Source organism: Saccostrea echinata, unplaced genomic scaffold (assembly GCF_033153115.1).
Source record: "Saccostrea echinata isolate AGI-Se365-2 ecotype Australia unplaced genomic scaffold, CSIRO_AGI_Sech_v1 ptg000028l, whole genome shotgun sequence".
Classification (NCBI taxonomy): domain Eukaryota; kingdom Metazoa; phylum Mollusca; class Bivalvia; order Ostreida; family Ostreidae; genus Saccostrea; species Saccostrea echinata.
Genome location: NW_026889777.1, coordinates 9894326 through 9966414, shown reverse-complemented (window position 1 = coordinate 9966414; position 72089 = coordinate 9894326). Strand labels below are relative to the sequence as shown.

General features: G+C 30.3%; 1 protein-coding gene across 1 annotated transcript; it reads left to right on the top strand.

Annotated features, from left to right (window-relative positions):
* Nucleotides 1-29747: 29747 nt before the first annotated feature.
* On the top strand, nucleotides 29748-71190 carry LOC133194107 (polycomb group protein Psc-like). The gene is made up of 10 exons (XM_061330077.1): nucleotides 29748-29863; nucleotides 51768-51908; nucleotides 57414-57510; nucleotides 59295-59350; nucleotides 60674-60718; nucleotides 61588-61717; nucleotides 62180-62231; nucleotides 62499-62597; nucleotides 63460-63540; nucleotides 67299-71190. The coding sequence occupies exons 2-10, from the start codon at nucleotides 51794-51796 to the stop codon at nucleotides 69525-69527; spliced, it is 2904 nt and encodes a 967-aa protein (XP_061186061.1). The 5' UTR covers nucleotides 29748-29863; nucleotides 51768-51793; the 3' UTR covers nucleotides 69528-71190.
* Nucleotides 71191-72089: the final 899 nt, after the last annotated feature.

The following is a 72089-nucleotide window of genomic DNA, read 5'->3' as shown; positions in this document are numbered from 1 at the left end:
AAGGGATTGTAAATGAATGTTTTTAACACCATAAGATATCACGCATACCAGAAACTGGACGAATATGATGATATTCATGTACACAGGAAATAATAAAGATTGTTGTATATCCAGTTTTAAAACATTTTCATGCCAGGCTCTTAATACTGGAAATCTGCTGTATTTATGTCAAATTTCTTATCGCAATTTAAACTATTGGGATTGCAACCTCATACTGACAGATTTTAATTCCACTTAGAATTCATTCTAAGATTTCAAGTGGTGTTTGTTCACCTTAGAGTTATTATATATGTTGCATTATTCCTGAATCTGAATAAAGTTTGCAAAATATTTGTTCTAAAAAATCTTTTGAGCAAAAAAGTTTGAAACTAGGTGTTTTATTTATTTTCTCCTGGGTTTGTCTGAATGCCGTTATCTAATTGGTCAGAAGGATTAGCTTCTTGTTTATTTTGTGTATTCATAACAATTTAAGGTTATTGTTCTTGATTTACATTTTTGAAAAATTGTCCAGACATATATGGAAGTAAAACCTAACAGTTTATTTTAAGTTCTCTTTCTATTTTAATCTGTTTCTTTTTACAGAGCACAGTTTTCTATGGCTGGAAAGGAAATGTTTAAAGCAACGATATTTATATATCTTTATAAAATAGATCTCTACCATTGAAATTGTGGGGGAGATTGTATAATAAATCCGAAAGTACATACATATGTGCACACTTTTTAATGTAATATATTTAAGGAATGTTTTTCAGTTTCACACCAATAATTCACACTAAACTGAAAAACATTCCTTATATTTACATTTTACAAGTTCAAAAGCCACAATATTATGCTCAATATTTTAATTTCTTCCTGCCCTATATCGTTACATTTTTATTAACGTCTCTGTAGCCTCATTGTGACGTCACTTTACCGCGAGTTTCACCGTGTATATTTCTACGCGTGAGTATACACAAAAATGAACTTCAAATCAATTGCACAGTTGGCTTAGTAGAAAAACATAGCAAATGTAAATATAATTTAATAATAAAAAGAGCACCCGTTTTGGGATTTATTTGAGATTTTCTTCTGGATATTTTGTATCTTATGACACTCACAAGAAAAGTTAGTCATTTCGATTTTTATAAGTCAGAAATACCAAAATCTCAACAAAATGTAAGATTGTGCTTGAATAATCTAGGAAATTGTGGCATATCATGAAAGGATTTAGAGCTGTTTTGCAAAGAGTGTTTTCTTAAAAGAATTAGTCCCCTGCACCAGATATCCAATTCTAAAAGATATGATATCCCAGATCTCAATTTTCAATTACTTGGTCCAAGACATGCCAAGAAATGTAAATGCCTCCTACTGTAGCAGAAGTAGAAAAAAAAAGCTCGTAAATTTTGTTGCATAAAAGACTTCAGTTTTCATAGGCTTCTAAAAAGAAATTTTAGATTGAAGACTATAAAAAAAACAGGCAAATTAATTTCTTGTTTGAATTGTTGATCAATATGAAGATAACAAACGGTAATCAAGCTCAAAAGTCCATTGAAACAATACAAATCTGCAGCCTCCTAAAACATCAAAGCTGGATGCCATGGAGGAGTACGCGTCCCATGTCGACCGATCACACCCGTCATGACAAAAGTATAAAATAACATCATTCAATATTTGACTTGATGATAGATCCGAGTTGGTTGTCAAAACCATTTGGTTGATGTTTTCGAAATTGCTGTCATATCATTGAATGATCAAAGCTGGAACTTGTTCTAAGTGATAAAATATTTGTAAGAAATTGTGACATTGTGTGAAGTAACAAAAAGGGATTTATCTAAAAAAAAAATAAATAAATAAATAAATAAAAAGTTGAAATCAAAGAGGATATTTCTCAGATACAATGTATTAATCAATAACAACACAAATGATGGTGCAAATCGCTCGCACTTTCCTCCGCTAATATGGATACTATTAACTCCTCAGTTCTCTGATTTTTTTTATTACCCCTCTGAAGAACAACAGTTGTAATCAATACTTTTTAATACCCCGTTTCTCTTATTTTTTTTACGCAGGTTTTCAAATACCTCAAAATCTTGATTAAACCTCAGACATTGTACTTGATAACCTTGAGCGCACATCTAAAATAGATAATGTTCATCAAACCCACTCATCGTCTGTGTCTTTCATTAACAATTTTTATCATATTGCTTATGAATAGTTAATTAAATAAAAAAAAAATAAAGAAGTAAAATTATAAAAAAAAAAAAAAAAAAAAAAAAAAAAAAAAAAAAAAATATCCGTTTAGGCATCCAAATAAATATCATACTGATGGGGAAAATATTGAACTCATACTTTATACTGATAAACACAATGTTAGACATGAGTAATGTGAATTGTGTAATGTGTCTAAGTTCGGTGTGAACGCAGTTACTTTTCTCCTCTTATTAACAATATTCATTTGCTTCGTACATGTAATACAATTCGACGTACCCCTCTGCATTCGAAATAAGAGAGTAAGTTCACATTTTTTTATATTTTACCTTTTGATATGTAAGAACAAAGGTCTAAGAATTTGTGTGAAATATGATCCAATGATAGAATGTTTCTGCTAACTAGGCCATTATAGCCTTAGAATTTACGAAATGCTGACTTTAAAAGAGGTTGTTGAAATCCCTCTAACATCATCTAATTTGTCAGTAGTCTGCTTTGGTTAAAAAAATCAATGTACTCAGAGCATGTTCTTAAGTATCGAATAAATATAGAATGAGTCGAGAAATATAAACCCCATATGCAGGTGATAGAGGGATAATAGTACATAAATAACGAAAGTCGACAATCAAAATCTGAAGCCATCTGGATTGTTAATTGGCCCTTACCTTTTATAGACAATTGCCCATCCAAAAAAGAAACATATAGGAGACTGTAGTGGCTTTCATTTCGAGTTACTTGGGATATATCGAGTCGACATAGGAATGGGAATCGAAAAAACGAGAGAGAGAGAGAGATGAAAACGGAATGACTTTAGCTTTTCCTTTCTCAACCTCCCTTTAGTAGTAACATTCCGCTACCGCCTGCATATAATATTTAGGTCTCCAAAAAATCAGTAGGCAAAATATATGTTCTATGTGCGATTAAGTTTTCAACTTAAGCCGGCTGCTGTAAATTAAAATATGATTTTACAGTGGTATAAACAATCACGTTTACAGTCAACATTTCTATTTTCTTTACAGTGACCCTTTTTCAAGAGCGAGTTCGATGGGTAAAATGTTGCTGTAATTTTTCAGACAAATTCTTTAGCTATTGTTTTCCTACTGATTTGTCTTTGAATTATTTAATACCTCTCCAAAACAGAAAGCTCGAGGCGGGTTTGACTGGTTGACAAGATAATTTACTCTTCCTTGGCACCTAATCCAAACCTTTTGTGTTCTTTTGGGTCCGTGTTTGACCTGTTTCTTTTTTTTATCACGTTTTGATCACTTCACAATCTTCATTATATATATTAAAAAGGGAAAAAGGAATTGGAGAGAGATTTGATACTAGATAATACTGTACGTGTACATAAATTGGTGTATTCAAAATTTAGCGCAATCATATTTTTCTTGATTGTTGGCTTAATCATGAATAAGCGCTACACATGTCCGTGCCGTGTATTGTATTTTAGCATGATTTCGTATGAATTAGCGCATCGCTGTCCGCGCCAAAGCCGCTAAAATATGAAGCCCGCTTTTTTTAAGTGCACATTCAATATACGTTTGACTCAATACAATGGTATAACATATTTTTTCGTGAGGACAAGTTTCGTGGTTTGACTATATACATTGTTTCGTGGGACTTTGATTTTGTGGTTGAAGAAGAGTAGATTTGCTATTGATTTCTGATTTTACATTCCGTGAAGGACATGAATTCGAAGGTCTCTTCATATCACGAAAACAACGAAAATTAAACCCCCACGAAAATGAGTGATTTAACAGTATTTCTCAGAAGTCGGATTTTCAATATTTTCAGGATAGAACGATCCCGGGATGAAAATAAGGATATGAAAAGCAAGGACAGATAAACTAATCCAGAAGGAAATCAAATCACTGGATATGAGAAAAAAAAATTAAAACCAACAAAATGCTACATTAAATATGTAGAATAATTAATTTTCCAATACGCTTATCGCGTTTGCACTTCTTTGCCCTGTGATTTTTTTTTCAAACATCAAATTTAACAATCTAAGAATTTCTAGAAAAAAATATGTCAGTTATATACAAAAGGAAACTGGACATAATATGAATTCTTCAAGCATAACACCAAAATCCCTTTAAACTATATCTTTGCACTAATTAATCATTTTCAATAGCATCGTATTTTTTCGACATTCTCATCAAAAGAAAAAATTTGTTTCAATTTGTATGGAAACAGGAAAACAACTCCTCACGCGTAATTGCCAGGCTCAGTGCACGAGTTATTTACCTTTCTATGTGATTTCGTTTTAACATCAAAATTATTTAAAGTATTGTCAATTCTTTTGTTTCTGCATTTGAGTTAGATTAATTAGTGTATCAAATGTTACCGTTCTATCGTACCTGATATGTTTTCTTCAGTTGCATTACATTTATTACGTCACATTATCTAAAAATAAAATAGACTGATAAAGATCAGGGGCATAAAAATAGCTTTCATATACGCTAAGCATAAATTATATACCGTTCCTTACTTGAATTGTGTAGGTGGAAATCATGATGTATACAGGTTTGGAAGTTTGACTTTTTCTTCGAATTTAAACATTTAAACAGAGCACTGTTGAATACGCTTTTCATGTAAAAAAAAAAAATGTTTTTTTTTTTTTTTTTTTTTTTTTTTTTTGCAGTCAAGACTATTGAAGAAATTGTTCAACGAAAAGGGTGTCTTTAATTGGAAATATCAATTTATGTTAGAGAAGGACTTTGTCATTTATAACTTTTAAAACTTACGATATTTCTGGGAGGTCCTTGTATCATAAATGATCTAGAGAAGAAAATTAGTGACTTTTTTCTTCCACTGTTTGAAAATTAAGCTGTGCCTAATTAAGAGGTTACCTGATATGGATATGGTAAATTGCAATTGTATTATATTTTTCTTTTTAAAACTAAAACGATGATTATTGCTTTAAGTTTATTCTGAAAATACTTCGTAAAATTTTCATTCCCTTTGTAATTCGATTTAATTTTATATAATACTGGAAAAAAGAGAATTTGACATAAAAAGGGAGAAATACCTGTGGAACTACCCTCGCGGAATACTCTCACTTTCCAACAATTGTAGGCTATGTATTTTTTAATAAAATACGCACTTTCCTTGGAATTCCTTGGATGAAGCAATGTTACATATACCTTCATTAGACCATTTATGCAGAGTGAATTCTTTTATTATTGTAATTTTTTTTCTGTCTTTTTTTCTGGGGGGGGGGCTTCTTCTTTGTTTATAAATTTAATTATTAGTACTACGATTTAAAAAAAAAAGTGCATCTCTAACTCGAAAAAATAGCTTTGAATAGATAAAATAAATCGATAAAATAGTTTTGAATAGATAAAATCAAATACAGCAAAAATACATATTCTGGTGGGGTCAAATGTTCGAGATTTGAGGGAAAAATTGTTCTTGGGGATTTGATTTCGTGGTTGAAAACGTCTTGAGTAGTTGTGTATATGGAATTTTACATTTCATGGTGGACATAAATTCCTGTATCCCTTGATACCTCGAAAACAACCAAAATAAACCGCCACAAAAATTAGTCATTTCACAGTAGTCTAACTTTCATATAACTCCTATTTCATTATTGAACAAGTAAATACCATTTTGGATTAATCTACAGATTTCTGCCTTTCTTTGATAATGAACATTTATAATGGAGATTTTAGATATGATATCTACGAACTGTATGACACAAAAACACTTAAGTAGGCCAAGATATAACGCCGAATATTAACTTGGGAATATTTAAGCTTATCAGATATAATGCTTTTTTTTTAAGTGATATATACATGTTAATTAAGTGATACAAACTAATACGTACTATGTACTTTTTTCATTATTATATGAATGTTAATGGAATATGGGTCATCAAACACGGATATACAGAGGGCATTACAAAATATCACGCGATACATTTAATTTTCCATCAATTCCTTGAAATAAATTATCGCATGTACAATAATCACGACTTTTTTTGTTTTGTTTTGTTTATATGCTTCCATATTTTTCATCATTAATAAGGTATTTTATCACCATACGAATTTTCTCTATGCTTGTCCATGTACTGATTATTACAAAACATTGCTAGTTTTCCCAAAACCTTAAGATTATTAAAGTAAAACCCCATCAACCATCCCTTTGTAAAATATTAATGGAGGAAAGTAGATAAATCGGTTTTATTGTTTCAATGAAATGAAGGAAAGGAATATTTTTATCAACTCATTAACAAAGGAGAACTAGCGAAAATTGCATCAAAAATAGTCGTGACAAACACAGGTGTAAACGGCAAGACAGATTTGCATTAATTGATTCTTCTATAATTCAAAACATCTAAATACAAGAATAACAAAACTGTTGGCAAGAAATAAAGAAATAGAATAATTTCACGAGAGAGAGAGAGAGAGAGAGAGAGAGAGAGAGAGAAGGTACGAAATAATTAGAGTCAATGTAATCTCTACTCTGTGAATATTTTGGTGGAAAATTTACGCTATAGTGCTTAGATATTTAAAACTTTGTTGTGACGTGAATTCTTTGTTCCCATAAAACGATTTTTACCTGTAATAGTCCGATATTACCTGTAATTTATATTTCAATATTGTTCTGCACTGACATCTTAAAAAAACCTCACAAATATTGGGAAATGCTGCTTCCTTGATTTTATTCTTGAAAAATTTAAATATGCATATAGTTCATAATGAAGTTAGCAAGAAATGATAAATAAAAAAATAAAACGAAATCATAGAGAAACTAAATTAATATTGAATTTGATTATTTCCGAAATTTCAATTTAACCTTCATTTTAATCTTAATTGCTGGTTATGTCGTGGAAACAAAGGATGGTGCATTTTTTAAAAAAATCTTTTACTCTATTTTTCTCAATAGCTTCCCACTGTTTTTGGCATTTTTATGTGTAACTTATTAACATACAGGAACTAACAGTTGTGGATTTATTAGATTGTATTCGATTCATTAAAACTTTATTCATGTACAGATTGAGAACTGTTATTCTTTTTTAAATAGTGTACCTCCAATGGCACATTTTCTATTCATATACAATATGGAAGGAAGCATGAGAAATCCAGTAAAGTCTTTGCTTTTTATATTGTTCATTGGCACTCAATTAAATATTTTACGATGTTTTTTTTTTAATTCTATTTTTCCAGATAAAAACACAAATGGTATCGTTCGATAAAATTAGTATACATCTCAAGGTCAAAATCTTCCACGGTGATTTCTTTTTTCCCCGGTAAATGTGTACATTAACCTTATCATTCGTGTCACAATATAAAAAAAACTGGATAATTATCGAAATTCTCTAAAATATGGAAGCATCACATTCCCCTTAAGGACCGAATGTATTAAACTGTTGGTTTGCCATTTCTAACATAATTTTCCAAATGGAATATGGAACACCAATCTAGGATGGCAGGAATCGATAAATATCGGCATACTACGCAGTCCTTCTGATTGCACTCTAGAATGCTTTGCTCAGGGGGAAAATATTTTATGGAGAGATATTGGAAATGCACCGACGTCTAATTGAATTCGTTTAGCCTTGTTGTTTCATGTGACGAATAAAAATAACTTAATTGATATTGCAGTGGACAGAGAGAAGTTTTTGAAAATAATCTTAAATATGAACAGATAAAACGATTACTTGTAGAGAAAAATACATGGTCGCTCTTTATTACTAGGGATTGATTATTTTGACTTCATAAAAACACCTTTGTATTTATAAGATCGTGTGTCACAGAAAGTCATTGTTTGCTTATCTTTTTCCATTTTTCGTTTTAACGACCAAGTTCATCGTTTCCATAAAATATTGACCAACATACTTTCTGTAAAATCATTGTAGGGAAACAACTTATTTAGTCGCTCTTTTAAAAATCAATATTTCATTTTCCCAAGAAGTTAAACTTGAAATTAGACGCACGCCCAGACGCTAATTATAACCAGAAAATAATTATGCTTGACAGAGCGTATAGAAAAGGAACTGAATGAAATTAGAATATCACGTCGTTCTTTCGTAAAAGATTTTTTTTAGATTTATTTAGTTATGCCTAAAGAGATATTTTTAAAGGACTTTTTAATAAGTGCATTATGAACGATTAGTAAAACATTTGCATAATAACAGAAATCGCGCTATTTCACAATACTACGTCAAAAAAACAAAACAAAACAAAAAGACAATCAAACATGTAGTAATATCCTAAAATTAGATCATAACCATACTCAACGGTTAAATTCGTCTTTACTCTAAGTCTTTGATTATCACTCTTTATTTTGCTGTTTTCTATACCGATTTCACTGCTATTGATACTTAGTACTACCAAAAAAAGTAATATGCTTGATCCATATACTGTAAACCAACTTTTATTCGCATACGAGAAATATCGGCGAGTTTACCTTCTTTAACTCGCGAATATTGATCGCCGCGAACAAGTTATTTTGCTGTGTATTGAAGTGAATATTTTCTCGGTCGCGAAAAATAATCGTCGCGGATTAATTTCAAACTGTCGAATCGCGAATAAAAGATGACGCGAATCTTAGTTGATCTATAGTACATGTACTATGAAAACATAATACAGAAATGAAATAAATATAAAGTATACGTCATATACTGACGGAAAAATTTTAACTATAACATTTTTATGATTGGAAATGCAAAATGCGAAAAGAGTTGAGCTAGAGCATTAAATGTATGTTAAGGAGTATAACCAATGGCGTGAGTCTTTGATATTCTTTTTAGCGAGGCAAATAATTTAGGGTAAAGTTCTAGAAGGAAGACATATTGAGAACTTCACAAAAAATGTAGGAATTATGTTTTCCAAAATGGGCAACGTTATCCTACACTAACCGTTTCTTATACAGATTCAAATTTGGAACATTCATATATATAAATAAAAACTTTGTTCTGCAACAATTGCATTTTAATTTTAAAATTACAGCTCAAGTTGGTATAATCTTTTAAAAGCCAAAAAATAGCAAATGTGCGACAACCTTGAACAAATAACAAGTACTTTTTAGATTCTTGTCATACTCTGAAATTAATATATGTTTAGATAATAGACGCCAAAATGTCCCCTTAATATTAAATGCCATTGAAGTTTATAAACTCGTAACCATATCATTTTTTGAGGTTCAGACAATGGAAGAGTCCATAGTTGTTTAATTATATAGTCAGGTAATGAATAAAACATGGAAGTAAAGGTTGCATAACGACGAAATTTTTCGTCAAGAAACTTTTCCACGGGTGTTAGACACTATTTTCAAATTATATGTTGAATCATTCCCCAATATGTTTGCAAAGAGTTTTTCCCGCTCATTCACACAGCTGGCTCAAACAACGTTTATATATATATATATATATATATATATATATATATATATATATATATATATATATATATATATATATATATATATATATATATATATATATATATATATATAGAAAGCACAAAGAGATTCACTTTTATAAGGATACCCACTTCCGCCCCAGCCCGGGTTGAACTCTCGACCTACGGAATCTGTCTCCTAGCAGTACAGGAACAGCGCACTAGACCGCTCGGCTATCTAGGCAAGTCAAAAAACTTGCTTTCGATGCCGATGGAATTCTCCCGGCGCTGTCCTACACTACACGGTCATTGAGAATGGAATTGAGATACTAGATATTAGAAGATCTTTTTTATAATCTTATGAAGCATTTATTCAATAACTTATACATGAGTAGAGGAGAAGTGTGGCCTTCAACTCGACATTTAGATATATCGACCACGTATTATCAATTAACAATAGTTACTTCCATTCATATGTCGACTCGATATAACATTGATCTTGAAATAAAGATACTACAGAGTCTGACACATCTGTTTCATAATTGGATATTTTACTAGAAAAAAGACGTTAATGGTAACCTAAAACAAAACTTTATGATAAACGTGATGACTTCAACTTTTCTTTCATCAACTTCCCTTATTTATGTAGCAATATTCATGTACCCTTATCATCTGCAAATTAAGTTTGTCACCCAGTTGATTCGATTCGCATGAGCATGCTCCACGTACGAATAATTTCTTAAATGAGGCAAGCTATTGACAAACAAGTTGATGAAACAAAGATATCATTAATTTCGTTTGAAGTCTCGCAGATTCTGTGGTCGATACGCAGATCTTGTCAGCATATACAATCTATCATTAAGTCGAATGCTGACTGACGTTTTCATACTAAGTGTTAGGCTATTATTTACATACTGAACCAGGCAAACGGATTTTTTTCCGTTCGCTCGATCATGACAAGGAGCACACGGCGGATGTAACTGGTCGACAGGAGATGCACACTCCTCCATGGCACGTGATCTTACCTCTAATACTTTAAGAGGTCCGTCTTTGCTGTGCTCCAGATTTGTATTGTTTTAATGGACTTTTGAGCTTGATTACTTTTCTTTATAACCATATTTCATCTGTGAGAGAAAGGGGTCTACTTTGAACGACAATATGTATTTATTTCATAGAAAAATGTGTTATCGTATAACTTCGAAAAAAAATCAATATATTAAGTTTAACAAAAGATGTGTCTTTCAAAACTTGATTTCTTTTCTAGGTGCTACGGTTTTGAACTGGGAAATACTTTACTTCAAGTACTTAGTATGATTTGGATGATCTTATCCTCTAATCTGCCAAAAAGGCATGATACACGTAACAATTTAAGATATATATTTTTAGAAGTATATGCTTAGATATATATGACCACATGGATTGATTTCACAAGGAAAATTGAGAACGTGTTATCTATCTAGCTTAAAACGAAACTTTGGAATTGAATGGAAATTTTTATCGATCTTCAGATAAGGCTGTGTGATGTCATGCCAATCCTTCCTCTATCTAATTGTTTTCAATCACATTGCCAAGATCATGAAAACAGGCATATCGACCTGAACCACCAGTCCTAGAAAGAAATGTTGCTCTGATTCATGCAGATATATAGTAGAAAAATGTTAAGATATTTGTCTTCCAAACATTTTTTAATTGTCGAATTTCTATGCATTTCTCTCTCTCTCTCTCTCTCTCTCTCTCTCTCTCTCTCTCTCTCTCTCTGTTTGATAAAAGGTTTAATGTGCAACCTTCCCTCAAAATAGGGGTCTTTTCAAATTCAAACTACTTTGATTAAGAGTTAAGTATCGTACGTAATATATTTTTATTTTATGTATTGTATGATGTTTGAATAAATCCAGATATGACTTTTTTTTCAAATTCTTCTGAAATCTTGATGAACACCCTTTCTGAAATTTATAAGACAAATTTCTTGAAGCTTTGTGAAGTAGTACGTAAATCAAAATGTCTTATAGCTTTATTTATTATAATGCCTTAACAACTTGCCACCCGGTTTGGGTTAAAAATAGATCTCATCCGGTCATTGAAACCGGGACACTTACGACTTTCCCCCGGTAATGCTGTATATTTCGTGGTATTTAATGTTAATGTTTCGTTAAGTCTCTGAAACTGAAGGTCATTTGATCTGATATCGCTATAGAGAGGAGAATCCCACACTTTAGACGCTCAACTGAGGAAAGAAGATAGAAACAAATTAATAAAGTCTGGGACAAGGTTTTCTTTTTCTATTATTATCTATGTGTCTCTGACTGATTTGAAACATATGTGGCTTGCGGTCAAGATGCAGTATTGAGACTTTTTTCCTCCGGTAAAAATTGTTATTTTGTTGTATGAATCAGAACATTCTTTATGCGATGTTTGCTAAGGTTGCTCCTTCATATGCAACCAAATTCAATAGTGCTAATGTTTGTTTACATTTCCGTGAACCAGATTTCGTTGAAATAAATGATTAATGTCAATTCAGTTTCTACCACACACACAAACATAGAGAGAAAGAGAGAGAGAGAGTATTAGAAGAAAAATTATGTGCATCGATACAGAATTTTACATTGAGGGCTTCGACAATGTTACTTCTGTAACAAGCAATAAATCCTGAAAATTCACGTAAAACGAAAAGGAAATTTTTTTAATAATCTACAGGGGGAAAAAGAAACGAAAAAGAAACTTAAAGAATGAATTTCCTTTTTACAGAACATTGGAAGCCAAGATAATGGGTTGTGCTGCAGTTTCAAGGACATCTGCCTCATGTTACAAACCTCACAAGATAAACATCTGTGTAACATAAATACATAAAGTGTACATTTCCAGTTACGATGCTAACAGTTAGCAACCAAAAATTGGAATTGATTTAACGTATATGTGATATAGAGAAATCAATCAAGCTTTTGTAATTTTACAGAAATTCTTTTTTATGTGGCTGCGATATATGTTCTTTATATTTTAACCCATTTTGAGATAAATCACATACGTGCATGAATGCAATTAGATTCAATTGTAATTAACAATAGTTTTTAATAGAGGAAATAGTTTTTTCTGTTCTAAGAAATGTTTTTCTTCATGAATAAGAATATGACATGATTGCTGTAAAAAATTTTCCGACAGTACATTTGCTTTCCTATCTAAAAATTAAGGAAATGGCGAGGTTTCTTGTTTTTTCAAGAAATATCCAGATTTATGTAAGTGTCTATTTAATCATTTATAATTAAGGAAGCGCCTAGTCTTCTTTGTGAATTATAGTATGAATTAAGGTTGAAGTATTTTATGATAGAAATATTTCTAAATACTTAAATGATATATTTTACGAGTATAAGTGTGTATTAAGATTTTGAAAGAAAATTTAAATAAATTGATTTATGATGTTCTCAATACAAAAACATAATTTTAATTAGATCTTTTTTCTAATCCTTTTATAGTTGCATGCAACAGTTACATGCATTTATCTTTGTGTTTACCTTCAATTAATAATTCAGTTTTATTTTCATTTTACAAGAACAACACCTATATCAAAATGATTCTTAAATAATCAACAAAAACGAGTTTATAGCCTATTTAAAGGTTACACAACGCAAGCACAATTTATTTTTTCAGCTTACAAGTTTCATATATCTTTTTTACAGTAAACTACATTTTTCATTTAAGAAAGAACAATTTATCTTGCAATATACAGCAGGTGAAACACAGATAAAACAGTTAGTGCATAAAATTCTCATTACTCATCTTATCAACCATTCAGGATACGAATGCATATTTTATCATTACAATTTAAATTGTCATGAATATTTTGCATGACCTTGAAGAAGCGATCTTACTGATTATATAATTCTAAGGTACGACACAGGTAAACACAAAACGGTTTTACAGTGCACACGTAAAATGTCACAATTTGTTTTCGGGCTATTAAAATACCTTTATAAGCTAGTTCTGAAAAATTAAGATTACTCTCAAGAGAAAAATTATTTATGGTCACTCATTAAATATTTGATGCTGAATTTTTAATTTGCCTGCCGTCATTCTTTTAATTGACCTACTTTGTATAGAAATCCGATTTCGAAATTAGAGTCCCTTTTGCCAAGATTTTTCTATATAGTGTCGACAAACTCCATGTTTTTAATTTATCAGTTTTAATTTGCCAAACACATATTAAATTTTCTTGTAATTTCAAAGGCTTAGACTTTAACCTTGTGTTTCATTCCTTTAATGAAAATTCAGTAACTATAAATTGAACGCATTAATCTAACATTGTAGGTAATATAGATAGCCTTTTTTGGGTAACTTGAGCAACAATCTTTCCGGAACAAGACAGAATTTTTTTATTAAATTTGGTTTCACCGTTATCACTTTAATTCCTCAAAGAGACAGGACAGTATAAGTAAAATCTATCTACCATTCTTTGTAGGTTGACATAGACAAACATAAGCTTTACAATAAACAAATGATATATTATCGTCGAAGTTTTCTTCAAGAGACCAGAATACAAATGTGGGTCAAATCTAAAATTTTGATCTACTGGGTTGCAAGAAATAAATTGCATGCTTTAAAATTGAAGTGAATAATTTGCCTATTCATAAAAGAAATGCATTTTTTTTAATTTCTGGATTAAAAGGTCTTTTTTAACGAAGAAAATAAGGTTTATAGATTTCCAGAATGGTAATTGATAAGTATAATCTAAAGGCAAAATCATGTAACAAAGCGAGGACTATGTTCATACATTGTATGCCCCTGTAGCCTACGCAAGTGTCAAATGTTTTACGGATATTTTTATGTTATTCAACATAATTATGTTTTCCTTCTATACTGTCATATGTATAGTTAAATCATCTTTTTAAAAATTAGAAATTCAATAGTCAAGTACTCGGAGGTTGAAAAGAGTTCCTCATTATAATATCTTTGAAGACCAGATCTTCCAGCAATCTGTTGGAATTCTCGTGGGTACTAATTATGTCCCATCATTAGCAGACCAGAATTATTTTAAATGTTAAAATTCTAGATACATGTATGTAGGTCAAACTTTTAGGTCAGACCATGAAATAAAAAAAATTAAAGTTCTCTCTGGAAAGAGTTATTAAATATAAGGTACTTGTAATTATAAAAGTATAACGGGCCTTATCATTTCTCATACAAAAGTTACTACCGATGTTAAATATTTTGAAAAGTACTGTAGGTTAAACTTTGACTTTAAGGTCACTAGGTAGTACATTCGGAAAGGTATTGTAACAGGTGATATACACACTTAATATATAAAAACCCTATCGTTTTTTCATTCAAAGGTTATCACTAATTTGTTTTGTAGGCCAAACTTTGGTTTATGTCTCCCAGTTGATTTCAGCATATTTTAACTTTTAAGGACAAAAAATTCTTAAACGAAGCAGGTACGCGTAAGTTGATGAAAAAAGACATCAACAATCTCATTCAGGGCTATATTTTGCAAATTCTATTGTCGATACAATGAACTTGTTTGCATATTGAATTTGTTGTTAGGTCGAATGTGGACTGACGACTTTAAACAAATAGTTCGCCCATGTTTTAAATACTGAATTAGCTACTGATTTCTCCGTTTACCCGATCAAGGGGTTCACGGCGGGTGTGACCGGTCGATAGAGACTGCTTATTCCTTCAAGGTACCTGATCCCATTTCAATTTTTTTCAAAGGTCCGTGTTAGATCTGCTCTCAATTTGTACTTTTGAACATGATTATTCGTTATCTTCACATTTTAATGTGCATGAGGAAAAACAAGCAAATTTAAAGACTTGAGGTCCCCCACTTTTTGTGTCGTAGTGGTACTGAACTGTCTTGTCTGTGTTTCCTGTCTTGTCTGTCCATCAAATAACAGATTTAAATTTTCGAATTAATAAGTTACAACCAAAGCTTAAGTTTTTTTTTAAATTGTATCAAACATCACAAGGTCATAAGGTCAAATTTTCTTATAAAATCCTGAAAGTTTTGTCTCAAGTAATATTCATGTGAACACAATATGAAAGCCCTGTCTCTTATGGAGCAAAAATACGACCAAAGTTAAAATGTAAGATACTTATTACTTACAAGTAGGTATAACTTCTAAATCAGGTCATGAAATGAGAAATGGAAAAATGGCACATAGTTCTTTCTGAAAGAAGTTGTCCCAGGTAATAATGTACATGTAAACATATGAAAGCTTTATCTTCTCTCATTCAAAAGTTATTGCCGATTAAAAAAAAAATTGAAATTACTGTAGATAAAACTTTAAGTTTAAGGTCACGAGGTCAAAAACCCTAGTATATTCAGAAAGGTCTTGTAACACGTGATATACACGTCAAATGTACCGTATCTTTTCATTAAAAAAATACATCCAATCTTTTCTCATTCAAAAGTTATCACCAATGTTAAAGGTTTTGAAAAGTAGGTTTTTTCAAGGTCGTGGAGTTGAAAATCATACCCGGTAGTACATTTTGAAAGGTTTTGTCACAGGTAATGCACATGTCAAATACATCACTATCCTCTCTCATTCAAAAGTGATCAATCTTATTTTGTTTGAAAAGGAAATCAAATTCAAGGTCAAAAACACAGGGTCTAAATCATAATACATTTGAAAGGTCTTTTCGCATGTAATGTACATGTGAAATATGAAAGCTCTATCTTTTCTCATTTCCGAAAGTTATGACCAAGGTTAAAGGTTTTGTCACAGACAGACAGACAGACGGACAGTCTGACAGACGAATGAGAATTAATGCCTTCTAGCTTTGGGGAAAGCAGGGGACAAAAAAAATTATTAACATTGATATTTATCTTTTTATGAATTTTATGACAAAAATATGATATGTACAGCACATTAACTTCACGATTAGTGACTTCATATGATCGTTTCACTTCTTTATACAATTAATGAAAACTCGTTACGCACCACCTACAATAATTATACAACCCGGTCGCTGCAGATTTTTTAACTATAAAAGTATGAAAGGCTTTGCTAGTGTACCCTCTAGAAGCCTTGATACATTGGTTTACCAGCAGGAAACAGAAAATATTCACATCCTGCAAGATTCATTTAAAGATCTATATCAATAAATTTGTTGAGATAATATTAATACAATCCGATGTAGATACATGTACCGCTAGTATATTTTAAAATCATGTATATCACCGGATACTGACAATTCGACCTAGGTGACATATAGGTCCAACGGGCCGGGTGTTTGTATACTATTGCTGAATTTATACGAAAGATTTTTCCTTTTTGTCAAACTAAACACATGTCACTTATGATTGATAAACACTAATACTACTACACTATTACTACCAGCCATCAAGTGTGACGGTATGTAAACAATGTCTTATAGTATAAACAATAAAAATAGCCTATAATGTTATTACAGACCAGTTGCCAAATTTAAAGCAATTCTATCAATTAGGATAAAAAAAAATCAACAGTAAAAGAAAAGTTCATAAATTGCTCCTGGTTTATTGAAGTACATTTACACTCATGGGAAACCCGTTTCATGTCTAAAGAAGATTAACAAAATATGAATTTTGTGTTTACCATATACATAACGTTATATGTTTGAGGAAAATTCCTTTATTTTTCTTTTTTCCTCCTTAGAAATGGTCTTCAATCAACTCCAATTTCCGAATTTGCACACTGAAATACTCATATATATATATATATATATATATATATATATATATATATATATATATATATATATATATATATATATATATATATATATATATATATATATATATATATATATTAGGGATGGCAATCGAATACAGAATTGCTAATCGGTTAATCGCAAAACGTTCCGACCGATTAACCGATTAATCGTATCAAACTACACATTTTCTTGACTTATTTCAGGAAGTTCTATTCCCATGCACAAGAAGTATTAAAAAAAAGATATTAGAGGTCAAACACATTCTTGATCAGTAAAACTACATGTACATGCATATATTTTTTTATTTCAATAGAGAAGAAAAATTAGAAAACTATGAAACATGCCTGAGATATCATGGATAATTTTCCAGAGCGGATGTCACACAAGTTCATTCTTCATTGTCACCATAATCAAAACTAAGATTAAACTGTATCACTTAATTTACAATGTTTGTTTAATAATTTAATTTGATAGATAACTGCAAAAGATACACACACCAATTCACGGTGCTCAACGCGATTAGTATCATTTAAGAATTAGAGGACAGTCGGGGTAACGACATGATGTTTTAACAGTAATTAACACATCTCGGACTGACCAATTACCCCATAATTTTAATCTGGAGATTCATAATTACCTCCCAATCAGCCTAAATAAATATATGAAAACGCGAAGTTATCAACGTTTATAAAGGATTTCTTTTTTAAAAATGAATTTTAAGAAAATTGCCTTTATTTTTACATATAGTAATTTTTTTTTCGACTAACCGATTACAGTTTTTCTAACCGATCGCCATCGTTCCGACCGAGTAATCGGTTAACCGGTTAGAAATTGCCATATATATATATATCTATATCTATATATATATATATATATATATATATATATATATATATATATATATATATATATATATATATATATATATATCCAACAGTATAATTCTTACAGAGATTTTAATAATGATAAAACTGTCTATCTCTAAACTAATCATTTATAAGTTTTTTTTCTTTCTTCCTTCTTTTCATTTATCTATGTTTCACTCACAGATTTAGAAGAAGTCGTAAATTAAACATGATGCCTCATTACGAGACATGACTTTATCAATTCTCAATATCATCTATCTAATGAATTTATATGCTTAATGCATAATATACATATTTATAAAAGATTAATACTCTTTTTTCCAATCCGAATTCGGAGATGGTTTTTAATATTGTTCCTAAAACGCTTCTCAAAAAGACAACATTGTTTTAATTTAAAATTGCTAAAAATATATCTGGGAATAAAAAATATGAAAATAACAAACAGTGTTGAATTTAAAAAAAAATAATACAAATCTATGAACAGGGCATTAAACACTGACCCCAGAAATTTTAGAGGAGGATCAGGTGCCCAGGAAGTGTAAGCATCCCCTGTCGACAGGTCACACTCGCCGTTAGCCCTATTTATTGATCAGGTAGACGGAATATTCCATAATCAATAAAAAAAGACAACAATTTCTATGAAATAGTCAGTCAAAATACGACCAAATTATAGATTAAATTTGCTTATAAGGTCATTATTACGATAAAAGAATTTACGAAATGCTGACTTTAAACAAGATTGTTGAAATCGTAGCTGTCAGTAGCCTGCCTCAGATTAAAAATTGATCGTTCTCAGTACATGCTCGTGAGTATAGAAAGAACACATCCGTGTGAGTTATATTACTACATAAATAAATATGTAAACCCGACTATATGCACCAGGCTGAATATTTTAATTGTATATATTATGAAAAACATAGAAAAGCATTAAGTAGGCTCAGATTATCTTCACATTGTTTACACATTGAATCTGGTAGATATGAGCAAAAATGTCCTACAAGTGAACGAAAATGCATATTTTTTACATCGAACGAAATACAAGACGAATACCATTTTGTTTTAATATGTAACTTTTATGTTGAATTAAGAGAAATATATATTAAATATATATTTTTATGCAAGACCTAGTATGGTAAAATTAATTGAATTTCTTAATTCCGATTCAGAATATATACTTGAAAACTCGGGAAATACGTGTTTGAATGTTTTATAAAGAGGGAAAACTTTACTCTAAAGCAAGATTATTAATAGGAAATACTCCTGTATAGTTCTTTTTTCAGATATATATATTTTTGATTGATGTTATAAAGCACCTGTGTAACACCTGTTGATCAATGTTTATAAACTAATGTTATAATTTTGTGGCAATATATGCAATGTATACGATAATAAAGATACTACTATTACATAAATAAGGAAAGTTGACGATGGAAAACCTGACGTCATCTCTTTGTCATACAAATTTGTTGTTTGGTCCTTATCGTCTATAGTCAGTAAAACATCCAAATATGAAACAGATGTGGCAGACTCTGTGGTGTTTTTATTGCGTTTAGAGGAATATATCGAAACAACGTACGAATGAAAATGAATAAAGATTTTAAAACGTCTATATATATATATATATATATATATATATATATATATATATATATATATATATATATATATATATATATATATATATATATATATATATATATTGAATGTCGAGTTGAAGAATGTAGCAAGTGTTTTCGTCCTCTAATGTAGAAGCTTTGAATAAATTTTGCTTCATGTGGATGTAAAAACATGTCGGCTAATAAAGGAAAATCGAGTTGGCGGCAATTGAAATTCCAACAGATTGTTGTGGAGTTAGTCTCCAAAGACTACATGTTGTCAATGAGGAATTCGAGCATTCTTTTAGTTTCAAATGCATAGCTCTTGAGTGTAGAATCAGAGTTTAAACAAAGTAACTTTGTTGATGAACAATCACAAGATACGAAAAATTAAGAGTGCCTTTTTATTGAAAAAGCAGTTGTCTATGATATCAAAAAGCCTACATGAAACTTCTGCCATGATTGTATGTTACGCAACCTTTATCAGAATGGAAACTACCTATTATAGATGTCTTGATAAATGTCGGCATTGGATTATTTTCGTTTAATCACATTAAACGATTACTTTAACGACTTTTTTCGGTCAATGTCATTTTATGACTGAGGATTTATATGTCTGTAATGATAATACTTAAATAATAATAATAATACTTAAAAATTCTACTCATTTGCATTAGGGTCAAAGGTTTTGTTTTTTAAATTTACCATTTTACACTGCACTTTGATTTGAAAAAAACCTTTCTCTTCCAAAAAAAAATTGGAAATTTGACTAAAAGAAATTTATGTTAACTTATGTTAAAGCATCTTAACCCTAAATAACAATATAACCCATATTTCTATCTGGAGCACTAGATAACACGTGATTTATGACGTCATATGAGATATTTTTTCCAGCTTTTCTGAACGTTGGTAAAACGAAATGAGAAAGTAGTTTCATAAAAGAAAGCGAATTCTCTCACGTAAACACCAATTGACAATTTTAAAATACAAGATTCTTCATAGTATCTTATTGCTATATCATTAATAACCTCTATCTTCTATACTTTTCTGTATTTAGACTTGTTTTAATGTAGAATTGAAGATATCTACATATTCTAACCAATAAATTTTAAATATTTGGATTTGGATTTTCTGTATGTTACTTATCGCTCTCAATGTCCCAAAGAGAGAGCCTAGATATATTTAAATATATATCTTATCTATAGTCACATAGAATAAAGGCACAATACTAGTACTATAAATAATCAATATTATGCTACTATTGCTTCAATTATTTGTTAGAAAAGTTTGGAATACCATCTGTTTCTACAAAACATGATGTATATTCGAATTTTAATTGATAAGATATCGAGTTAATCATTTATTGTACATGCAATTATAATGTTAAAGCTGATATTAAACTCGATCTGTTTTTACGTTCTGATAAAATCAACCTATAAAGACTACGCCTTTAAATAACGTTTAAGAAAGGAAGCATTTAATTCTATGCAGAAAGATATTTAATTTCGTAGTATTTACATATAAACAGATCTAAACATTTTGATTGATGACTAAAAAATTGTGACAAATGGAATGGGCCACTAATGATAATTACAAGCACTTGTTTCTTACCATAACATTTGAATAAGGCAGAAAGAGAAAAATGTTCTTATATGTACAGAAGTTTAACTATTCTGTATATAAGCTTGCCATGCATGGTCACGTTTGAGCGTCTCTCGTTGATTAATGTTGTTTTTGTTAGAAGTTACTTTTGACTCATTCCTAAATGGGTGCTTAGTCATCAAATATAATAAACTCTGTATACTTGTACCAAATGATGCGAACATGATATAATGTATTCATGTTCAATCATATGGGAACGTGGACTGAATAATGCACTAGGCAAGGCTATTGCTATCTATAAAGACTAGTGTTAGAGTTATGTTTGAAAAACTCCAAAAACAAAGGTATGGAAATACTAATCCACACCATTTCAATGATACAAAAGGTAATGTGTTCTAGCTTCATACATTATTCAATCAAATGGCCCAATTTTAATTTTTTTTAAAACTTAAGATTTTGCGTGAATTTCTACAAAAGCTAAAACTTGTCACACCAATATCTTACCAAGTTCACAAAGTTCCTGCATAATTACAACGTTCAAGTGAAATCGTCAACATTCTGGAAAAATGTTCCTGTCTCCATATACATGTACCTGTGCTTACGTCAAAATGGTTACCATGTCATGGAAATAAATGTATTTACGTTATTTTTATAGTTTATGTTTTATTTTTCATTTTTAAACATGGTGTGCAAATGCAATATTATGGGCTAATGCTTAGGAAATTCATTGCATTTTCAAAATAAACTCCGTTTATTATTCAGAGAGGAATCAAAATCATATAATTTGTTTGTTTGTTTGTTTGTTTTTGAAATTGTTGGGAAAAAAAAACAAGTACAACCAAAATTAGCAAAAAAAAAAAAAAAAAAAAAAAATGAAACACCTAAGGTAGAATTTTGAATTCAGTTCTGCAGAAGAAATTTCTTTTATCAATTCAAAACAAAATGAAAACTATTAAAAAGTACTTATTTTTTTCTCTGTTGTTTGAAGTACAAAATACGCTGGTTCTTGGTGTAAAGTTTTAATGATTATCACGTGGTTTCACTCATATTTTGTGTTTTTGCTTTATTTCATTCTTTTATAATCTTTTTAAACTTGGTGTTGTTGTTTCTTTTTTGTGTTTTTGTTTTGTTTATTATTCTTGTTAAAAAGCTCGCATCTATTTATTCATTTGATTACAGTATTTTATTTGCATTTTATTTTTTTTCCCAGTTCCTTTTTTTCGGGGGAGGGGGGGGGGGTATATTTCGTTTTATTTATACATTTTTCCTATCATGTACAATAAAGAAATTCAAACTCAGACAAATAAATAGGATTGAGATTAGCTTAGAATACGGTCTAATTGATCATTGTTTTTAAGGTTTGAGGTAAAATATTTCAATATTCATTTATGTTTAGGCCCTTTTACACTAAATTTTGATTAAGGAGGGGGGAGGGGCATAATACATGTTAATAATTTGATAAAACTTTTACAGGGGTGCAAAATCTATGATTTTAAGTCTTTTAGAGCATAGAGAGCATTTTGTGTATATTCTAGAGAAATAGGAATGTGTTAAGTATTATGAAGAAATAGTGTGCATAGGGTTATTATTTTATTATTATTATTTTTATCTCAAACAAGCAAAATATTGTGCCTGTTTTATTCGCAGACACAACTGTGATTAAGAAATAATGTTCTCTCCTTTGAATTTGCCCGTATAAATTCACCCAATGGGGGAATTCTCTGTATACAATAGAATATTTGAGACTTGCCACCACTGCTCTTTTAGAAGAGTAGTCTCTCTTTTTCAAAAAAAATTTGCTTGAGGGGACAAAAAGCAAAATATGTATACAAGAGGACATAAGAACTAATGATTATGAAAAGGGTAAAGACGTAGATAATTAAAAAGAGAATGTGAAACCAAATAATTAGCAAAACAACATAAAACTAATAATAAGGATTAATTAATCCCTTAACGAGATAACATAAGAAAAATTAACAGTAGGACATATAAATAACAAAGGAAAAGATATTAAAAGATTTTTAACAAGAGGATTTATAAGCAAATGTTGAACAGGATAAAATAAAACGAAAATGTTCAAGAGGGCAAAAACAAATAATCAAGAAAAGAACAAAAAACATTAACATGATAATATAAAAAGAAAAACTAACAAGACAAAATCCAAAACAACATTTAAAAAAAATATCAAGGAGACATAAATAAGTGCTCAACTAGAGGAAAGGGAAGAAATAACTATTAAAAGCACATAAGCAGAAATAATTAACAAGAAAACATACAAACAAATAAAAAAAATAATAAAAAAAGATGACATTCATGTAATAACAAATAATTAACATGTGGAAATAAACACAAGTAGCAAGGTGACATAATAACAAATAATAAACAAGTGGACATAAAGAAAAATAACAAGGTGACATAACAAAATAATTAAAAAGTGGACATACAAACAAAAAACAAGATGGCATAACAACAAATAATTAACAAATGGACATAAAGACAAATATCAAGATGAAATGAAAACAAATAATTAAGTGGGCATTAAGATATTACAAATTTACAAAATAACAAAATAATTAAGAAGTTGACATTGAGACCAATAAAAAGATGACATAACAAATAATTAACACATGGGCATAAAAACAAATTATTAAGAAGTGGACAGACATTAAGATATGACAAGTTAACAAAATAATTAAGAAGTTGACATTAAGACCAATAACAAGATGACATAAAACAAATAATTAACAAGTGAACATTAAGATATAACAAGATAATAAGATAACAAAATAATTAATAAGTTGACATTAAGACCAATAACAATTTAGAGAATAATAACAAATAATTATAACAAGTGGACATAAGGAAATAACAATATGTCATCATAACAAATAATTAACAAGACAAAATAAACAAAATGATTAACAAGGAAATGTGATTAAATATTAGGAGGATTAAATTTAAAAGAGGAGGACATAAAAGAAATGAGTATCAAGAGCACTTAACAACAAATAATTTGTTTAACAACAAAGACCTAAAACAGAGAAAAATCACAAGACATAAAACAAATAACAATTAAGAGTTTACAAATCAAATAATTAAAAAGGGGACATAAAAATAAATACAACAAAGACATTTAACAAATTATGTGACTTTTTTTTTAAATCATTAACAGGGGAACATAAAAACAAATAACAAAGTGTTGTTAAACTAATAACAAAATGGTGTAAAACAAATAACAAAACGGTGTAAAATAATAAAACGGAGGAAAACAATTAACAAAGGAGCATAAGTAGAAAAAATAACTGGAGGACACTAGGACAAATTATATATGTCATTCAATAAATATATATAGAAGCTTTGCTTCAGATGCATAATTTATGATTACGCCAATCAGTTGAAGAGGGAGATTGCGCTTATTAATGATTGATTGATTATTTACTGTGTAAAGCCGAGTCGGCAGTATTTCAGCCATATTTCGACGGTCGCTAAATTATGAACGCTTAAGTTAACTAGCAAGAGGACATATGAATAAATAAGAAGAGGAAATAATAACAAATATTTATTAAAAGGGCATTAAAAAATAAATTAAGACAAAGACACAAGTAATTATCAAGAAGTCATGAAGAAAAATAATAAGAAAAGAAAAAAAAAACCATGAAAACATATTACTTTCGGGCTTTAGATAAAATTTACGACAATGTAGTTAACTATAATTAATTCCAAAGTTTATTTTATATACAGTGTATTTTGTTAATTAAATGTCGATCTTTACCCTTTGTTAAAGTAACAGTTTGTGTATTTAATACTGTTAAATCATTACAAAAAGTATACTAGCTAATTATTAAAGAAAAATACTATTTAGCAGATGTTTAGTGAAGGTAAATTAGACGCAGTTTTGCATTACCGAAAATCGATATTGCATTACCGAAACTTTTTGTTATTTTTATATCATTACCAAAAGGTTTGTTAGATAATTCTCAAAACAATGTATATCATTTTCGAAATTCTAGATTTTAAAATTTAATTATTTTTCGTGAGCCAGGTTATATTACTCCCCCCCCCCTTTTTTCACGATTTTGAGCAGAATATAATTTCAAACTGGATTAAAACGTATATATCTTCAACATGATAGTTTGCTTATCAGTCACCGCAGAGTACTTATTATAGGCTAATCCACAGTGAATGCTGGCTTGACACGGCTCTACATACTCCTATTCTTCACCGTACTTCTGAATGCAATTGCAATCTTTTTTTCTGTCACAGTTAAAAGCCTCAGTGAATATCTCATTTTGAATTTTCGGATATCTAAATATTTTTCGGAAATGAAAGAAATGTTTTGTTTTTTTTTAAATGATAACCGACCTGTTTTCAAAATTTTCGGTAAATTCAAATCAATTGCATAAGTAAGTCTTAGTCAACAAAAGAAAAAGCAAGGAAAATTTACTTTGAATTCCATTTAACGAAATTTAATCTAAAATTCTCCAACCAATGATGTGTTTTTCGTATTATAAAAAAATGTGACATATCTAATCTTTACATATTTATATGAAATAAAAAATCTGGTTCTAGGAATTAGGTTTCATGAATATGCTTTGAGAAAATTCTTATCATCAATCATTTTTTTATTTATTCAAAATTGTCAGATTTTTAAAAAATATTCTAGCATTACGTATGGCGGAAATCTAACGGTAATACAAGAAAAATATATTTGTTTCTCCCTTTAGGTCTTTAATAATAGTAACGTGGAGAGGGCTTATATAGGCTATGCCTGCTGTCCAATCCATTTATGTTTCAGTACATAATACAATATGTTTAAATCAAATCAATAATCGTAACGTCCAAAAGTATTACTCTTTAAAGTTTTAGGAGATTTTTGAAAATCCAACAAGTCATATTTCATTCATATTGTGTAGAGGAACGGGGGATTGTTCAAAGTACATTATGAGATTTTAAACTACCCTGAAAAAAAAATCGTTTTACTTGCTGTCAATTTTCATCTTTGAATTGTGAGCTGTAAAATCTGTAAAACTTGGACGTACTAAAAAATTACCTTACATTTCTTCTAGTACAGATTAGCTTTTTAAATAAAATCGTAAAAATGAAAGAAATGCGTAACGTCCTTGAAGATATTTGAAAGATATCGCATATACCCTATATGTGATACAACAGTAACAAGGCGGGACTTCTTCCCTAGATATTTAAAATCCGTTTACCTTAATTTGTTTAAAAATATCGAATAAATCAAAGAATAGTTCTATAACATACTTTAATGTGCCTATATTTACCTTCAATTTTGCCGCATTTGTCACCAAAAAAATTTTTGTGCACAGAAATTAAAATCTCAAATCCAGTATGTTTAACAATAATTCATTATTATGCAGAAGGATATTAACTTCTCAAATATATTCCAGTTTTTATTCCGAATTTCTGTATATAATTATATGAAAAGCTTCAATGAACCAACAAAGGAGTACTTTATAAGAAAATTTTAGACTGTGCGTCAATTTTTGTAATTTTTGCTGTGATTTTTAAATAGCTTAACATCATATTTTTAATCTGTGAAAAAGTTTATCTATATAGATGACCCTGGCTAATTTTTATGGGGTATTTTCTTTTTCCTGACATCACGTTTTATTTGCACTATTAAAATTCACACATCGATTGGCCACCCGCACTATAAAGACAAGATTGACAGAGGTAAAATTCAAAGTCAAATTCAGAACGTAATTTTTGTTTGTTTGAATGTTTTTTGTTATATACATGTTAGTATTTGTTTTGATTTTCGTTCTTTTGATTTTTTTAATTTGTAAGTCGAAATATGTTTAATAAAAATGCATAGTTTTTAACTATAAAATTCCTTAAAATAACTTCGCACATATAAGGGAAAAAACATCGTGTGATAGAAGGAAACATATACACAAAAATGTGTTGTACGATTTGTCATTGCTTGTTCGAGTGAATCCAATTGTAAATAATTTGCACAGAATGCTGGTCGAGATTAGATCATATATATCGCTTTTTGTGGATAGTCTCCTAGGTAGACTTTGCGGCTTTTAGGTCAACCACAGCGTGGTTAAATGGTCTACCAACCCGCACAAGGTAAAATTATACCCTATTGCTAAAGACTTATTTGCAAACTTAGATAAGAACTGCTGCGCGCTATACAATGTACGGCTTATATTGAGCGTATTTCGCCAAGACCCCTTTCTTCGTAGGACAATGAACGGGACATGGTAACAACGATGCATGGCTTATTCAAATCAGCGCCTCTCATACATGTATATATATGCGTGTCAACAGTTCAATGTAAGAGACATTTATTAGAAAGAAGTGGAGGATAAGAGATTGTTTAACATAGACAAGAAAATTATTAAAAGCGATATATCAGGTTGAAAATAGGATTTTATGTTTTTCTTAGCTAGGATTAGATGTCTCTATTCACATGGCCGTAGGAACCGGGGGGGGGGGGGACGGGGGCCGTGCCCCCCAATAATTTTGCCGATATATAGAATACTATAGAAAACATAGCTACTATATGTTTGTGCCCCCTCAATAATAACTTCTGATGACCTTTTTTCTTTTTTCTTTTTTTTTTTTTTTTTTTGCTTGTCAAGGAATTTTGGTAGTTGATAGTGCCTCCCCAACTGAAAATGTATGGTTGTGCCCCCTCAAAGTGAAATTGCTTCCTACGGGCCTGATTCATCAAGGGAGTTTTTATATATGAATATTCCGAAAAGTAAACTAAAGATATTTTTACTTTAGATTAAACTTCAATCTTAATTAGAAACCCGAAAAGCTTTAATCTTAATTTGAAACCTGGAAAGCTATTTTCCTGACTGAATAGGGAAAAAACTCAAGATTAAATAATAATGCTAAGAAAACATATATGTTAATTAGACCGGGAAATCCATAGTTCTAATTGAAAAGAATAGCAAAACTCGTGTCACATATGATGTTTATCTGTATACAAATATACAAAAAGGATACTTTAATCCCCCGTGTTATCTATAGTGGTAACTCTTCCAGTGGACTGAACAGAATCCTATAGCCTAAACCCAGACAAGGTGTATTCCGGATTAGAATAAATATTACATCAATATTCCTCGCTTATAATCTCTCTCCAACTTTTCTCACATGGACCCTATAGGCGGTACTTAGCACCTGTACCTAAAGGCGGTACTTCGCGCCTGTTCAGACATTTTCGGACATCTTTTATGAGAGGAAGTATTTGTTAAATCGTAATAGGATTGATATAACTACACATGTAAAAAAGGTGTCAAATCTGTCGGTTTTACATCATGTACGTGTTCACGCACGTGTATACTTACATTTGTTATATATATATATATATATATATATATATATATATATATATATATATATATATATATATATATATATATATATATATATATATATATATATATATATATATGTAATGGACCTTTTGGCAGATATGATAGGGTTTACAGCTGGAAAAATAAATATATACTTCAAAGTAATTAATTGCTCTTCAAAATGTTCAAATGATTTTATTTTCATAAATCTAATCAATTTCATCTTAAAACTGCGAATTTTTTTATAAGGAAAAATCTGTCTACAAAATTGCACAGCGATAGGGCAGAACTATTTTACACACTTGTACGTGCATGTGCATGAGCACTGATGAACTAAGTGAATGTTAAATATAGATCTGTAATTTTTTGTTGCACTCATAATACGTGTTATTATGACACCTTTGGCCTTTGCATTCCGTAACAAATGTGGTTTGTTGGAAATATCAAAACAAAGACGGAAAAAGAATTATTTATTTTTCAAAATCATGCATTTACGCCCGACTGCGTACTCTATCAAATTGTCTTAAAACACTTCTTTTAATTTTTTTTTTTTTTTTTTTTTTTTTTTTTTAATTTACGGAACTTTACATGAATGGTGAAAATCCTCATCATTAAATCTGTGTTTAAATTAGATTTTTTCAAAAAAGGAGGTATAAATATAGACCTGTTTATGTTTTAAGAACACGATGTACGTATAGTAGTATAGGTGCAAAAGCGAACATGCTCTACTCAAAAGGCGCTTCCGAGTGTCTCGTTTCCTATATTTCCGTCGAGTTTTTCTAACAAAACCCGCTCTAATATAAGTATACAACACCTTTTGTCCTTTTTGAAAACAAACTAAAAGCTCGTTCTTTTATAAATTTAAATTGCACAGATCTTGTAAATTATTGCTGTGTTTGGAAACCTTTATTATTAAGGTTAATCTGTATTTTAAAAAAAAGTTGGGTTATTTACATTCATGGAAATTTTTTTAGGGGAATTTAACAACATGTACATGACAAGGGCAGAAATATTTCATCAATTCGTGCCTGGAATGCTGTGTTAATTTTCTGTCGATATTACAATCGTCTCCATGAAAAAAGAATTAACAGCCTCAAAGCGATTCAGCAAAACCCTTATAAATTACACGAGGTCACGTGACAGGCTTGAGTTATCAGACGGTTTTTCATATACCGTCGATATAGAATTGACGAGAAGTGTAGATTTCAAGCTAATTCGTAAAAGGAACCAAGAGAACTATATAGGTAAGTTACTGTCTATTCTTTTCTAATTATTGTTTCACAACAATCAGTTTCATTTGTTACCCTAAAAATGGATAAATGAATGCAAAATGCATCGGTATCAAAGATATTTACTTTGCCGACTCCAATTCAACATGGCCGCTTGATACAAGGACAACTTATTTACACAGTCATTTCTTTCTCCCCTGATTCAAGAAATGATTGTTACACTTTACTTTTACGAAATTTATTTAGTTGAAAATTGCCTTATTTAAATTTCGTTCAGTCAAAAGATTTACTTAATTCTGGTAAAAGTAAATTGGTAATTAATTTATCAGCTATATGTAAATGCGTTGGCAGACTGCCATAGCGAAGCTCCTCCCACTCTCAGAGCAGACGATATTTTATTCAATACACACACACACAGCAAAGTTGGTCAAGCTGACACAAATATTCCCGTCGATTGCACACCACTCTGTAATAGATTACAAGCATGCACGCATGTAAATGTTTTCCCCGATAAATGGGGGCCTCGAACGTGGAATTTAAACGTGAGTTTGAGATAATGGCATGTCAATTTAGAGTGAAAAATGCATGCTGTGCTTGCTACGACCTAAATAATTTAATCACTACGTTAGGGTATGGAATTAAAACGTGCGTGCATTTTGCCTTGAAAAAAAAAGTCAGAGCAGTTTATTTTTCTCGACATATGAATATTGCAAGGCGGAAAAAATGAAGCACAATATGCTTCAGGAATTATGAAAACTTTTTTTTTTTTTTTTTTTTTAAAAAAAAGGAGGAAGATTTATATGAAGTTCAAAAAGGAAATCCAATTTTAAAGCACTTTTGAGTTTAACCTTGAAAATTGATGACACACGTCTGAAAATTTTCTTAGTAGATTTTCACTGCATTTGTAAATGACAAAAAATTTAAATTTTTTTTAGTATATGTATAGTACCTGCTTCCGTATCAGAAAGTGGACTACTTAACGTAAACTTGAGATGACGTATTTGGTTCCTGGTATAGTTTTATGAAATGTTGACAACTGATATTCGTTTTACGGGAGTGTTTTCAACAGTCCCCTCGTCATCCACTCAAACAGTTTTATTAAAAAGGAGACAAAAATTAAATCTGATGTAAGTCTACTTCTACATCTGCTGTGTTATCTTGTTAGAAAGTGTTTTTTTTTCTTTTTCTTTTTTTTGGTTGAAATTGTCATCCTCTACTTTGAATTTTTATCTGGAAAATTCAAATTTCAGTAGAGATCATGACAATTTCAAATTAACGAATTGCAAAAGAGTAACAGACACTCACGAATGGTAAAACGCAAAAAGGGAAAAAAAAATTCCCGAATTGTTCTATAAAAATAGAAGAAAATAACGATATGGAGAGTAAACTAACAGCGGGATTTGTTCAATTTCCCCTTTTTAAGTAAAATTGATAAAACAATTTTTATCGAACTTTGGTATAATTAAGATCTTGAAAAACTAATCATCGCCTGTGTAACGTTGATAGATAAAGTCTTGCATAGTATTCAAACGCACAAAAGACTTCGAATCAAATAATCCGCAGATTCCTCTCTCTCTCTCTCTCTCTCTCTCTCTCTCTCTCTCTGTAGCAGAACTTTTTTTTTCTGGCACGATATATTGATTTGTTCATTTGAGATATTGCAATGAAATTCCGGCAGCGTAGCAGAAACTCGGCGTCCTTAAGCAAGGAGGAAAAAGTGTTTCATTACAATTTTACGACGTCTTCGCTAGTACGTTATCTGCGCATCATTTTAATAGATTTTTGTTGCGAAGTAAGAGAGGGTTTGTTTTGCTGGTCGTTTATTCGACTTGATGGTATGAAGCTTTGCCAAAGATTTTAACCGGTGCAAATTCTCTCACTAATGTGCCGTTATCGGATCGAAAGAATGTGCAAACTGATTTATATTTGAAGAGGATTTACTAATGATTTGGTCTCTGTGTTTTTCCTTGCGTTCTATCTGTTCGTGTCAAATGTGAACAAAGCAAGAAAATAACATATTTTTTTTATTTAAATTCAATTTCTAAGTATTTAGCATTTGATTAATCTACGAAATTTAGCATGCATCATGCATTGCCCACATTGTAAGTGGATATATATATATATATATATATATATATATATATATATATATATATATATATATATATATATATATATATATATATTATTATTATTAATATAAAAGGATTATATATTTAGTACCACGGTATAGCGCAGATGCACATCAGTTTATGATATCAAAGGGAATAAAAGAAAAGGAGCACGTGCCTATGCATTAGATGTTTAAATCGTGCAGTTTACCACCCACGTGATCTATCTGTTACTAGATTCTGCACTGGTCCCTCTCTAGTGTTTCTATTTCCACGATGATTACTCCACTAGTATATAAACCGAGACACAGTGCTTAGTATGTCGATGTCCTAAACATCTCTTTGAATTCTAATTTCGTCCAGGCACAAAGCGTTTCAGCACAATTACAGATCTTTCTAAAAGAAAATGCACATTATTTTCCGCAACCACTCTTATGTAAAATTTGTTAAATCAATTGGCATTGACTTAATTTGAAAACGAAATTGTCTTAAATAGAAAACCTACACAATTAATATCGACTCAAAAGGAAGAAATAATTTAATCAGTATGCTGAAGATTTCCATTTCTTTCTGTATTAATTTGATAAAAAAAAAAGCAAGATAATGTATTGATGTGATTATTATTATGTGTTCTCAAACATGGAATCTTTTAATCCTTGTGTCCAATTAAAGGATGCCCTGGTAAATGTTTCTATGGATAAAACTTTGGGGAAGTCCTCATAAAATTCTAAATTTTCAGTTTTAATACGCCCGTCTTTAGAGGGACTTATTATTCATCGTGGGTGTTATGCGTAATTTTTTCTTTCTTAGATATGATATTGAAGTACACTTATTTCGGCTTATCCTTATCCAAATAATAAACTAGATTTCCATCCGCTTTATTAGCGAATAACAACGCTATTTATTATAACACACTTAACGACTTCGTCACTATCTTATGTAAATTGTGCACTCTTGATTATTTACTGGTGAAAAAATTCCATTGTTCAGCATGGAAATAACAGAGGGCGGTATTTTTTTTCATACTTGATTATTCATTATGCCCACAGGAAAGTAATAAATCGTATGAATTCCCTTTTGTTTATTCATTTTTCTCTACATAAATGCCATTAACACTTCCATTTAATGGAAAGATTTTTTTCTGTTTTGAAAGTATATTTGATATTCAAAATAAAATTTTAAAAAATCACTGGTTTGTTAATGAAATACGTTCCTAAATTGATTTTCAGTTTTCTTTAATTGATAAACGATTAACAATGAATGTTGAAATGCATGTGCAAAACGACGTATTATTAAAATTTCGCCGTAAGTAGAATTTTATAGTAATCTCGCTATAATTATTCATTGTTTTTCAAGTCTTCTTCTGTTAAGAAACTCTCTCTCTCTAGATCTCTCTCTGATTTACGTTTTTTGCATTCACTGATTTTATTGCTACAGTTATTTTGTAAAATTCCAACAACAATGCTAGAATTGATTAAATTTAATTGTGGGAATGCACATGCACTTCCCCCATTGCATAATAAGTTCCTTTTCGAAAACCATCACTTGGCGAATTTCGAAACATTGAGACGGGAATTTATGACAAAATGCCGATATTTCCGTAAAATTGACGCGGTAATTTTCAATTTCATTCCCCAAAGTGTCAAAACCATTTCAGAAAGCATTTAGTTATCCGTTTTCGTATCATTAGCTTTAAACAGTAGAATCGTTTGTCCTTCAGCATTTTTCATTTAATTTTCGGCCCCATTTAGCATTTGCATATAACAGTGGCATATTAAATGAATACATGGATAAAATCGAGTAGTTGTAAATTCGAAACTTGTTCATTACCCACAGGTTTTAAATTAGGAGAAACAATCGGAGAGGCGACTGGCTATTTTCCCTCGTCAACATTGTAATGAAAAAAAGTTATATTGATTTAAACAGCCCTTATACTGAAACTTAAAACACGAAGCCTGGTAATCTATATGTTTCAGGAAACACACACCCACATCCGCCGCTAGTTTGCGTAGATTTCATATTACACTCGATACGACAGAGTGCACATGCGCTTCACCAAAGCAAAAGCGGAAGTTGAAAATCGATTTAGCCCGGAATCGTCCCCGAGTAACCCTTGGACCACGGCTAATCTCTATTGGCGCATTGATTTTATGCCAGCTATTGGATTCACTCCATTCAGTGAATCATTTTTCATATTAATGCATGTATGTGTAAAAGTTGATCATTATTTGCACAACCTCCTAGCATTAAGGGCTTGTACATCCCTTTCCACGCGTGATTCACAGATACATAATGCACCATATAAAGAGGGGGACTCGTACTATCAAGAACAAAATAATTGCATTGGCTAAAAAATGGTATATTGTCCTTATTTTTAAAACTCTATTCTCCGGGTTGTTTTTATTAGACAACATGTCTAACACAAATCTTAAATGGATATTCAGTTAATTTTTTTTTTTACAAAGAAAATTTAACATTTTCTATGTAAATTGTTAATGGGCATGACGCCGATCTTGTTGACTTAAAAGTACTAAGTTTGCCTAAACCAGGATGAACCCTATTTGTATAATAGCAGATCCGGACTCGTACCGTGCTCGTTCGGAACTAACGCGATAAATATCTTTATCAGTCGTGTCTAATGTCGATTCTTTTTACATGATAAATAAACAACTGAACTGATAAACTCGGTATAGAGGTTTCCTCTACAAATTCAGATTTTTTTTCAATTTAAATTTGTATTTGCAGTTAATTGTCATTTTAAAAATTCAGATTGAGAGGACAGAGGTTATGATATAGAATTCTGATGAAAAATTATGATGAAAGATTTCCAAGTTTCAAATTTCACACGGCTACCTTGTGTAAAAAAGAATAAATAAATTTTGAACAAAGCTTGAAAATAAATCCTTTAATGTCATTAGTTGATTGAATGAGGGTGAGTTTTTTCGATTGTCAGTGGTTTGTTCTTTTATTCAGAGAGGGAGAAATGTAAATGTATACAAATGTACAGAATGTCAGTCCAATTCGTATGTTTCTTGGAACAATATCAGATTCTCAAATGTGAAAAAAAGTTGAAGAAAACACGCAAGCCAGAACTCTTGCATCACAGAATTATGCCTTTAAACAATACTCAGTGTATCTTCACAACAATGTGCTGTTTATTTCTGAGAAAGCACCGGAAGTAATCAAAACACTACACCATAACTAGACTTTTAACTTGAATAAATCATTATTAATTTCTCTGGATAAGGTTTCTACCGTATATGACATTTTTCATTTAAATATTTTATTAAAGGTAAATTTTCACTGCGACAAACCAGTGACGATTTCTGATTTAGACTGTCAAAATAATATATAATTGCATTTGCAGTGTTGTATAAGTGTCATTTTATAGCCAAAATGATGTCCATGAAAGTGCCGATTTGTGATTTGTTGAGAGACTTGCATGTTTGGAATTATTAAATTTTGAATGCTCAACATTCATTAATTGAAGACAATATGGAATAAATAAAACGACTTTTAAAACTTTTGCGTTTTGTCATTTGTGAGCGATTTCCAAGCTTTGAAGTTAACGTTCATTTTCACGTGAGTAAAGACTAGTTGTAACAATTCTACACTTTACACGTTAGCTTAGAGTAGAATAGGAAACTATGCTGCAAGTTTGATGGATGGAGGTAACACGAAATATATTACATAAATTTCAAAAATTCTCAACATGATAAAAATAAGTTTAAATTAAAAAAGATTCTACTTTCCTGTTTGGAAACTTTGAACATACATGTGAATTTGGGAAATGGAGTCCAAAATAAATGTAATTCAGAATTTCTTCCTGAAAATCAAAAAAAAAAAAATGTGGTTTTCTATTTCCAAACTTTATTTTGTAAGAGATGCAATCTAAGACAATTAAAATGCCTTTAAGATTTCATAAAAATCGAATCGTTAGTTTATCACTGTAACAATTATTCAGGCCTTTACCTATCTTTAAAATTACATCCCATGCATCATGAAGAGAGAGAATTCTTTTGGAGGGGACCATTAAGTTAATATGAAGTTTATCAAGGAAATTATGAAATAAGTCATACAATGTGTAATTAGTTTACTCAATTTTTGGTATAAATTTATTCATTGCCTTATTTAAAAAAACATAATGCATTTGGGAGGATGTTTCGAAACATGCGTGGTGTTCATAGATCATACATTAGACCCACAAATAACAATTAACACTTGTTTAAATAAAGCACCAATGATACGATTAAATAATACGTAAATTTCGTATCTTAAATGAAATCAAGATACTGAGTAATTCAAAAGAATGGAAAATGTATTGAAATTTTTTCCCCGAATTGCGAAAGAGAAGGTTGCTTAAAACACTTCCCACAATAATTATGCATTTAAACAAAGACTTCCCACAATTGATGCATATTCTGGGCTATTTGAGCAAGGGAACAGGAAATTAATTTATACATTGTAGATGTAAAATTAGTTCTTTTATAGAAATTTTACACTTAAAACACATATAAAACTAATAGGATGTTAATTAACCTATTAGTGTCACTGCATGAAGTATTATGACATTTGCTTTTTAACAAAAATATTATTGCAGTAAGAGCATGTGTAAATTAAGTGCGCGTTGCATAATAATTCAGGAAATAAACTACATCAATAATTTATGTTCCATATCAAATTCAATATCTCAGATGAGCACAAAAAAATTTGATTTCAATGACTTGATATCACTATTAAATGACAATTTTAATTCATGTTTATACATGTAATGTATATAAGGGAAAACAAACTGAATTGCTCTCATATAACGCAAATAAGATATGAATGTTAAATATACAAATTATACAGACAGATAGACAGGAATATTAAAGACATCACGACTCAATTCATCGTAATTGTAGTTTTCTTACCTGACTTTAAATAAATATTATCTATCTTATCTTATTCATGAGCTGTATGTTAATATATACAATAATTTCGAAAGAGTGATTTCACGTATAGTAACAGTAACTTGCTTAAAGTGATAAATGTGTCACGTGTTCTGGGTACGTTTATTATATCTTTACAATAGGACACCTTATTGACTTATAAATACGAAATGTACAACATAGTACAAAATTAGAGAAAAAAAAGTTGTCGTATACATTAAAAATAAACAATGTAACAACAATAAGTAAGAATTGTACAATATATTTACTAATTCTTTTTCTAATAAAGTACAAAATGCAATAAATGTTATCAAGTCACATAAATATAAATTACAACAACATCACATCTAGATGTCATTTTGTAACATTTGAAATGACACATTTACACAATTCAGATTTGACAAAAATGACAACATCGAAGTATTAATGCAAAAGAAGTCAAGGTTATTTCCAATATCCATGACTTGTTAACAGCCACGTGTTCTTACAGTATGATTAGTCTGTATTTTACACTTATTTACATCACTCAGATGTAAATAAACGAAACACAGGTAATCTCTTAGGTTTCAATCCTAAGAAAACTCGTTATTTCCAAGTGTCTCAAAACGACGCCAGAGTGATTGCTGTAGACTATACAAATTACACTAGAGAGCGATAAAGCCACGAACAGTGCACGTAAAGCACAATAAATACACAGAGGCTTTGTAGAAATTATCTGATAAAGCCCTACTCTGTCAGGTGAAAGAGAGAAAAAAGAAATGGCGCATGGTTTGTGTTATCCTCTGTCTTTCTTGTACTTGACACCAAATGGAGGAAATCGTAATTTGAAAATATTTCTTCTACTCTACTTAAACCATTGAACCTCTTTTTTTTTATTTAGAAGGGAATAAATAAATTAACATGATTAACATTAGGTCTAAGGACTTCACTTATAAATTATAAGCGTCGTTAAAGAAAAAGTATCTGAAATGATAAGCTAATAAATCATAGATCGCTAATTAATTTAATATAACTGAAATGAATTTTATTGCTAAATTCATGTATGTGATATATATTTTGTTGTATTTGATTGTAAACGATTTTTTGGCCTTAAGTCGTTTTATAAATGCAAATGATTCTTATCGATCTGTAAAGTAATATAATTAAATGAAATATACCCCCCCCCCCGCATTACCTATATGCAATATATAGGCTGACGAGTTAGAGATCCATTCAGCTGTTTCATGTTATGTTCTAATTTTTTCCCCCTCCCAGTTAAGAAAAAAGAGATAGAGAGACCATGATATTTGCATTGACTTTCAAATGAAGCTTTTTAATATAGTTCTGCATGCCAGAGGAATAGCAAAAAGTGTTCATTTTGTGACTTTGCGTTACAAATTCTTCCCACTGCGCAAAGGAGCGTTCCCTCATTAAAAGCTAATTGTAGGTTATGTGTTCTGTGAGCCTTTAGGAGGAAGTAGATCTCTTTTATAGCAATGGTTGAGAAAATCAATGTCTTAATTGTTAAATTGTATTTCGTCCTAAGAGGCGATTGTATAGAAATGCAACTTGTTGGATGTATATTATGTAATAAGAAGATTACGTTTTCATAATAAAAGGTTTGTTAGTATTGAATAGTGTTAAAAGTGCATTCTTCTTTTCAAAAAGTGGTTTGAAAAAAAGTCAGTTGTTAAATTGTTAAATTGATATTTTTCGTGGAAAAAAGGTAGCATATATTATCTGTTTTCTGATAAAATAATTATGTCAGCATTGAATTATACGCAAGTTCAAGTATAAAAGATAACATTCCTGAAATCATTTGCAAATAAAGCTTTAAAACTTAACAAGTTCTGGAACAGGTTTCAAACTCTTTATATAGTATAATCAGTTCATATTTGACACGTTAAATATGGAATCGACGTTCTTTTATAAGATCTTGATTATATTTGTTTTCTTTTTTATATTATTTTTAATCTTTTTAATATTATTTTTTGGGGCAAAAAAATAATAACGTAAAAGATTGAATCATTCTTTAATAGATTTCTAAATTTGAGCACGGGCTTCATTATTTTCTGCTGAACCTGTATATTGGTGTGAACTAAATATATGCAATTATTATAAACAAGCGCCAATATATACTATTTGAGATGTTCTGGCGCAGAACCAACATTAAGGGGATTGAGATTGCACATGTTTAATTAAGGTGTTATACAAGAAGACACAACGTATTACTAATGTTTGAGAATTTTTATTTCCACTATTTCCGGCAGATCACTACAGGCGTTCGTGAGGTAATTTTACCGTATGATAGAAATTACATACCTTTGGATAAAAAAAAAATGTCTCGAGATGAAGAAAAAGAGCGTTATAGAAAGGCAATAAATGACTGTATGAGCGGATATTGACCCTAACAGAGGGTGTTGATGGTATATATAAAATACGCCATCCCCCTGCTGGCTTTCAACCGTATACAATAAATTACAGCATCGTTCATCGTAAACTTAGCGCGTGTCTTTCCAACAAATTCTGGTATGTTATTTGAATGGGCATTTAATTGATGGTACTAAGCAACAGTAGGATTTTTATCTTCGTGGAATTAGCTAAGGATAGCCTACTTTTGATTTTGCTGAAAGAAATCTCCACTGAAATAAGATATTGAATGTTACTTTTATTGTTTTACGGGGACCAGCTGGTAGCTTTTTGATATGTTCATTGAACTTTTGAAGTAAAACGAATTAGAGACGTTGCCTATTTTTTCTGTTTACAGGTGTAGGTCAAATGGAAGTATTTTTAAAATCATTTTAATGTTTTAACCACGCCAGAATTCAAAAATGGTGTGAAACAAGACGCCTGTATATTCTTTACCAATATCTTCTAAATTTAAGGCAATGGTTTTTTAAAACCTTAACTGTTCTCACTCATGTAAAATGTATTAAACAGACTTTCGAAACAAATGTGGAATTTCGCCAGAGATTTTCAAAATACTTGGCAAAGACAAGGCGCTCTCCCTCGAGAAATCCGGAAAAGCAATATAATAACGATTCGTGATTTACTTCACAAGCACTCCCTTTTAAAAAACGTAATTCTTATAAAAATAACATTTAGTCACATTCTGCTTAAAGAAAATGGTGAGTAAATTTTTCCAAAAAAAAGAGATCAATTTGTGTAAATTATTCAGCAGAACAACCCTGGCAAAACGAAATGATCGAACACTTTGACGCCCGGAACAATTTTATCAATTACTACATCACCTTATGATTTTCTGAAATAGGAGGAGAGTGTAGATGTGATTGTCCAATAAAGGATTATGAAATAAACAATTAGGAATGATTGATTCTCTAATGATTATGATATTTAAAAAATTGGGGTCACTGGTTTGCCAGACAAATCCTAACAAAAATGTACTATAGTTTACTAAAGTTAACTACAGTAAATCAAAGTTTTCAGTAAAGTAAATCAAAGTAAATTTACTATGAATATCAGATCGTTATATCTTATTTTTTTTAAATTCCTATAAGCAATTTTCTTATATTAAAAAGAAATATTACTTGTATAGTTTTTTCAAATATTTACATTCTAGAGTAAAGTTTCATAGTTAATCAAAGTATTTCACTATTCTTAACTATAGTTACCTATAGTAAATTTTTGTTGGGAAGAGACTTGAGGATGTCGTATTAAATATAACATGCTTATTTCTGTGGGTTAGCTTATTTTGTCTCTGTATATTAGGACATGAAACATATTTATAGTTTCAGAGAATTTCACACTTCTAACTTTCACAGTCATGTTAACAGATATACATGCACCGATAGCTATATTTGTACGACATACACTTCATGTTATATAATATAGTTACTCGTGAATGTATGCCTAAAACACTTATACTAAAGATTTTAGAAATGATTATAACTAAGTATAGTTGGGCAATTAACATTAAAACATTTTCAAAATGGCAACCATTGATTTAGAATCAAACAAAACAGGAAAATTTCAAATCTCATTTTTCTCAGCAACTGCCAAATTTATCTTCTGAAACATGAAAGGATAATATTTACATCAAGTGAAACTGATTTCATAAACATTGTAACCTGCATATGAAGTTTATGTCTACAAGTTTTATCAATATACGAGAGTATTTTCTACGTACGAGCAATTTTCACAAAGAGGCAAGCTATTGACAAATAAGCTGATGATACAAGGATATCAACAGTCTCGTTTAAAGTCAACATACCACAAATTCTATGATCGATACAATTACCTAGTTAGACAATACATTCATTGTTAAGGCGAATGTTGACTGACATTTTTGTTACAAATTTTAAGGCCATTATTTTTCACACTGAATCGTCTATGAATTTTTCCGTTTGTCCAAGCATGACAAAGAACACATGGCGCATGTGATCATAATTTTTTGTGCAAATAGCAAAATGGATTCCGTTGGAAAACTCGTGCTATAGAGAGAAAAGAAGGAGAACTTTCTTCCTTTTTAATAAAGTTTTTTTTTTCAAAATGCTTAATATTATTAGCAGACCTATTTTTGTATTCACATGACGCAGAATTTATTCAAAATCTTATACACGAGAAAAGGAAATCTCTTGCTGTGGCCTTCAGCACGACATTTAGATATAACGACGACGTATTATCAGTTAACAATAATTATTTCCATTCATATGTCGACACTATATATCCCAGTGAGCTTGAAATAAAAGATACCACAGTCTAATACATCTGTTTCATATGTGGATATTTTACTAGAAAAAGACGTTAATGGTAATCTAACATCAAAGCTTCATGATAAACGTGACTTTTCAATCGTCAACTTATGCAGCGATATACCCTTACTTATCACCTGCATATGGGGTATTTATCTCTCAGTTGATTCGATACGCAAGAGCATGCTCTACGTATGAACAACTTCTAAACTGAGTTAAGTTATTGACAAGTTGATGAAACAAGAATATCAACAGTCTCGTTAAAAGTCATTAAAGTCAAATTTCTTAAATTCTAAGATGACCGACGTTTTTCATACTAATTGTTAGACCATTATTTACACATTGAATTGTCGACGGACTTTTCCGTTATTTCCCGATCATAACAAGGAGCACACGGCGGGTGTGACCGGTCGGGAGGGAATGCTCACTCCTCCATGGCATCTGATCCATATCTGATGTTTTTGGAGGTCCGTGTTTGCTGTGCTCCCGACTTGTATTGTTTTAATTGATTTTGAGCTTGATTACTGTTCGTTATCTCCATATTTCATTGATGTGTAAGTTTCTGGAGTTTTCAATTTCAAAAACGTCTGCCGTTGCCACGGAAACAAAAATTCGGACTGAAAATTTAAAAATGTTCAAATTCTGAGATAGTAGTTTCTTTGCCTTCAACTCTTGGGGTCAGTTAGGGATGACATATGCTATAGCTTGCAATAGCAGAGTTTCTAGCTAGAATTTGATATGACTTGCGCTTATTGTTCCTTAATCGGTATTCAACAAAGATGTAGTTACGCAAATACCTTAAATGAAAATTTAATGGTGCTTGCATGTATAATATTAAATGGAAATTAGAATATGCTTTTCTAAATTAACTGTCCACATTTCACTAACTTGTTCTTCGTAATATGTATGCAACTAGCACTAGTATGAGGAATTAGGTACAGAAAAGGGCCCGAGGCTATTCTAGGTCGTTACCAATAGAATTATGTTAAATGAAACAAAGCAAAAGTTGTAAAATAAATATATTATTTTTTTTCATATTGATATTATTAATTTTATGAAAGTTACTTGTAATAATATTTTGATTTTTTTTTTCTCAAAGTTGCAAGCGTAAACGAAAGGTTTCCTGTAAATAAGGTATATAGTTAATAAGAGAAGGTTTTCTAATATCATTTTATTATTTTGATTAGAATTAGATTTTAATGAAACGGACTATTCAAAGATAATGGATCATAAATGTTATGACTAAGACCAAAATTTAATTCTGCTTATAACTTTCTAATTTACATTAAATTGAAAATGGTTTTAATCTTTATAAAAGGGATGTAGAAAGATATTTTACGCTGGTAAATTCAAACAGAATCATTCATTTTTTGCACAATTTTACAGTCAACTAAAGTTTTTGGTCTTAGCGTAAGTTCTTTTTATAAAACGGACCCCAGAAGTTGTGTCTAAAGATTCTTACTTAAATAGTACTCTTCTTACTCCTAAACTACAAAAGTTAGTTTTTTTTTTTTTGTTTTTTTTTGTTTTTTTGTTTTTTTTTGTTTTTTTTCTCCAAGTACGTCTTGAACGTATGTATTAAAACAAACTTGTTTATCTATGGAAAATATAATCTATATGATAATGACGATTGCAACTATTTAAAGTGAGAACCAAGTTTCTGAAAGAACTTGTGTTATAGCCATATTTATAGCGTTTAAAATATTATTTGTTCAAATTTTATTTTATTAGTAAAATGCTATGTGGTTCGTAGCATTTTCCTTCAGTTTCTCTCCTTTTTAAATACAACGATTTTAATTAATTTAATGGTAATAAAGGGAAATTAATATTTTGAATAAATATGATAAAGAATTGAGAACGATGTGAAATTTGAATTATTCTTAAGTAAAAACATCATAAGCTTACTTGAAAATATATCCACATTATTTGTTCTTTTCATCCATGCCAATTTCCGTCATGGTTGCTCACTCGGTAGAGCGCTTGCTAAGTGATCGGAAGGTCGTTGGTTGAAATCCTAACCGATACTGATTTAAATCGATACAAAATAGGTAGCAACTGTGCCAAGCGCTCGGTACATTGAAGTGAAAGTTGCGAGTCTTTTGGATAAGACCTTAGAAACCGAGACCCCGTGTCACGGCAGGTGTTGGCACGTTTAAGAACCCTCACTGCGCAATACCCCACTGAAAGCCGAGTAAAGTGCACCGAAGCCTTTAACCGGTATACGCCATGATGACGTCTCTATATGAGTGAAAAATTCTTGAATGGGACGTAAAACAACATAGAATCAATCATTAAATCAATCATCAATGACCACGCTACGGACATAAAAAACATTAAATAAAGGAGTATTGATCAAAGAAAATTATAACTTAGGCATTCGGTTATATGCGGACAATATTGGAATCATTTTTCCAAATGAAAAGGACATGTAGGACATCCTCGAAGTCGTGGACTCATGGTCTTATAAAAATAACGTCTTCGGATCATGAAAATAACTCTTTAAAAGTTCATTTTCTGAAAGAAAACGCAAAAAAAGAAAATATCACAAATTTCATCTTGGAGGAGATTATCTGACTTATGAATCTTTTTACAAAAAATGTTTAGATATAATCTTACGAGAAACAATGAATTTCAACTCGGAGAAAATCTGGCCAATGAACCTTTCGATAAATATTTAGGTGTAATCTTTGATGAGAGTATTGATTTTAAATGAAAAACAGAAAATTTAGAAAAAGCTGGAGAGTGCAGTTTAGTCAAAAAGAAAAGACTGATATTAAAAGTCCTTTTCTTCCATTAGGGTGTCAATGATTCATAAATTTTTCAATTATTTAAATGAAACATCAACGATTTTATCCTCAAAGACTCAGGTTGCAAAAGATTTCAAATGGTTTGAATTATACGCGCATTGATGTTTAAAAAAGGTAATGATAGCCATAAAAAATGAAGAGAAAAGAGAAAATTTAGGATAAGAGTGCATTGTTTAGTCTTTTATACTTCATTGCTAAATTAAAACCCGATTTTCATTAACCTCTAATGATGTCGAATCCACTACGAAAAAAAGTACATCATAATTAAACACATTTGCATCCATTACGTATATGTCTGTTTCACTGAAATACCAGTAGATTGCAATATTATCTATCAATTAATTTTATTTATTTTAAGTAAAGGCAACCTTTCATGATTAAATTTACCAGTATGCCATAAAAGGAGCTTTATGTGAACTTATTTCAAAAGTTCGTTATCAAATGATCAGGATTAGAGCTAATAACCGCCTGTTGATGATCGCTCACACAACCTGATTTTCCAGCTTTTGTTATTGGATTCCCCTCCGTTCTTAACGATACGTCACTTATAGGATCTCATGTGTGGTATCGTGCGTGTGTGTATTGGGTGCACTGAAGCATTGATTTAATTCAATGTGAAGCTTGGTTCGGTATCCTTTAAGAATATAACTTATAATCCCAACAAAGAAGTTTGGTCTTGACTTCCCTTGACTTAGGTGAGCGAATACAATGCACAGCCCGAAACTGAACCCTTTTCTTTGATCAAGAAGGGTGGCAGAAATACAAACCTTAATTCATAAAAAAAACTTTAAAAAATGTTTTCAGCTTGATTGTGATTTATTTTTTTGAGAAATAGCTTGTAAGGTGAATAAGAGAGATCTCTTTTCAAAACTTTTTCTTTTGTAATTTGCATGCGAAAAGTCGCCTATGAACCATGTACAAGTCGTTTTTAGTAGGATTTCGTTGACATAAAATTCTTTTGCGCATGAAGGTTGATATAAGTATGAATGATCACATTTCTAAAGAAACGACCGTACAGACAATATGAACGTTTATCGCCTCCATCGATGATAAAGTAAGTTCTTTGAGCTTTTTTATATACCACCTTTTTCTTGTCTAGTTAATTCTTTTTCCTGATTTTATTTAAATATTTTAACATTTCGAATTATCTTAATCGTTGTAACAGAAATGGTATTAAAAGTTCATTTTGTTATTGAATGACATGGGGTGTAAACACAATTTGTGAACAAGTTTGTTTTTTCAAGGCTGTATTTTATCTTGTTCTATATTCGTTCGCAACAAAATTGTAACACCCAAGATGTTTTTACACATGTGTTCACTTGCTTCATAAATGCCCGAACTCTTTCCTTATCAGCAATGCAAATACCATAATGCCATGCGCACCACCATGTGCGACCTTGTACATTTGCGCATTGCACAAAACATGGCAACATTGTAATGTCTCTCTTAAAATCGTCTTAGGCAACATAGACTTGTTAGAAGTGTTTTGTATTTTGGAATGTGTAAGTGTAAAGATAAGAGGTTAAAATCGGGATTAAAGAAAGGATTAAATATAAAATATATTAATAAGTGTGATATTGTTGAGTGATATAAATACTTAATTCAATTACCGAAATGTATTTTACGTCATATTCGCGGTAAGCCTTTCAGAAACAATAGAAAACTTCATTTGACCTATTTCACCCTGTACTTCCGCATCTGTTGCGCAATATATTTCCAGTGCACCGAAATGCTGCCGCTCACTTCTATTGTAAACATGCGCATTACGATTTCAAATATAGAACAAGCGTAAGTCGTTCAGTACAATAATAGCGGCAAACAGTATCAGTAGCCTTCATTGTTCAGACCGAATGATACAGATGATGTTTGAAAATTTTGAGGTGTGCCAAAAATAATCATCACGATACAGCGTATAAATAGTCTTGGACAATTTATGATTTTTTTAATTGACTTCATCGATAAGTAAGCGAAAAATATAAAAACTTTTTTGTAAAGATATTAAGTTCCTACAGTAATTAAACAAGCAAACACCAAACAAGGTAACAAACAAAACAAGCAAAGATAAAGGGAGATGTGAGGAAAAACAGGTCAGTATGTTGTCTTTCGATCACAAGTTCTGAAAATTTTCAGATCTGAAAAAAAAAATTATTTTAAAAAAACTTTATATTAATTACAAATTGTAAAAGTAAATAACACTCGGATAGCCTTAACTATTTGTGATCCATAATGAACCGTTGAAAATCAAAACAAAATAATCAACATTTTGATTAATTACAATTAAAAATAACAAAATTTTATTTCTGAATCTCATTTAATTTGATGTACAGTGTAATGGGGGGAGTAAATTTGGTTTGTTTTGTTTTTGTTTTTATTACTTTTATTGTCTTTGAGGTAACTCGTATGTGGTACGCAAGGCGCTTTTATTGAAATTAAGTCATGATAAGTCCTTATCTTTCACAGCGATTCCCCTTTTGAGACATGTAATAACATTGCATGAAATCGATAAATTTATACATCCTATAGGCGGTTGAGTGTTACGTAACATTTATTTCAATCTAATCTTGTTAATAAATGATTACATTGTTATACATTTTTTCACCAAAGTAATATTTCATTTATAAAACTGTCAAACAAATTAAAAAAAAACATAAAATTAAAATCAAGAAACATCAGTAAGTGAATGTCGTAAAATTAAAAAAAAAAGTAAAATCAAGCAACACTAGTTAAGCGAATGTCATATCCTATGTACTCTTGATTTCCTTTGTGCTTTATTTCTTTTTTTTTTTTTTTTTTTTTTTTTTTTTTTGACATATTATGACATTCTTATTTATATCCCAAGCCTTGCATTTAAAGCATAATTGATATATTTTTGGATTAGCTTTTCCCTGTAATTATTACATATCTATTTTAAATATAATCAATGTTATAATCAATATTCTAAAAGTCTGCTATAATACGCGTATGATATAGATAATGATGGAACGCATCCTTTGGTTGTACTTCTTAGTTTTTGAAAATTATGTAATTTCTCAAATTTAAAAAGGATTTCAAAGACAACGGGGGTAAAATCTCTACGAAAATGGTGTCTTAGTAGGATTATTTTTTGTTAATTTTACTTTAGTGTTATCATCTTTTGATCTTTTTGATAAATTAAAACCCATTTTCTGAAGACAATATTTCCTTTGTCTAAGAATTAAAATTATATTTTAACTAGTAAATCATGCTTTTTGCAGTTATTTCAAATTTGAAATGATTGGAAACGTTAATTCTTTTTCTCTGCAATTCTCCAATAAAAAATGAAGAGAAAATGCAACTGTCTATAATTACTTATCTCACTCTAATTATTTCGTACAGTGTATAAGACTAGTGCTACATGTACATTTCAAACATTTCAATCATTTAAGTGTATTTTTTGTTGTGTAGTACAACCTTATTTTCGCCCAATTTTAATTTTCGATTTTTTTTTCACAAGCGATTAGAATGGCAAAACTGTGGTATACCATACACATATAATTAGAATCAATAATCAATGGATGGAAATCAAAAAATAGATTTTGTTTATGATATATAAGATAACTAGATTATTATATATTCATTGGAGAATCCAGTTTTACCTTCTTTTTAACCGTTATTGAGACCTTTTGCTTTATGAGAAGAGAACAATTTTTGAAGAAATATGGATATGGTTATGTTAAAAGAAGACACCGAAGATAGATAACTATGTTTTATAGATAAATTAAGCTTTCCATACAAGTTTATTAGTATTTTATTCTTCTTAAGTAATTTTAAATAAATGTATTGTACAAAATGTTTGCTAATGGGCATGGACTCCAGTACGGATTTCTTCTTTTTTTCGGAATACAACGAAGTAGCCAAATCGACTCCATTCAATATTATGATATAAAGATTGAAAATAAAAATATATATATTACTTTTTTTATTACACGGATCTTCATTATCTTTATGCCATTATATGCTTCATCTTAATTTACTACAAACAGTTATGTTGACATCTTGGTTTCCTTTTAAAAAAAGGAAAAAAAATCATTACAATATATATTAATAAACTTATTATGATTAAAATTTCTATATTTTTAAATCTTATCCCACGATGAAACATCGGGAGTAAGTTTTTGTTTTATAGGTAACTGCACAAACTGTATCGCACATCCAAAGCCATCCAATCCATTACTTATTACTGACTATGTAACGATGTTTGTTTCGTCATTTGTTTTATGAAGCTCTATTCGATCATTATATTTTATTTTTCATAAAATGAGGATCAGTGCACTGTTAATGACACTGACAAAAAATTGTAAACATAAGTGTATAAGCATAAAAGTATTTACATAAGGACGTAGATTATTCTGTACGTTGTTTGTAAGAGAACCGATAACGTTTAATGGAAACATTTTTTTGCAAATTTTTTTGCAATTATATTTCATCATTTGCATGCTATTATTATACAGATTTTTTTGTACAGTACTCCTTGATATTTTATGAGGACTATAGATTTATTTCAACTCCTAGCAGCTCAAACAAAATTTATGATTTTTTTTAGTTTTGTTTTAATATTTATTAAAACATAGCTTATTTTAACGAAAATATTGTAAGATTATGCAGAAATCTGAATTAGCTGATTGTCATTATTTTTTTCTATTGCAAATGTTTTATATTGACTAAACTTTATAATGGCTTATGGCATTTTGTAATGAAAACTCTCTGTGTATGGAAGCTTTATATTTGAGAACTGCATTTATAATACTTAATTCCCAGTAATTGTCAAAGTAGTTTTGTAATTGATGGCGCAGTTCCACTTCATTTGAAATCGGTAAAATAATAAAAATTTCTATCGTGTAATGCACAATAAACTAAAACAATTTGATTTGATGACCTTTAAAAAAAATTCACAGTTCATATTCCTATTCCTAGGTTTTTTGGCATTAAAGAGGGTTTATAAGGTTTATAAAGTAAAGGTATCAAGTACGTGAAAGAGTCAATTTATGAAATATTAGTATGTAACGAACAGTAAGTCCCAATTTTATGGAACATATCCATTTAGACATATTGGAGATAAATATATACGAATTAAGTAAAGTGAGAAGAAACTTAAAGACTTACACTGATCGATGCAATCGAATTTAAAATGAAATAAGATGATTTTTAAATTATATATATATATATATATATATATATATATATATATATATATATATATATATATATATATATATATATATATATATAAGACTCAATTAGTAAATTGCTTTTATTTTATTTCTAGGGCTAAGAAATTAAGTTTTTACCCAATCCCACAATGAGTTCTGGTCTATGATACATACTTTTCGATAAACATTAATTTTTTATATAGAGCCATCGCCACAAAATAAGATGTTTGGCGAACTGCAAATTCTATCAATGATGAAATTCTCTTAATGATAAAATTGGACAATGTAGCTGTCGATGTATCTACATATAAAAAAATTTATTATTTCTTTTCTTTTTTGCCAAAACCAAGAAATTGCCCTAACCCTTTAGGAAAAAATTGAAAAATGATAAATCGACATGATTTCTAACAATAAAAAATATTTTTTGATTTTAAGTCTATTAAAAGGATCTTACTTCAATTAGATTATTTTTTTTATATATCAAGGAAAATATTTCGTCTTCCGATTCTTATATAGGCTCTTAAGAGACGTTTGTACTTATTTAAAGTTACAGGGAACTATCCCCGATCTTTGTGTAAAATGTTCTTTAAATATGAATGCACTTAATTTTAAACTTCTTAAAATAAATCAAATCATATCTAAGCTTTTTAAATATCATAGACTAGTAGTAACTTCGAAACATTTAAGTGAAGGTTAAGTTCAGCTTTGAATCCCAAGCATGTCATGCTATTAAGCTATGCCAAATTTAAGCACACATAGATTTATTGTGTTCTCCATTCGGCATACACATTTTTCAAGGTCATTGACAGGAAAAAACCTAAATCTGCAAGGAATTCATGTAATTAGGTATGCCTGTTTCTCTAGGCCTTGTAGCCTTTAGAATGATCGATTTGTGGTTTTACATGCTTTCATTGTACTTGGTTCCAGAAATATGTCGGCTCACAGCCACAATCACGTTTTAAATTACTTTACACCGAGTGATATGCTAGTTGTAATAGCACATGCGCAAACAATGTTTTTGATGTTACGTAATCTGGATTTTTTACGGTTTCTTTGATTGATAAGCCGGAGATTTATATCTTAAAACATTAGCAGCTCGGAGCACATTGTAACGAAACCTGCTTTTTGTAGAATATCAGCTAAACGTGTTTAAGAATAGTTATCCTATTTTGTGATGGAAAAAGGAAGTATAAAGTGATTATTTGCAGGATTTGAGTAAATCTGATAAACGGTCAAATGTCTGACAAGAATTATTTAAATTCCTCTCACGTAACTTTTCTAACAGCCATTTTATTTTTCAAGAAATAATTTCATACGAAATTTTGGTTTGAGCAATAATCTTTTTAAAAAGATAGAGTCATATCGTAAAAAGCATCAAGTTAAGAGCTTATGTAAACCATGACAATTCCCAATATCTACAGTCTCCTAAAATATCAATTTTGTGTGAAGGTTTTAACCAAAAAAAAACTTCATAAATAGAAAGGAGTTAAGTTGATTTTAGCTTATCTCGAAATGGGTGTGACTTAATTAAACGCTGTTGACTCACGCTGAGTGTAATACATTAAAACAAAATTATACTTGTACATAAGCATAATATTTCACCATTCCCTGAACAAATGATAACTTATGTTTCGCATATTTGATCTAAAGACATGTTTATCAACAATGCAAAGATCTATGAAGAATGATAAGATAAATTGATTGCATAATATTTTCCGAAACTTATTCTTTCATTAAGATTGAAAAACAGGTCATTTGGAAAGTAATGCAACAATAGAAAAATGATACAACTCTATGTTCTCATAATCTCTAATAATCAGAGAATCTGAAATCAGAAAGCGTCCTTTGACGAGACTTCATCGTATTGCATAATTTTGGTTTTCAATACTTTTATGATAATTATGCATGTTGTTTCTTTTTAAACGACTTTATTTTTTTTCTTTTGCTTTAGATGACTTTAAATACTTTAAATGAAGTACAGCCCTATGGAGTTTTGTTTATTTGTCTTATTGTATTAACTCATTACCGAGGTCATGAATTGAATCTTGGTTATATTTGACAGTCTCAAAAGGCTTCAATAAGGAACAAGCGGCCAATACGCATGACTGCATCACCATTTAAGATCTCATTTCAGGGCAAGCATTTTACAGATCTACGACCTTCTGCTTTTGAATATATTATAAAGATGGCATGTTTATTGTGTTGTTACAGGGAAATGTACGAGTGAATAAGGAATCATGCACAGAAAGACTCGCCTCAAAATAAACCCCTCCCTTAATCCCCACCTCATCTGTGTGTTGTGTGGTGGCTACCTTATAGACGCGACAACCATTGTGGAGTGTCTCCATTCCTGTAAGTCTTAACTTGATTTTAAAAAAAAACAACTTTTTTTTAATTGAACTTTTGTGATTTTTTTCCCCTTACATCTAAAATATGTTTGATTTGAGGTTCCAAGAAGGACAAAATATGCTTGTAAGTTCCCTCAAGTCGGGAATAGACTTATGATAATTGTAATATGTTGATTCACCAATCATGGGGGGGGGGGGGGGAGTATATAATTATTTATGTATGATCACATTTAAATGATATTAAAATATCGTAATATGATAGAATATTTACTCATTTTTTCCACCATGGAGGTACAAATGAATGATGTACAGTATCAGAAGTAAGATACTCATGAAAATGATTTTTAATATATCCACAATTGTGCTAATATTTGTCTCTCAAACCGAGCCAAAATTCCCTAAAGCCACATACAATAGATGGATTTTTCTGCCTCCGATAGTGGAAGAGATGATTTCTGGATATTAATTACCTTTTTTTTCCTAGAACAAAAAGTAATATGAGAGTATAGTACATGAAATCTTTCTAAATGCCATCTACTTTAATCTTAAAAAAAAAAAATCATTATATTCAAACGTTGCAAAGTACACCAATAATTGATAAAATATATACATATTTAGTGCGCAAAAAATGAGGGGAAAAGATGATCTATTAAAACATTTTGAACTTTTGATTTATTGATTTTTATATATGTACATCCTGACACTAGTGTTGAATTATTGATATGCAAATTATGTATTCCATTAAATTATAATTAGTTCCAGTGAAAATCTACCTATATGGATCCACAAATCCTTGCGGTGGCGTTTTATCCATTGTGTCTTCAATGGTATTAAGTGCTCAGATTTCCAATACCCAATTAACGCCTGAAAATAATCTGAAAACGATAGTTCAGAAGAGTGAGAGAGGCAAACATGATTCTATGGTGAGCTTTCGTTCCCACGCAATCATACAGGAGTGGAATTTCATTCAGAAAATCATGATAAACCTTGCTCTTTTCTGCATTGATAAGATTCGAACCTTTAAAAACACAGAGCTCTTCAGAGCATTGTGTCAAGAAGAATTATTTTTGAAACTCAGCTGTTAATTTCATGATGTACATGATATGCAAGCAGAACACTCTCTAAAGCAGCTGCAAGAAACACTGCATTACATTAAAAACCTCAGTTTGAACTATATGTGTTTGAGCATTCAATCATTATAAATAATTTTTTAACTTAACTGTCAAAAAACATTTTATTTCGACTTTCTGTTTCATTATTATGCATTCGATATAGCATTGCCATATCCTGATTTGATACAGAAACATGAAATGAATAATAATCATTTTTTCTAAAAACTTTTGGCACCTTCATTCATAAGATATAAATATTTAAGATTAAAGATATATAATTTTTAACTTTTAGTGTAGGCTAAGTATCTGTTTAACAAGATGAGTTTACTTGATTTTTTAATTTCCTCAATGAAGAGTGTAATTGTTTAACGTTATCAAATCGACTAGATAGATAGATATACATTCTTCGATGCAACAAAAATATATTCTGAAAATTTGATATATTTTTAAAAAGAAAATTATAATTATGAAAAAAATTTATTTAAATCAACTTCTGTACAATTTTTTTTTTTTTTTTTTTTAAAGTTTTTTTATACTTCTTTGAATCCTCTTTTGCATAAAAAATACACAATTTTCAATTAATTTACTAATGTAATGCAGCAAATTTTACACCTGTTTACAGGGCAATAAGACATGCCCATATCAGTAACAAATCGTCTGTTCTAAAGATGATTGACAAAAAAATACACCTTATATTGTCTTCTCTTACCTCTTATCATATCCCTAACAAACATTTATTATAGTTAACTACAGTTAACTTAAGGGTTAGGGTTATAGATTAGGGTTAGTTAACTTACCTTAATTTAAATATTTTTAAAAAATGGAAAACATAAAATATAACAATCAGAAATCCATAGTAAAGATTTTTTGATTTACTTTAATAGTGAAAAACTTTGATTTACTATAGGGAAAAAAACTTTGATACTATAGTAAACTATATATATCTATAGTAAACTATAGTTAATTATAGTTTACTATAGTTAACAATAATTCCTTTTTATTAGGGATATCCCATAAAACTTTTTGTTAACCTGTTGTACAGGAGTGCTGAAAGAAAAAAAAAGTGATAAGCATTGTTATTTCCAGAACAATTTTGCGATAAAATTTACTTACTAGTATTATTACGTACATGGGATTATTGAACCCATTTCTGCAAAGTGACAGACAATTATTTTGTATTACATGATTATAGGTACAACATCGTTGCAACATTAAACTCAGTTTATTCTATAAATATAGATTTTTTTTCAATAACCTTTGTTTAAATGTATAAATTTTAAAAAAAAAAACCGCTTTCATGTAAGTTAAGCACAAATTATGACTGGAATACTAAACAATTTTTTTTTCATTTTGATATTAGACATATTTGTCTTTAAAGAGAATACATGTACATTTCATTTAACTTAAAAAAAATTATCTGTTGCAAAAAAGTATTAGTATTTACTAGAAGTAAATAAAAGATACAAAGTTTTTTTTTAATATATTAAGAATGAAGTGGGTGTAATGTTGCTTTTCTTGTATGATCATGAAATTAAATTGTGCTAAAAATAGTAAGTAACCAGGTTAATTATTTCTTATAGTGACATACGAGTATTTATTGGTACAATTATACAGTATGTTTCACAAAAAGAAACTAGGTTTCTTACATTCGGCCGAGAAGACCTATATGTTACTTTTAATAGTCTGACAATTTATAAATAAGTGAGGATAAAGAGATGCCTTTTTGTGAAGTTTTGACGGGTTTTAAAAGCATCAAACATAAAAGTAGTAGATTACCTAGAAAAGTTTTACAAAAAATAAAAGTGAAAAAAATTACACTATGAATTTTTTGCGGAAGAAGTCTATTCTCTTATTTTGATATAATTTACAATGCAGTAAAAATGTATTTCGTTTTCACATTTTTGTTGCAAAATTGGCATATTCTGTCTTGAGGTGGCTCAAATTAACATCCAATTTCAATTCGAACGGTTGTACACGGCACCGAAACATTTCCATCACTGATCGTATAGATTTGGATAAGTCCATTCACTTACTGCTCCTGATCCTACTTGCTCTTTAAGAGGCGGTAAGTTCGGAGATTGGAAACATGTTTTAAGTCTTCAAACCATTGCCTTTCAAGTTTTGGACAAAGAAGTTTTTCGACTAATTTTAAGCTGCTTGTTGACAGGTTTGTGTTGATATGCCTCATATTCAGAGAATCAAATAAAAGATGTAATTTTTGAGGTCCAGTTTGTTAGGTTATTTTGATCGTGGTCTTTAAGATATCTTCGTCAGACAATTTTTCTAGTGTGACGAGACGATTCCAGAATCGCAAAACATTAATATCAATTAGAATTGCAGATACATGTATTTGGTATCTTTTCCCAAATGACATTGAATAATATTACTGAAATCTGCAATTATGTTCCACTCGAAAGAGGAAAAAAGTACATTTTTTGTTAAATAAAAGTAAACATTTACATTTTTTTTCTTACATTTCTCTCTTGTACAGCGCAAAAAAGAGATTTTCTATTTAACATTGATGATATCTAAAAGCATGTAAATCTCTTTGCATAAAAATAATATTTTTCCGACTTTTTGCATGATACTCAGGAAGATAATTGATTGCATAGCTGTTGCCTTAGATGACCTCTTATAATACACGTGTCGACTGCAAGGTCAGAAAGAAACTTAGTAGCTCTCTCTCTATATATATCCATCTTAACAGTGAACTCGTGCTGAACTGCCTAATGTTGAAAGCGTTCCAATGCTGCTTGGGAAGATAAGTAAGGCTGCTATTGATGATTTAAATATCGTGGCTGTGGATTAGTGCTGGCTACGTGAACAAGAGAAAACACATTGTGTTTATCATCTGTCGATTTCTTGTGATAATAACGTCAACTGAAACGTAGCTGGCAAACTTGTCATTGTAGCAATATTCTGCTCCTGTTTTTATATGTAAAGTATTTGCCAGAGAAAACTTGAGCACTAACTTGAATATTTATAGCCTTGAGATGGAGTATCGTTTTTGGTCTGTAATGTTTGTCTATGTTGATTGTTCTCCATCATATTTAAAATGTGTCATTGCTATCAAAGTATCATGATTTAAAGACTCCCTTTGTTATCCAAGTCGAACGATTTGAAGATTAAATTTTTTTCTGTTTTGCACATTTAGGCTAAATTACAAAAGATAGAGTAAATTGTTGGTACATGTACCATTGATTTTTTTAATAATTATGTCTTTTTTGTATTTATTTTTAAAGAATATCAATAAAATTAATTTACCAGTTTGTGCTTTTAACGCAAATTTGATAGCAAACCGTAACGTTGAGTATTACAATGTTTTTTTTTATTCCTATAAAATAATGTTTTGCATGAAAAGAGTTTCCAGTGAATCAATGATTACAAATTGTTATTATAGATGCATATAATTACGTAAATTTGTTGTGAGTCACTTCGAACATTACTGCTCTTAAATAACTCGCATGCTCTCAAGCGATGAAGAAAAATGATTTTTCTTTATCTTCTTGTGTGAAATTTACAACCCTCTGTGACGTCAGTATGTGTTTAAGTTGCTCAGTGCTTACTGATGCAGAACACAGCAGAATGGATCACAGACTGGCTTTTCTCGCGGAATTTGGGTTACTTTTTAAGTAGATTAAGTAAGGAATTCCTGATAATGCATGTCTTTAACTGCAGTAAGGTAAAGAAAAGGCCACTGAGTACAGAAGCACCTAGTCAGTGTCAATATTGATCGAACTTTATTGGTGTAGATTGTAAACGTTATTTTCGCTGATTTGCCTTTCTCCGAGATAGTCTGGTTGTCTACTCGTAAATTGATAAATTTACATTCACATTCAATATCCTAATTGTTTGTGAAATTCATAAAGAGGCAAGATATTACATTTAAAACAAAATGTTAGATTAACTATTAACTATTTCTTGGTGATGAAATAAAATTGCATTTTCGCCCTTGAGGTGAATTTAGAAATTAAACAATTTTTTCAAACTAATTAATTCCTGTTGTTAATAGTTTGATGCAAGAATCTATAAACTTATTCTTAATAAAGATAATGTAACTTGTATTTAGAATATATCAATATTTGAGAGGTATTACATATCTCGTAAGAAAAATTCATGAATAAACTTAAGTATGATACAACTTTAAGTTCCTTGTAGAATTATTGATTAAATAATTTCTATGGCAATAGCAAGGGTTTAAATTCTATCAGTACACTAAATATCTATCAGATTCGAATTTTAATACGTTTTTAGATTCAATGAAAAGATTATATTTTATGGATCATTAAAACATTAAGGTATATACTTGTCTTTCAAAATACATTGTATTTATATACAGATGGATTTTCTTATTGATTTCATACTTACATTCATTTAATAGTTTTTATTTCTTTCAGTTTGTAAAACCTGCATAGTCCGGTACCTTGAAAGCAGCAAGTTCTGTCCTATTTGTGATGTCCAAGTCCACAAAACAAAACCTTTCACTAACATCAGGTAAGTCTACAGTTTTGTATCCCGAATACCTCTATGATTAAGTGTTTTTAATTACGTATATTTGGGTAATAAAGTATATTGATTAAATAATGTCAAACAAAATTCAACATGTCTTTTTTGAAAAAGTCATATAGAAACAAATTTCAGATGTTTCGAAGTACAAAATAATGAGAGTTATATCTTTTTTCTACAAACTCTAAATAATTTTCGGGTATTTTAAGGACAGATGATACAAACAAATTTTTATCAAAAGTCTTGAAAATAACAATTTAAGTCATGTTAATACAAGTAAATTGAATTAGTTTAACCGCAAAGATTTTCATTTTTCTTTTAAAATTCCACAATAATTGGACTTAAAGTGACAAAAATTGTATAGATTAATAAGGATGGTTGCCGAAAGGTGGGATTTTGAACATCTTAGAAAGTTAACAATTTCTTTATGTTTTAAAAATTTATTATTCTTATCATTTACAACCAAAATAGGTCAAAAAATATATACCAATCCAGGCATCCATATTTTGGTTTGTATCATCTGTCCTTAATTGCATCATTTTGTACAGTAATTTACCTAACAATGTGTGAAAATAAAATGAATTAATAAAGATGTAATAAAGAGGAACTATGTTAATATCAATAATCACAAAAATTGTAAATGTACTTGATGATTGAAATATCAGTCTTTAATGTCAATGGATAGAGATACGTTCCTTACTAATTTCATTTTTTTATTCTGCATTCCCTTTTTATAAGCTTTCTAATTAGCCTTTTCTTTTTCCTAATATATTTATCAGTTATCTTAATTTGATCTTTAGGGAAAGAAAAACACTGCATGAATATCAACTAGAATTGCTTTACAGGACAAACTTTTGATTTCTTCATTGGTTTTTCTCATTGATCACAGAATATCGAGTTTTAGGTCTTTCCAAGAGTAGAATTTTTTGAATTTGTGAAAAATATTTCCATTTTTGACAGGGGAAACCTGGTCAGGCCTTTTAAAGTCACCAGAGTGCAACTGTTCCTTTCCTGCTGTTTGTTATCTTTATCAACATTTAATTTGCCCGCAACATATTTGTTCTCATAGACCTAGTATTAGTGATATATAGAAAGAACGAACCAACTATTTAAATAGATAAATTTTAGATTTATTACTGTTAGACATATTACAAACTAGGAAGATTGAAACAAAAGAAATTTGAAGAGAAGCGTTGATTATTTCCCTCATTCGTGTTCTTCATTCTGTATCTGGACATAAATTGATAACTATGCTTGCAAAAAAACATTTTATCTTAGTGTATTTTAAAATTCCCTGCAGTAAGAAGACAACGTCTATTCCACCGTGCTATTAGTGGAATGGAAATAGTTTTACAGAAGAAAAAAATCAATGCATACAGGAAGCTTAATATCTTCTGGCAAATTCGGTTAATTATATCTGGTCTGTTACAGAATGAAATATGCTTGATGTAACATTTGGTATAATGGTTTTTGACGCTCCTCTTGCATATAACCTACGTCACACAAATTAAAATACTCGGCTCATCTCTAAAATAATCACGGTCTTTAAAGATTCAGAATGAATTTGATACAAAGTAAAATATGCACTTTTTTCTATTCGTTTAAAATAAGGATATTATCTAAGAATAGATGCGGGGTTCTTTATGGAAAAATTAAAACATTTTAAAAGGATAAATTAATTTGTGTCATCTCGAAAAGATTTAAATACAGTCATGTAAAAAGTATACATGTAATGGCCTATTTCTGTTTCTAATTCTGATTTTCTATTTTAGATTAGACCATACTCTGCAAGATCTGGTATATAAATTAGTGCCTGGATTGTTTCAAAGTAAGAAGCATTTTTTGTTTTTCTCCTTTTCATATCTAAAATTTCAAAAGTAAACGCCTTTCAATTCATTCTGCTATATATGTTTGACAATTTGATCAACCTTAACTGTGACAGTGTTTGAATACAAACTTCTAATGCTGGTCGTATAAAAAAAACTTTAAACAAAAGAAAAAAATGATGACAGGGTGACGGGTTGATCGTAAAAGCCCAGAGAACAGGTCGTCCATCAATCTCTTCATAACCCGACAACGGATACATCAAACACTCGACATGAAATATAGATGACTTCACACTCCATGTATCGATCGTCAGACACTTCCATGTTTGGTCGTGACATTGGCTCAATAAACCTCTTGAATATAGGGTTTCATTGCATTTAAACGGTGAATGGCGCGCTAAATTATTTTCCATTCTGAAGACAAAAACATATTTTCGTTCAATTCATTTGTTTAGATCTGTTTGCTGTGAATTGTGTAGTGTACGGTGTGATTCGTTTCCACTAAAGAGTGTTACAATACATTGTAATGATGCTGCTGCTTGACAGTGAATTTTTACATGTGTATTTCCAATACAACACAATAGTTGTCTTGAATATCTTGAAGTTATACAAGACTATCAGTTTCCGTACATTACCCCCGTGATTATAGTAAAAAATTACTTCTTATTTATAATTCATGTAACATCTAATCTAGTTGGATAATTCATGCAATTCCAATTTAGTGTTATAATTCATGTAACTTCCAATTTAGTGGAGTAAAACATAACGTAACTTTCAGTATTATTATTCAAATCAATGTAACTTCCACTTTATGAGAGATAATTTGTGTAATTGCGATTTAGTGTTTTAATGCATGTAACTTCCAATGTAGTGGGATGAACAATGTAACTTCACTAAATTGGAAGTTACATGAATTATGCCACTAAATTGGAAGTTTTATGAATTATCCCTCTAAAGGGATGAAACGTGAAACTTTCAATTCGATCTGATGATACATATGACTTCCAGCTGGAAAACATGCAACTTTCTTTTCATTTATATTATATTGTGCAGTTGTTTATACAGCTTAAAGTACGATCGAGGAGATTTTTAAAAAATCAATTGTGGTCTAGATACCCCACGGTCAGTTAATTTTCGTTCATTGAAATTATAATTACCCATTTTTAGGGATTATATATTTATATACATCTGTATTTAATACTCCTGATGCAGTTTTGCCAACATTCAAAAGTGTTTTTTATAACATTAGAATACTAAATTTGACTATCTTTTAAGTGAATCACTATATGGTCAAGTAAGTGAAATATCTTGTTTCTGTTTTGTAGATGAAATGAAAAGGAGAAGAGATTTCTACAAAGAAAGAGGGCAAGGTAAGCTTACTATACATTCTAAGATAACATACTGCTATAGATGTTTGCTCATTTTTATTTATTTTTTTTTTTCGAAATAATGGGGTTAACGTGATACATTTTCATGTGAGTATTAATATATTTAGTATCATAATAATTGACTTCAGTTAGCATTTGCATTTATGAATTTCTTTGAAATAGAATATGTTTTAATTGTTTAATCATTTAAATTGTTACAAATTAACTGAACCATAAGAAAATGTGTATTTTTTCATCTTTACTTCTTTATGCGAGAAGGAACGTCCCATGGAGGAGATTTATAGATTCAACTAGAACATAATTTATATATGTCAACGTTTCCCTATTTCCTTTATGTAAATTACTTCAAGCATTTTAGTGGAAGAACGTAGATTTGAATAACGTATCTCCCTTTTCATTTAAATTACAAGGTACGCTTTAGTGGTAGTAAAATTCGAACAATATTTACAGTGATTTTTAAATCGTTATAATGGTAGAGGGAAAACAACATTATTGCATGTCCTTTTGTGTACAATTTACGATTTAAACAAGTTATAAAGTCTGTAAGCTTTCCTATCAATCATTTAGTTCTGTATGATGAATATTTGGGGTTGGCGTCTTTTCTGTTTATTTTGACATAGACCTTTCTGAGTTTCAGTTTATAAATTGTGGTTTCGTTTTACTGCTTAACTGTAATAAAATGAATATCAAATACAGATATAAATATATAATCAAGCATGGTAAAAAATAGATTTTTTTCAGAGAAAAACTTCACTAATTTATATATGTCATGCACTGAGACAACCTCAACTTTGGAAGCATAGCCACTGGTAATATACCTCTTTGAATTGGTTTTCTTTTTTCGTAAACAGATGTGGACAGCATGTGGAATGATCCGAATAGGCCGGAGTACTACACGGACGATGACGGCGAAATCCAGAGAGAAAGGGTGATATTTGCAGAGGACGAACAAATTAGCCTAGCGCTGCATCTCAGTCCAGAGTAAGATTCTTTATTGCTCTCTTCCATTCTTTCTTTATTGCTGTGTGATGTTGACATTTCCATTGAATAGAGTGTCATTGTTTGATTTTTAGATATTATAATTAAGATTTTTTTTAGTAAAACTTTTTTTTTCAATTATTAATTCTCTTCAATATTTCTTGTCCAGATTAGGCATTGGGTCATTTGATTTTCACATCCTGTTATTTGGAAGTTGTGAAAATCTCTTTTGAGACATTGAGCACTTAATTATGTTTTCCAAGCTACTGGTTTTCTTTGGTCATGTTTAATTTCTCAGTAACAGGAGATTGTAATGCTTTATAATATCACAATAAGTATTTATCTGCACATGTGATGAAATCTATGTTTATACTGTTGTCAAACCTAAGAAATGTATACACTTTGAATGAGTAAGTACTTCTTCTCTGTTATAATAATATATATTCTATAATTTCTTCCTTGCAGCGGAAAGTCTCCAAAACCATCTTTAAAATCTAATGAAAAGATGGGAAAAGAAGTAAGAAATTCAAGTTTCACAGTATCACAGAATTAATTTACAATATGGGATAATGAAAGCAATTGAGTTGAATTTCAAAGAATACCATCTTCTTACAATAGTGTATGACTTGAGAACAGAAAATAAAGTTTACTATGTAACACAAAGATGATATTTCTGTTGTTTTTTCTTTCTTTCTTTTTTTTTTTTGAAATACATTGTAACACATTTTAATTTTGATTTTTTCAAAGTTATCTTAAAATGTGATGTAATGTTATTTTTTTTTAGTCTGGTGACTGTCGATACCTTTTGTGTCCAGCAGTAGTGACCATTGGTCTACTGAAGAAATTCATCCGCCTCAAATTTTCTCTAAGCGACCGTTATCAGGTAGACAAATTCTCAACAAGCATTTCCTTTCTTCTTATTCAACCTTGACATAAATATTATCTGGAATAAAAGTGTCAGATTCCGAGTGAATATGATCTAGTGCTATAAGAATGAAAAATGGGTTTTATGTGTAAAATATATTTAAATAAAACGTAAATCAAGATTTTAATGAACCCAAAATTCTTCTTTTAGGCTTATGGTGTTTTATGTTAAACTCAAAATTACTCAGGAAAGGAAAAATATTATTGAATGAATAAAACTAATTTTTTTGCTTGAAAGTTAAAAAATTTCGTTTGCATGAAATAATCTAAAGCAATAATTTTTAATACCTTGTGAATTTTCTTGAAATCTTGAATGTCAAAACTCTCAATATACCATTTTTTCCATGGTACTTTAAATTTTAACATGTGTGGACAATGTTTTGAGAAAAATGTTTATTAATTTTGTTATGAATTATTATATTAAAGTAAATACAATAAATACAATACAGCGAAGTAGGAATCAAGAACAAAAAAACTCTGAAACATTATCAAAGAATTGATAATGTATAATTCATTGTGATGCTTTCTTGATTTGAGTTCTAAGGTCCGTTTAACAAAAGAACTTACGACTAAGATCAAAATTTAATTCTGCTGAAAATTTTTATTTTACATTAATTTTAAAAATGGTTTTAATCTATTTAAAAAGAATTTAGAAAGATAAATTTTTGTTAACAATTTAAGATAAAATCATTAATTTCGCAAAATTTTACAATCAACTTGAGTTTTGTGTCGTAGTCGTAAATTCTTTTGTGAAACGGGCCCCTGTTCTCTTTGCAGTGATTTGTTTGCTTTACTGATTTTATTTATAAACTTGATTACAGATAGATATGTATCATACAGACGAAGTCCTAAGTGATTTCTATACCCTTATTGACGTGGCTTACATTTACATGTGGAGACGGGTAAATATATATATATATATACATGTATATGAAAAATGATCTTCTTTATGTATTCGTGAAAAATATTTGGAAAAGTAGATTGCAAAGTAATTTACATTATATTTATTTTGAAAATGCACTCTGCGCTCATTCTCGTTGAGCAAATTTGAGCAAAATAAGTTCATTGCAGCATTCTAGCAGAAATAACAAAAATGTCCTCATAGATAGAATTTCAGTGGACTAGCTAATAAGACATTTTTGATTAAATATTTTCTACCTTTTTCAGGGGAAAAAAATCGTAGAATTTGTTTCCTAAATTATACGCTGCATTGAAAGTGAATTTCCAAGGCCTTTCACAATGTGTTATTCACAGTCGCCATCGATTTTTTTTTTTTTCAGAGTTATAAACGCGCTTTAATCCTTTTCCAGAATCCATAAAATTTATGTCATTCCGATTTAAAATTACTGTTACAGAAATGTCTCAGTGCTATTTATAGACACATCTTTTATGAATAAACAATAGCAAGAAAAGAAAATTTGAAAGCAATTATACTGAGAAAAGGAGTTTATTTTAAGTGAAATATGTTCTACTGTAATTAAAGATGAAAATATATAAATCGGCAAAGGCAAAACCTGCTGCTTAATCTTTTAATTTTTTATTATATTATAATATAAAATGTGTTTCAAATCATTAAAAAGCGTCCTGATATATGCTTACAAATTAAAATCCTGTTTAACTTTGTTAAGACAGAATGGTTTTAATCACAGAAAGAAGCGGAAATAAATATTGGAGTCTGTACTTTTAATTTCCAAGTTGTCTTGATTGTACAAATTTTAAGTTGGAATGACAGAGAAATGTCAAAAACGATAGTTCCAAGAAAGCAATTAGATTTTCTTTGAAGTTGAACATCTCTCTAAGAGTGCTGATTTGTGTTGTGAAACATGCTTTCCTGTATTTGCACACGTTTCAGTTTAAGGAAAGGTTTAAATATTAATTGAAAAACCAAATTACATGTATTCCTTTTTCCACCTCTCTTTCCAGTTTGGGATGCTGTGTTCTTTTTTGTGTAGTGGTTCTTACATTTAATATTCAGAACATTCATGGAAAAAAAAAACTTATCATTAACTTATATATAATTGAATTTCTTTAATTAATCTTTCAAAACTTTTTGTATTCTTTTTAACAAGAATTTATTATTTTTCAGGAAAACATTTTTATGAATCATTAGTTGAATTTTCATAGAGTATCATTTCAATTACGGCGATGGAAATATTTCATTATGTAGTGTAATTTAATTGTTATTTTTTATTCGATTAAATAGGGGATTTATTTATTAATATTAAAATGTCTTACTAAACTGAACTCATTTAAATACCTTATAAATAGCCGAACATGGACACTTTTAGTCTTTAAATGTTTTAGTTAAACTGGTAATATTCATACATAAAGGATTTGTTTATCATGATTTATTGATAACGTTAAATGCCACGAACATGTACCAAATCAATCTCTTAACTAAATCAATATCTTAAAAGTATTATTAATTTTTAAATTGTACTAATATTAAAGTTCATATTATACAACTTTTTAAATCATACATTATTGATATATCTCATAAATATTTAAGTTGTAAACTGAAATTTTGACAAACTTATCGTTTGTTATTAATGAAGATCTTGAATCAACTGTAAATTAGCTGTATTTGTAATCCTTCCGTTCAAACGATGATCTAATACTGTAAATCATTTTTTTCGCGAGACCTTTATTTTCGCGTGATTACGCGAGACGTTCGACTCGCGAAAATGTCATTCTCGCGTATATTTTCATTCGTATATGTTATATACAACAATATCCAGATTTCGTGAAAATTTTGTCTTGCTTATAAATACCAAATACCTATCTCGCGATGATAAGGTGTCTCGAAAATATGGTGATCTACAGTATAACAGGTTTAAAAATTCATGAATATGTTTTAATCCTAACTAATATCTTTGTCTGGAAATGTTTTCTATTCAGAACATTAAATTGAAAAGTTTGTGATCAAATTATTTATCTCGTTGAATCAATTTAACGAATGGTATAAGATTTAAATGCACTATCTTCAATTAAGGAATGGAAAGAAAAAAACTTCATGACTAACAACCATGTGTATTTAGAAAATGTCTCTAATTTCCTCCCCATCGGTAACAATCAAATTGAAAGCCTTTTGTTAATCACAACTTCAAACAGATTTAACCGTGTAGCGTAATGTAGCCAGACGATAGTAAAAACAATCAGCCTGAACTCATTAACTCCAGAAGAAACAACACACGTTTTGGAGAACACTTTTTTTCTGTGTTTAAAATCATTAATTAGTTTGCGTGTGCATAGAAGGCGTCAACCGGAAACACGGAGATATCTTACGCCGATTATGTATTTTATTCTCTTTAACATGTGATGTTCGTCGACTCTCATATTCTTTTTTATGCGTTTTCTTCGCCTCGTTTAATACTTGATGTGTTTTGTATGCAAAAGATCTCTTTACCTCGTCATGACGAATACCATAACTACTGTACATGCTACCAGCGAAGCTTTCATTTTCATTAAATCGGAATCCTAGACTGCGTGTCTTGTTTGCTATGGCACTGCTTTCACTGCATTATTACATTAATAATCTCCTCTCGGCTTAAAGTGCAGGAAACGCTTTTGACGTAATCAATTCAATTCTATTCCCTCTGCTCCACTTCAAAAGAGCCTGATTATTCACATCAAAAGTACTACTTGTATGTTTTAACCTGTTATAATAACTGCGTTGCAAAAATATGTAATTTTAAGCTCTTGAACGGTGATTATAAACTTTAAAGGTACATATTTCAGCAGTTATTTGAGCGCCTTCTTCGCTGCTAATTGTCGGCTAATTCATATACATGTTTGCGATTGATTAAAATCAATACACTGCTCATGTAGTTTTAGACTCGAATGATTTAATTAATGATTACGATTATCATTTAAATAGGGAGATTTCGCTCAATTTTGAGTGCGCTATATAAGTTTTGTACGCTTACAAAATATGTAGAATCAAAGATCATAGATTGGATAAAAGGAACAACTCATTTAAGGTAGATCAATTATCATTCTATAGCTAAGAAAATTTATTAATTCATTGTTTTTCCTTGCATCAAAAATATTTATTCGATTGATTGTTGTTTAAAGTCCCATTCGGGAATTTTTCACTCATATAGAGACGGCACCATATGCCGATGAATTTCGTTTTTTTACGTCTCATTTGAAAAAACCTTACCAACTATTTCTAGTGTCGGGCGCTTGGCGAAGGAACAGTCACTACCTATGTTTACCTCGCGATGCGGCGAACGGGAAACAAACCAGGACCTCAAGATCTATATTCATTGGCTGTTCAGTATACTTACTGTAAACCAACTATTGTATGCGGCATCATTTATTTGTATCTGTAGTGAGTGACTGATTCTCTAGAGCTTGAATAGCTAGGGTATCTCGCACGAGTATAAAAGTTGGGTTTATATTTGTACAGTGCATTAGTCCAATGTATCTCCACAATAATGTTTTAGAATTGTAGAAATCAGTCACTATAAAAGATACACAAAACTCTCGTTTGAAGAATTTCAAAATTTAAATCTAATTACGCATAGTTATCGTTGTGTGGAAGGATCCCTTCGACTCCATCCCTACTCAATATTTTTCTATTTTTGCAGAAAAATGTTTGTATACATACAACAAGGTGTATTAATATCTTTTAATGTGTTATGTTTCTTTTCCGCAGAAAGAACCATTGTGTTTATACTACACGGTGTACACCAATCCAGCCAAAAGGTTTAAACGGGAAATTTCGTGTACTGAAACATTGAATCTGGAGAAAGTCAAGGCAACGACAGCAGAGGTGGAAATCGAAAAGAAAAATACTTCCCTGGACGATAAACCGGAACGAGAGAACGAGGAGAAGTCCAAGGTTAATGAATTAGAAGAATCAACGCAGTCTATTACTTCGTTGCATGAAAATAATAAAGAAACAAAGACTTCTGATGCTTTTGAGAAAACCATTCCTCCTTCGTCCACGTTGGAATCAATCACATCTTTAAAGGATGTAAAAGACAGTATCTCTGCGATGGAGATAACTGAGTCAAAGAAAGGGACAAGTGAGTCAAAAAGGGAAACAAACGAATTAGGAAAGGAAACTAACGAGACAAATAGAGGGAAAACTGAATCAAAAAGGGAAACAAACGAGTCAAAAAGTGAAATAAGTGAGTCAAAAAGGGAGGCAATCAAGTCAAAAAGAGAATCAACCGAGTCAAAAAGGGAAACAACCGAGTCAAAAAGGGAAACAACCGAGTCAAAAAGGGAAACAATCGAGTCAAAGAGGGAAATTAGCAAATCAATAAGTGAGAAATGTGAGCCTTCAAAAGAGTTAACTAAAACAAATGACACAATGAATAGTGTTCAAACAGAAAAACACAATACTCCATCGCAGGAACTTCAAGAAAAAGTAAGCATTTCAAAGGCGGAAAACTTTACACTTTCACAGAAGAGTTTGAAAGGGGAAATCTCTTGTAGTGAAAGTGATTCCAATAAGATTAAGGCAATTCCAATGGAAATAGACAAGTCGCCTTCTAAAAATGTCTCCTCTCCGTCGTTCATCCTAGCTAAATCTCCCGCCAAAAAAGAAAAGCATTCTAAAAGCAAATCTGAAAAACAACCTCCAACTCCGACATCGAAGTCCGCGATATTGGTTGTTCCTACTTCTGATATTTCGTCCAGTGCGAACCGTATTCCCAAGCTTAAACTGAACACATCAAAATACACCTCACAGGGTATTGTCACGAAGAGCACTACACTGACAACACCTGTGTATTACCCCCGCGTAACACAGAAGCCAACTGTGTCAACTTCTGATTCAAATGGTGCTGATAAACTTCCATCGAATATGGCTGACAAAACTACGAAGAAAATGTGTACACAAGACAACTGTGCAAAGTCCTCCTCTTTGGATAAATGCATAGAAAAGAAAATATTTTTTTCTAAAAGTTCACCCGCTAAGAATTCGACGACAGAGAAAATTAATTCTGATACTTCAAGTAAATCAACTTCCACTGCCAAAAGCAAGATATCTCAAAATGGCTCAGCCAAAGTTGTATCAAACAACGACATTAATGTGAAAAATGAGTCTAATAAATTATCTATTAAAGTCGGTGCTACTAACGCTCCAACTGCAGCAGTTCCAACTATCACCAGTAAACAAGGAAACAAACCTTCATCAAACGGACAGAAACTCAAACTAACCGTGCCATATTCATCATACGGCTGTTATACTAACGGCTTAACAATACCGTCGCCCATAGGATTGTCACCTACAGTGACGTCACCGAGACCTTATCCATCATCCCCTTTGAATCGAACATTATCGTCTTCTCCGACACGGCGAAAAACTTCTTCTCCATCTCGGCGGATTCCATCAACCACAACTAACGGTCGTCTGACGCCCGGGTCGTCAGTGTCCCCCTCCTCTCTATATTCATTATCCCCTTCTCCCACCAATCGCTCTTTTCCCACTTCCCCCTCCCCACATTCATTTAACCCCACAGCTAGAATTCTACAAACGTCGCCTCTTGCCCGCCATATGTCTTCATCAACAGGAAGGATATTCTCGTTTCCAGAACGAGGTCCGCCCATTTCCCACATGCCAATCACTGTGCCCACTGCCCACTCTCATTTGAATTTACGACTAAACACGTCACCCCTGTACTCCAACAATGCATCTCCTCACAATGGCGATTTACCACAGGATTTAAGTATTAAAAAGAAAACCTCGTCTATTGATGACAGCGAGCCGCCATCTTCGACGCTAAAAATACCGATAAAGGTTCCCATTAAAACCAACGGATTACCGAATGGCGAAATCGATAAATTTGCCTTTACTGACGAAGAGGATGAAATTTCGCCACTAGCTTCAAGAAAGCTGCATCCGATTAAAGCTGAGCCAGGATCGGGAACTTAATTTTGTTTGGAAAAAAAATTTGTGAAAGATCGCAGCTGTGTTTAATCTTCTCTCTCTCTCTCTCTAAAGCTGGATTTACTGCATTTGGAATCGAATTTTGTACAAAGGCGTTAGCCCCAGTATTTAGCTATTGTAGTCTTGTATTGTAGTATCCCGAGAGGAAATGTACAAAGTGTGTGATAATTCTGTCCCCGCTAATGTATGGAAAACAGTTGCTTATTTATCGAATTTGTAAATATTCTAAGGAAGGATGTCTTCGAATGGGAAATACGTATTTCTCCTTGTTAATTCGTTTGTGTGGTCATTTATCTGGTGTCCTTTTTGTATGCTGTCGTGTGACATTAACATAAAATTGCGCAGTGGATTAATTACTTGAACTCACTAAAACCAAAAGTGCTGCAGATTCAACGCCACATATAGTACTTCTGCTAGAAGGGCTATAGAAAAAACATAAATAATTCCAAATGTTTCATATGGATTTTTCAATTTAAAATCCATTACATATATTGTTGTACAGATATCACAAGCCGCGATTAGATATGAATTTACAAATGTTAATAGAGGGGGAAGCTTGTAAGTAAGGATTGTGTTTTTCTCTCTTTTTTGTATCCATAGTTTCTATCAAACCTTACGTACACAACGATCTCAGGTTCGTCTTAAAGAATGTGAGGGTCAAAATTAGCAAAAGTATTCTTACCAAAATATTATTTAATTCATAAATTTATTTTTGGTGTTAATTTCAACATTAAAATACTTTCTTAATTTGTTTCAAAACTGCTGTAAAGATACAAAATCTGCTTAAAAACAGAAAGAAAGATGTGGAGTTGTTTAAATGGGAAAAAACAAAATTTTATCATATTTTTTTCTATGTAATTTTTGGTAATTGTCTAAAACAGAAAAACAAGAATAGCAACAAATAATAATGTTATTAGCTCATTGAGATTTCATATATTCTCTAATGAAAAGTAATTCGTCGCTGAAAAAAAAAAACTTTATTCGTACAGTATAGACAAATATCCAGGCCGTCACGTAGAATTATAAACCTTGCCTAAGTTCCGCAGAGCCTACTTTCCCATTAAGTTAATTACGTACTTTCCAGTGACTTGCTTAAAATTAACATAAAATTTTGCTGAGTTAACTAATTTATAAGGTTATGTCGTAGTTTGTGTCTCAAATTATCATCGTCTTTCAACATGAACTTTTGGTATTCTTTCAGAATATACCAAAATATTTTACATACTTATTAAAGTTTAAAACAAATCTATCGATCGGAAATGTCATATGAAAAAGAATATTTTTAGCATTCAGCGTATTCTAGGTCACTCGTTGATTATAAAGTCGTCACTTTCAAATACTTTTTATTGACTGAATTCAAAATTTTGAATTGATTGGATTGAGGTAAATAAAGGAACATACCACATGATATTTATATACAGAAAGCCAAAAGCTGTTATTTAAATGGTTAGATTTGAATATGAGTATTTTTATTTAATAGTTTGTTGATAACTATTGTGATTTGGGGAGATATGCGTATGGGCTTGTGATAGTATTTGTTTTTATCTGTTGTTTGTTTATCATTATGTTTGTGTTGTATAAATTCAGATGATATCGAAACAATTACGTACCTGTGCAAATCAAATAAAACGCTTTGAGTATGACTGTTTTCTATAATATATTCGTTATAAAACGGTATAAAGATGGAATTTATTGCTTATGTGGACTTTTCGAGAAATTCCTTCTTTCCATTTAAAAAAATGGTTGATGACTATAAATTGGAATGCTTGATACACTGTACTTTATTTCAATAAAATGTACGAACGCAAAATTTGGCAAGAACAAAATGTGTATCAAAATACAATATTAACCTCGGCAAATTTATGTTTAAAATCTGAAGCTAACGAACAATGATCAATCCGGAGCAGAACAAACACGGAGCTCTAAAAACATCAGAGATGGGATCAGGTTATAGAGTAGCATCCCTGTTAAACGGTTACATCTGCCTTGTGCTTTTTGTCATGATCGTGTAAACGGAGAAACGCGTGGTCAATTCAGTAAGAAAATAATATCTTAACAATTTGTATGAAATTTGTGAACTTTGAAGTTACTAAATGGAGATAAATGCAAAATTAAAATATGATAATTAGTTATCATGTAAATTTTGTATTTATCTCCACCTAGTGAATTCGAAATTTATACAATGATAGAAAGACGTCAGTGTACATTCGATCTAACGAAAGATTGTTATTTGCAAACTAAGGTCACTGTATTGACGAAATATTGACTTCAAAAGAGATAGTAAATACCCTTGTATCATAAACTTGTCCGCTAATAATGGAGCACAATCAGAACTCATGGAAATTCCAACGGATTGTTTGATTTTTTTTTTTTTTTTTTCTTTTTCTTTTACTTATTAGTTTATTCTTTTTTTTTTAATGTTTTAAAATTGTTTAAAAACCTGGTCTCCAAAGACTACATAGATATTGTACATGAGGAATTCAAACACCTTTTAATATCAACTTCACTGTATACTTGTGTATCTATGAACAGTGACAATATAGGAAA

Bases quoted from the DNA above. Each gene is read 5' to 3' on its own strand.
- LOC133194107 (XM_061330077.1), top strand. From the start codon at position 51,794: ATGCACAGAAAGACTCGCCTCAAAATAAACCCCTCCCTTAATCCCCAC. The intron at 51,909-57,413 runs GTAAGTCTTAAC...TATTTCTTTCAG, and splicing joins TGTGGAGTGTCTCCATTCCT to TTTGTAAAACCTGCATAGTC. The intron at 61,718-62,179 runs GTAAGATTCTTT...TCTTCCTTGCAG, and splicing joins GCGCTGCATCTCAGTCCAGA to CGGAAAGTCTCCAAAACCAT.